This window comes from Tasmannia lanceolata, unplaced genomic scaffold, assembly GCF_043159265.1.
Source record: "Tasmannia lanceolata isolate RefF3 unplaced genomic scaffold, GAP_Taslan_0.1 ptg000031l, whole genome shotgun sequence".
NCBI classification, from domain to species: Eukaryota; Viridiplantae; Streptophyta; class Magnoliopsida; order Canellales; family Winteraceae; genus Tasmannia; species Tasmannia lanceolata.
The window spans coordinates 1013709-1085031 of record NW_027518708.1 but is presented as its reverse complement, the minus strand read 5'-3'; the positions used below and the strand labels follow the sequence as shown (position 1 = coordinate 1085031).

The following is a 71323-nucleotide window of genomic DNA, read 5'->3' as shown; positions in this document are numbered from 1 at the left end:
TCCGGTCAGTTGGCGATCCACATCGTCGAGTGACGACTAGAATAGGATATGTTAGTCCACCCTTTGTTTTCCTCAGGGAACACAGCCTAGTTACACATAGGTTGTAGGAATCACTTGCATTTAGTTAGGGCATATAGGGTGTCCTAAAATCTGCAATTCACTGGAATTTAAATAATCGCTCAAGAAGCTTTAATAACTAGTCTGGTCTTTTAGATCGAGTCTAGGATAGAGGTCTAGGTGTCTTAGACATCATAGCTTAGAATAGGCACGAAGAACTACGTTGCTCTGATTCTTAGGGAGGCGGGGATACGTAGGCTTCTTTGGATGAATATCAGACCATCTGAGGACTCGGGCTTAATCGTTAGAGTCTTAGGATTTGTTATGTCATGTGTTTTGCTATGTTTTCTTACTTTCATGCGCAGACCTTATACCTTTAGATGTAGCATGCATATGTTTGTGCACCAGAACTTAGACACCATTTAGGTATGTCACTTATAACCTAGCTGTGCTTAGGCGACACATCTTTCATTTTATTTTATGTATGTTTATGATTTCATCCCCGAGTCACGCATGATTAGGTAGACGTTCACTCGGGGATATTTGTTCCCATTTCACATGATTTTTACCCAAAATTCTTTGGAGTTAATGAAAATGGCATAAGAGACTAAGTGCTTGCACTCGGACGAATTGGGGGTGCTCTTCGGTCCTTCTCCATTCCTAATCAGACACAAGCCCATATATATTTCTGGTTATCCATTGCACAGAGGATTTGATTTTGGGGTTCCATGGCCTATCCATGGATGGCGACTCTGAGTTTATTTTAGGTACGTCTTGGTTTCGAGCCTTGGCTCCAGATCAAGATGTATCTCTTTCTTGTTATCTCGCCACTCGTGCTATGCTATGAGGGTGGCATCCGTTTCGAGAGTTCCTTGGCAGAGCTCTCCTTCACATCGTGGATGATCCTAGAGGATGTAGGGACTCATTTCCTCACCATCTCTCAGATCGGGGTCCACAAAATGTTGCTTTATTCTTAACGTTCTTACATTTGTAGGCTTTGTGTACTGAAATACTTATAGCTGCTCTCTTTTGAAATTTGATGGATACATTATGATCTCCACTTAAATGTCAAATCGTTAAACTATTATCAATTTACAGTAGTTGTATGCTTATTATTTAAGATATTAATCTCAACTGTTAATCATGTACAAGTGATCAGACATGAGGAAACGCAATCTCACTATGCCACCCTCACATTCTCAGGCCCAAGATTCACATGATGATTGCCAGGCACGAGAGCGGGATGACCAGGCCGAGGATCTGGATGATCAGGCCGAGCACTTGCATACGCAGCCCTCCTCTGTTCCTGAGACACATGATGTTGCTACCTCATCAAGGAGGACACACGGTCCCACTTTCTGCAAAGATACATGGGGACGCCCTAAGAGTCAAAGGAAGAGAGTAGAGTTTAATAAATTTGGACAACCTGTAAGAAAAATAGGGAAAAAATTTACAAATTTCTTGAGCACTGTAGCAAGACTTGGGAAGAAGTTACCAATTGACCAATTCGACTGGAGGCAAGTGCATAACGAACAGAAAGAAGATGCGTGGGAAGTGTTCAGGTACGATGAAAATGAATTGTATTCTTAACTTCTTACATGTTAGTTTAGGAAGCTAGTATTATTTTGATTTTAAATTTTGTTATAATTCCATAGTATGAAAGGCTTCTTACATGTCAATTTAGGATTATTATGATGTCGATGAGATGCATAAGAGTTGGACACTGAGTAATATCGGTACAAAATGGAAAGATTGAAAGTGTTATTTGAAACGTAATTACTTCGATCCTGGTCTCCTATGCACGGATGATAGAGTAATCAATTCGCAGTGGGAGGGTCTCTGCACCCATTGGCAATCATCGCTTGGTCAGGTAAAATGCAATCTTATTTTGGTTTTAACATTATTATAAAAAAAATTAACATTATTATATTTGGTTGCTAATTTCAGAAGAGCAGTAAAACGAACAAGCTTAATCGATCCAAACAAAGCATTATACACACTGCAGGGAGTCAGAGCTTCTCATGTAAACGCTGTGATGTGGTAATTTCATGAAATTTTAATTTAATTCATCATTTATATACCAGTTTTGACATGATAAAATTGTTTCCGTGTTGACAGGAGAAAGAAAATGGTGGCAAGGTTCTTACTCGCCCTGAAATGTTCAAGATTACCCATACAAAGAAAAATGGGAAGGCTGTTGATAAAGCATCAAAGGATCTGATGGTATGTTATTATATATAATGTTCAAATTCTATATGCTATTTTTTTGTTTATTTGTCCGGTTTTATGTTAAGCTTTATTTATTTTGTTTTTTTTTCCATTTTCAGAAAAAATTCGAATAATACGAGATTGAGTATCCTGAGTCTTCCACTAGCAACATTGCTACTTCCAGGGATGACGTCTTTGCCCATTTCATGGGATCAAAGAGATGTGGCAGGAGGTGGCAGGGTACGACTGATGGGGTTTGGTACGACCCCAACTGATTGTTTTGGGCTATTACCGAATCACATGGATTATCGGAGAATGATTGAAGAAGAGAGAAATGATAACGAACAAATTAGGGAGGATTTTTGCCAATTTAAGGAGGAGATGACCCAACAGATGCAGGATTTCATGTCAAATTTCAATCGTAGCCAGGTAATGTTTGAAATTATGTTGGATACAAGATACAAATCTGTAAAATGAGATTTTTGACATAACTTTTCTATTTTGTAATAATTTTAGAATACTGCTGAGGCAACTCCATCATGAGATGTGACTTCGCCCTGCAAGTCACCCATCTTGCTCCTCCACAGAGGTATAACTGATTTTAAGTTTTCATGTTCTTAATTCCAATACTTCACTGCTATCATTGACTGTGTAATTTGCAAGTTTTCATTTCCCTAATGTTGCCTAGGTTGTTTTGATGAGCTTGTCACGACCAGGGGTTGAATTGGCCAAAGGACTTCTTGTGAGCAAAGATCTGACGATGATAGTTGATGGCACACCGATTGGATACGGATTCTCTCTTGTTAGTATCTGGGTTATAATAGTGGGCGATGAACTTTTGGTAAGACCATCAGGACGGGCCAAAACGATTAGAGATGTGACAGGAGGACATGTCGTTTGGCCATCTTTCTGTGTATGTTTATGATACAATTTTGGTTTTTAATATATTTTTTTATCATACATTTACTAATCCGTTTCTTCTTCTTCTTTTTTGGTTTACTTTCTTTGCAGGTTAAACAAGCACCGAGCAATTAAGTTACTTTTATGTTTTTAGTACCTTTCTGTAGTTATGGACTTGGATCTTAACTATTTTTTGTAGTTACAGATGATGAGTGACATCATCATTGGGACATGCTAAACTATAGATAATCTTCATGTGAATAGTCGTTGGGACATGCTATTGGTTTGTATCCAATTCCAAATTTTTTTGTGGACGAGATAGCTAATGGATGATTTTGCTGATGGTCATATTATTTTTGCTTGATGATTTTTATATCTTAAGTGTGCATAAATATGGAGGTTGATATGAACTACTGATCAGGTAGCAAAGGGATAGGAATTGCATTCACCATTGCTTATTCTTTTGTTTCCTTGCTGATGTAATTTTTCTTTAGTTTCTTTGATGATGCACCTTTTATAGTAGAGTTTTTGGTTTTGATGCTTTGATTTTCGATGGCTACCTAATACGAGGCCCTCTGTACCGGTGCAAGGGAGAAGTTGTCAAGTTGTGGATGGGTCATGAGTCAAGAGTTGACAAGTGTTGCTCACTTTCCCTGGAGACACGAGATCTACGATGAGAAAGGTAGTTCCCATCTATCAGCATTTGATATAAAAATGCTGAGATAGATAGTTCCCATATATTAGCATTCTCTCACTTTCGTTCTTTTCTTCTTTGTTGTATGATCCCACTGAAACTTTCTTTTAATGCTTGCAGAAATTTGTGTCTGTAGAGAGCTTAGGATTTAGACCTAGTACTTTGAACTATTTCCTTCACAAAGGTATGTAACTTGAATAATAAAGCTTTTCATTTCCTTTTATTCTTTGAGGGTGTTGGGCTTTTATTTTGTAGTGGGTTTATGTCTACCATATGCTCTGTTTATCTCCCTTTGTTTGATTATGTTTACATGAATGCATCTATGTGTACATTTCAAAAAAAAATATGAATGCATCTATGTGTTTCTATGTATGTCAGTACATGCATATATTTTTCTGTGCATACATAAGTGTAGTGTCTGATTTTATCCAACGGTTGGAACCTGTTGGGGGTAAAATCGGTATACACGGTACCGACCCTCAAAACTATCCTCCGGCGCCCTTCTAGATCAATTCAAACCCCACAAGTAACACTCACTAGCAAACGTGACAAAATCCCCTCAACATTTCTCCTTAGCTCGTTGCCGAATTTCAAAGGGAGAAACACTATTGTGGGGATCTCGCTCCCAAACGATTAATCCGGACGGCCGTTATACGTAAGGCGCGACTTTTGAATTCAAAACATCCCGCCTAAGCCACTATCCAAGATCTCCGCCCAGAATCACAGGAAATCATATCTCCATGATCTCCTTCTCCATCCATCACGGTCCACGTAGGATAAATTAAAGGCCTAATTGATATCTCCAAGATCGTGGGTCTCCTCCCCTATAAAAAGGGGTCTACACACTCAAGCAAAGGCATTCCATTCTCCTTTTCCTCCTTTGGTCTTGTAACTTGATTTGACCCTCTCCCATTCCCCGTCCATTGTCTGTGATTGCCTATCTCTGACTTGAGTGTCCAAGTGGTCGTCTGGAGCCACAACTCCGGGCCCACTGACGCTTTCTCTCTGAGTGCAGGATTACAAGTTCTGTGAAGCTAGTTTGTGCAGTCAGATTTTGGGCGTCATCAGATTCGCGACATCCGCGGGAACGATGCCAAAGTCGAAAGCTACCTTCCAACCTAACGGTGGAATGGTTACGAGGAATCAAGCAAGTCAACGAGACAACGAGCCGCCGGCGGAGACGGGAGAAATAGTTGGTTCTGGCGACGCTCCTGTAACTATGACCGTATTCAACCAGCTCACACAACAACTTCGAAGTGTCGCGGCCGCCCTCCAACAAGTGCTCCAAAGGATCCCTCCCCAACCGACGGCGCCACCTCCGCCTATAAATCCACCGGGAGAAGGAATTCTTCCCGCCGAGATTTCAGAGGAGCAAGGATCCTCAGAAGGATGAAATCCTCGGAGTCAAAGACCCCGCCAGTATCAACATGGGTCTGCCTCAATCACCAGCCCGCCACCCGACCATCGCCGTGATAGTCCACATCGAAGAGGCAATGACCTAATGGTGGAGCCAACGAATCTAGTACATCGGGTCGATGATCAGGATACCTCTGCCAAGAGAAAGTCCTACAAGAAACAATCAAGCAGAAGAAAACCCCACCAGCATGGTCGATCTCCAGTGTCAGATAAGAGAACTCCAACATCAAATGAAGGCGCCCTGCGACCCGGACCTCCTAGCGAAGGGGGATAGCGAAATCACTTCTCCATTCGTTCCAAGAATCTCCAATGCGATCGTTGCTATGAATTCTGACATGCCTCGGTTAGATCTCTATGACAGATCATCTGACCCTCTTGAGTTTCTCCGAGCTTACCGCCGTGAGATGGTAATCAGAAATGCTTCAGACACCACGATGTGCAAGGCCTTTTCCGCCTACCTAAAGAAAGACGCTAGCAACCGGTAAAGTCAGTTAAGGCCCAACTCCATCGAGTCATTCCACGAACTGGGAAAGGAGTTTGTCGCTTATTTCGTTAACAGTCGGCCCCGAAAGAAGCCGGCCGATGCTCTTCTGACTTTACGGCAAGGAAAGGACGAAACACTACAGAAGTTCATCAGTCGGTTCCAAGTGGAACTCCACCAAATTAACAAATTGAACTTTGATATGGTCTGCGCCGCGCTTTGCCATGCCATCCGAGATAGAGATATGAAAGTAGCCTTGAATGTGAATCCTCCTTGTGACCTCCAAGAACTCATGGCCACTGCGGATAGATACATCAATAATGAGGAATCATTTGCCATGGAAAGGGAGTTAGAGAACACCCGAGGAAATGAAAAGCGGAAAGACGATTCTAGGGCGCTACCGAGTCATAAGCAGGTAAGACACAATGATTGATATAATCGTCGCGCTCCAAATCCCCAGTTTGAAAGTGTCAACTACACTCCATTGAACAACACCATCTCAAATATCCTGTACGAAATCCGCGATAAAGAGCCCATACACTGGCCCGAAAGAATGAGAAACTCGGGAAAAGGAAAAAACTCTAGTAAATATTGACATTTTCACCAAGATCATGGGCACACCACCGACAATTGTTATCATCTTAAGAATGAAATTGAAAAGCTCGTGGAACTTGGTTGGATTGATCATTACCTTCAAAACCCCCAAGGACCCAGCAACGTCCCAGATCCGAAATTCACCGGCTAGACGAACATTGTCGCTCACCCAGCCACCGGGCGGAAAGTAGTAGGCAAAGAGCTTTGGACCGAGAGGAAGCACATAAGATCACCAGAAATATCGACACCATCTACGATGGTCCGGCATCGGGAGGGCCGACCAAGGAAGGACGCGCCCTCTATGCGGGACAAATCAACTCCGTAGAAAATCCCTCCAAGAAGTCGAGGTCGGATCCGAGTCCCAGTGTACCCATCACCTTTACCGAAGCAGATTATGGAACGATAGATCGACAGCATGATGAAGCTATGGTAGTCTGACTCACCATCGCCAACTTTAACGTAGGTCGAATCTTGGTAGACACTGGAAGCTCGGTCAATGTCCTCCATCAAGACGCCTTCACCAAAATGGACATCAGTAGTGATAGGCTAGAGCTTGTTGACTGGTCCATCTTCAGATTCTCCGGAGGAAAAATCAAGGTACGCGGGAAAATCAAACTCCTTGTAACATTTGGAGCTCACCCAATCCAACGCACCATCATGCAAACCTTCGTGATAGTTTGCGTCCCTTCCACTTATAATGGAATCATTGGAAGGCTTGCGCTGAACGAACTGGGGGCAGTGGTTTCCACGGCCCATTTGAAAATAAACTTTCCCAAAAAACTCAGCTTCGGGGAAGTTATCGGCGACCAGGAAAAAGCTCGCGAATGCAACGTCGCCCTACTAAAAAAGAAAAAGGCTTCCAAAGAAACCTTCCCCATTGGTGGTCCCGACCCTCGAGTTGAGGTAAAGCAGAGAGAACCGGTCGAGGAGCTCACGAAAATTCCTCTGTTCCCCGGTTCCGACAAACAAACCGTCCAGATAGGTTCCCTCCTATCAGGTAAGCTTAAAACTGACCTTGTAGATTTCTTAAAGACTAACTCGGATATCTTAGACTGGTCCGCCTCTGACATGCAGGGAATTCCCTCAGATGTAGCAGTTCACAAGCTGAACGTAGACCCTAACTCCAAGCCAGTCAAGCAAAAGAAACGCAATTTCTCCACCGAAAGACAAAAGCACATCAAGGAAGAAGTAGACAAACTCCTCGATGCCAAATTCATCAGAGAAATTCGCTACCCAGAGTGGCTTGCCAATGTCGTGATGGTCAGGAAATCCAACAGCAAGTGGCGAATCTGCATAGATTTCACGGATCTCAACAAAGCATGCCCCAAGGATTGCTATCTGTTACCAAGGATCGATCACCTCATTGATCCCACCGCCGAACACGAGATGCTAAGCTTCATGGATGCATTCTCCGGCTATAACCAGATCCAGATGTATGGTCCCGACATTCCAAAAACCTCCTTCGTCACCGACCAAGGGTTGTCTTTTACGAGGTCATGCCTTTCGGCCTCAAAAATGCTGGCGCCACGTACCAACATCTCGTCAATAAATTTTTGCTGAACATATTGGGAGGAACATGGAAGTATATGTTGATGACATGCTCATCAAAAGTCTCAAAGCACAGAGCCACATCGCCGACCTCGAAGAGGCCTTCGCCGTACTCCGCCGAAACCGAATGAAGTTGAACCCCGCCAAGTGTGCCTTTGGGGTTACCTCCAAAAAATTCCTAGGTTTCATGGTCAGCCAGCGAGGAATTGAGGCCAATCCCGAAAAAATAAAAGCACTACTAGAAATGACAGCGCCGAAGGAAGTCAGAGATGTACAAAGACTCATAGGCAGAATCGCGGCCCTAGGCAGGTTCATGTCTAAATCTGCCGAAAGGTGCCTGCCCTTCTTCAAAACTCTCCGAAGCATGAAAGACATTCAATGGACAGAGGAATGTCAGACGGCCTTCGACCAACTAAAGGAATATCTCCAAGCATTTCCGTTACTCTCAAAGCCGGTACTGGGGAAAGATTTGTACCTATACCTAGCTGTTGGACCCGCCGCAGTAAGCTCTGTACTTGTTCGGCAGGAAGGAAAAACGGAGCAACCCATTTACTATGTCAGTAGAGTGCTCCATGACGCTGAAACGCAATACCAGGAGACTGAAAAATTCGCCTTTACTGTCGTCCTATCAGCGAGAAAGCTATGTCCGTATTTTCATGCTCATACCGTTACCGTCCTCACCTACCAACTTCTTCGAAAGATATTGCAGAAGCCCGACACTTCAGGACGCCTAATTAATTGGGCAGCTGAATTAGGCGAGTTCGACATCCAGATAAAACCCCGTCCAGTGATCAAGTCCTAGGTGCTTGCAGATTTTATTGTCGAGCGGACAGTACAGATGGAGGAACCCGAAGAGCTAGGTCTTCCAGCCAAAGAACCGACCTTGAACCAGCGGGACCAAGATCCACTATGGATGTTATACGTGGATGGATCCTCCAACGCTGGGGGCAGTGGTGCTGACCTGGTCATAACAGGACCAGACAATTTCCTCGTTGAGTACGCCCTACGACTAGATTTCATAGCATCCAATAACAAAGCAGAATACGAAGCTTTGATCGCTGGAATAGCTCTCGCCACCGAATGACGGGCCAGTCGGGTTAGGGTTCACAGTGATTCACAATTGGTGGTGAGCCAGGTTAATGGTTTCAGTGAAGCAAAAGAGGAGCGGATGATCAAATACCTGGAAAAGGTAAGGAACTCTCCGCCTTCGCAGAATTTCAGATAGTACATGCATCCCTGACATTGAATACCCGCGCCGATGCTCTCTCCAAGATGGCCTCGTCAGGATTGTTCGAACCAGGAAACATCTACACCGAGATCCTCCCCCAACCTAGCGTTGAGAAAGAGGAAATCCTACAACTCAACGAGGAACCTAGTTGAATGGATCCTATAGTACGATACTTGAAAGACGGTGTCTTACCTTCGGATAGAAAGGAAGCTCGACGCCTGGTTGCCAAGGCCGCCCATTACATCTTCGATGGACAGGAGTTGTACAAGCAGTCCTTTTCATGGCCATTACTGAAATGTCTCCGACCCTCCGCTGCGGAACTCGCCATGAGAGAAGTCCATGAAGGAATCTGTGGCGATCATTCAGGCGAAAAGGTGTTAGCTCACAAGATCCTCTGCCGAGGTTTCTTCTGGCCGACTCTCCAGCAAGACACCTCTGATTTTGTCAGAAAATACAAACAATGCCAGAAGTTCGCTACCGTACCTCGTCTCCCTGCAGTTCCCTACAAACCCATCTCCAATCCGGTCCCGTTCGCCATATGGGGATGGATATGTTAGGGCCTTTTCCAAACTCGACCAAAGAGCACCGAACGATGTATGTCGCCATTGACTACTTCACCAAATGGGTCGAGGCCAAAGCAGTGAAGAAGATTACTTCCAAAGAAACGAAAAACTTCTTCTATCATGATATTATTAGTAGGTTCAGTATTCCACAGGTCCTCGTGACCGACAACGGAACCCAATTTGCGAGCAGACGGTTCAAGGACTTTTGCGAAAAACTCAGTATCGAACAACGGTTCACCTCAGTCGGCCATCCACAAGCCAACGGACAGGTTGAAGTAACCAATCGAACTCTCTTATAGGGGTTGAAGAAACGCGCAGAAAACGTCTGGGGCTTATAGGCAGAGGTTATACCCAATCTCCTCTAGGCCTATCGAACCACCCCCACGACCGCAACGGGAGAGTCACCATTCAGCCTCGCCTCTGGGTTACACGCGATGATACCCATCGAGATTGGAGCCCACTCTCCGAGGCTTGAACCATACAACAAGAGGGTCAATCCCAGCCACCTAAGGAGCAGTCTTGACCTTGTAGAAGAAACTAGAGAAAAGGCCCGAGTCAGGATGGCCGCGTATCAACATAGAGTCTCCCGATACTACAACTCCAAGATGAAGGACAGAGCAATAAGAGCGGGCGACTTGGTGCTACGTCGATCGAAAGTCTCCGACCCTCGCAACTCGGGAAAATTGGCTCCCACTTGGGAGGGACCCTATCGCGTATCCCGCACTCTCCAGCCATGATCGTATCAATTGGAAGACTTGGAGGGTAGCCCCATCCCCGCACTTGGCATATTTCAAACCTAACGAAATTCTACCAGTAGGCAAGAATGTAGTTTGTTTTCATTTCCTTATTTCCAACAAATCTATGTCTTTGTTTCTTTTCTTTGTGATGTTGCAGACATGTAATCGTTCCCTTCAAATAATGAAATCTCCTTTTCGAACATCCGTCCACGAAAGAGATTACTCCTCAACATTAATAAATCTCCAAACCGAACAAGCTACGAACAATGGATAAAAGATATGACCCATAAACCGGTGCCCAAAGAGGCTCGGTAGAGAGTCTATCTACTTAAAAGATATGACCCATAAACCGGTGCCCAAAGAGGCTCGGTAGAGAGTCGATCTACTTAAAAGATATGACCCATAAACCGGTGCCCAAAGAGGCTCGGTAGAGTCTATCTACGTAAAAGATGTGACCCATAAACCGCTGCCCAAAGAGGCTCAGTAGAGAGTCTATCTACTTAAAAAGATATGACCCATAAACCGGTGCCCAAAGAGGCTCGGTAGAGAGTCTATCTACGTAAAAGATGTGACCCATAAACCGCTGCCCAAAGAGGCTCGGTAGAGAGTCTATCTACTTAAAAAGATATGAGCCAAAAACCAATATCAGAAAAAGCTCGGTAAAGAGTCTATCTGCTTCAAAAGATAAATCAATATCTTACAAGGATCACTAGAAAACCTACCATCACCAGTAAAAGATCAAAACATCTCAGATACATCACCCCAAATAAGGGTCGCCACAAAAGACAAACCCTTCTGCCCACACCAAAATAAAATTAAGTTTTTAAAGAACCAGTTCATGAGAAAAAAAACAAAAAGAAAATTACAAGGGCCCCGCCCTTAAACATCCTTCTCTGACCCTTCTACAGCAGAGGACACTACAACAGGCGGAATGGAGGATTCCACTCTAGGAGATGGAACCGCAAGGTTCGCCTCATTCGCTTCAGTCGCCTCAGAATCCTCCCCTCGAAAAGTTCGGTCCCCGGTGGTCCCTCCAGCCTTTCGATGGGAAATGCAGAGTCTATGGCCTTAACCTGGTTTCGACAGTCAATGAACCCCTTTGCCTCAAATTCCAGGACATGAAGTGCCATATCCGTCTGATACTCTTGAGACTAGCGAAACTCAGGAATTGCCCTGGACCGGGTCTCTCCTACTTGCTGCGCGGCCTCATCCCGCACCTTCTGGAGGTTAGCACGGATCTCCTTTTCTCGGTTAAGTTCGTCCTTGACCCTCTGAAGCTCAGCCTGGGCATCTGTATGAAGCTTTTTCGCATCCGCCAAGGACTCCTCAAACACTTTCCTACTCTTCTACTGAGAATCCGCATAATTCTTCACCTCCTTGGATGCGTGAGCATAGAGAGATTGGTACTTGTCCATGCACCGCGAGGCATGAGAACAAATATCTGACAACTGTTAGTAAAAAAAGAAAAGATAAATATTTGCAGAGCCTAAAGGACATTCGGGGAATTAAAAATAAAAGTGGACACCTTCTTCGCCAAGGCGACCATGTCCCAGCCCAAAGCGTAGTGCGAACACTTCTCCATCTCCGCCAAGTCTTTTGCCAAGACACTCGTCATCGCTATCTCTACAGCCACCCTTGGGTTACGAAGGGCAGAATCGTCGGTACCCACCTTCCAGTTAGGGTCAAAATAAGGCCCCTGTTGGGTCGCTTGGTCCTTTGAAAGGGTCACCAGCAGGAAAAGAGTTTGGCTCCCACCACAACCCTCGGCAGGGAAGGTCTCCGGAGTCACAACCGGGTCTTTGCCTTTAAGACCCTCCCCCTCTGCCGACTTACTCTTTTTACTAGGGCTCTTCTCCGGCAAATCCGCTTGCAGCTTGCCATATACGGATTTCTCCGGAGAAGCAACCTCCTTGGACCCTACGGTCGAAACCGACCCTTTTCCAGCCTTGGCCGCCTGGCACTTCAAGGCTCTCTCCTGTTTTTGCCGAGCTACTTCCTCAACCTTCAATCTCCTCGCCTCCTCCATTGCCGAGGTAGATATATTAGGGCCTGAACTTTGCGCTGCCATTTCTGCAAGAAAACTGGGAATGAGTCACAAATGCAACAAAAGGAAACAAATAGGAAAATGGGAAATGTGGGGAAAAGTAGAAGAAGGAAGTCACCGGACTGACTCTCGCCATTGCTTGTCTCATCGTCTTCATCATCCCGAACATCATCCTCCGAATCTACCGCCACATTACTTAAACCAAATCGGACCAATACTTGTTCGGATTTAAAATCCCGAACATCGAACCTTTCCTTTCCTATTTCTATCCCCCTACCCACGACATCGTTGAAAACTAACTGACTCAATGTTCCTAAAGAAAATTTCAACCCTATCTTTTCTCCATTGGGCTCCCTCCAATCAAAAGGAAACCTCCAACCAGCCGACTGAGGAGATTTCACAAAAAAAAACTCGTTCTTCCACCGTTTAATGGAAGATGGAGCTCCGCCCATGATCATCAGCGTCCGTCGTTGCGCCACATCCACCCAACAATCCTTTAACTTGATAAGCTTTCATTATCGTGCTTTTCACCATATATGCCATGAGGCCCCTCCACCCGTTCGGATAAATCTGAGACGGAGCCAAGCCGAAAAAGTTTAAAAACTCTATCATAATCAGATGCATGGGGAAACAGGACGCCCGCCTCAATAACCTCCTTGTAAAAAGCCATCTCTCCCTCCACGTTACTGCTACACGCCCGTTCATCAGAAGTGGGAAGCCGGACTTCATAGTCATCCGGAATGTGATACTTCTCCCGCAATCGATTAAGGTCCGAAAGTTGAAGAATACCTATCGAACCCATAGCTACTTCAGGGCGATATACGCCGCCATGAGGCACTTGAGGCCTGTGAAGTTCCACAGATTCCTGGGTCAAAACCTTAGCCTGAACAGCCATCGGTGCCGATCGTGAATTACTTCTATCCTCAAACATAGCAGCAATCACGGGGGCATCGCCGGGACAGACTCTGCCGCGTCCGAAGGCTCAATAGGGAGAATCGGATCCACCTCTTTCCTTGGACGTGGCGCTATCCTCTTCTGGGACCCTCCACTACTTTCAATCATCATGCCACCATTAACTTTCTTGGCCCTAATATTACGCCTCTTTGCCGACGATTGCTCTGGTACGCTCTCCGCCTCCATTTTCGATGGGATCTGGGGAGAGGAGGATGATTCCTCCATTCCCATGGGCTCAATCGACTGGTTCTGTGAATATGTATTCTCCGACATACCTATTTTAAAGAAATGAAATGCAAAGATCGGATTGAGAAACGCGCCGGTGAAATTGGAGAGAAAGATTGTGAAGCTCGCCGGAGAAGACAAACCAGTGCCGTTGGAAAAAGAAGAAATCGGGCCGGAAAACTTGAAATCTCCCAAAATCCCGACCAACGCAAGAGAACGAAGCAAAACGGAAAACTCCGACAGAGAAAGGGAAATGATTCACCGGAAAAGGGAACTTTACACCGAAAAATCCAACGGAATCTCACCGGAATAAAAGAAAGAGACGAAGAGAGAGAAAAAGAAATAAAAGTAAAAAATAAAATGGAAATGGGCAGGCTTTTACGAGACCCTCGGGCTGGAAACTCAAAAGTCACGTCCCTTTGACGTTAAACTACACGTGGCGTCCCGTGATCCACGCACGACTTTTGGGGGCGTTAAATACGTTGTTTCATCATCATTTTTTGAAGCGCCAAACTGAAAGGTCACGACCATTACACGTGTCTCCCCAAAACACCCCTCGAAATGCGACAATAGACACTCCCGGGACAAAGTTTCTCCCGGTGCCGAACATCGTTTGGAGAACTCAGTCCCACAATACACTCAAGCTATGAGATATCCACATGAGATATCCACGCCAAGGTCAGAATATGTACGGGACCGAATATGCGATGCGTAAGCCATGACATTCGATTCCGACTATTATCAAACGACGTATGTGTCATACATTTGCAAGCGTCGGCCGCACATTGCTGTCGGTATTAAATAATACTGGAAGTTACAAGAAAAACAATAGAAATGACAAAGATTCTTTTATTCATGAGAAGGAAAGCCTCTACAAAAGTAGGGCTTCTAGGCCATTTACAAGAAAGAAATAACATCTAAGATTCCACAAAAAAAAGGAGTTTGAACCTAACAGTGCTAAAGTCATAGCCAAGGGAGCAATCATTCTACCGATTCTTCCTCCGGTTCTTCTTCGGGGTCTTCCTCAGGATCTTCCTCTGGAAAATCCTCCTCCAAATGAAGTTCGAGACCGGATGACACAGCCTCCTTATCACCTTCAATAACTCCTTGTAACATCGCTCTCAGGGCCTCGTTCTCCATCTCCAGCTTCTCGACTCTGGCCCTCAATCGAAGGACCTCTGAGCTTTGTTGGAGAAAGTGATCCGCCACCCCACATCCTCTCTCCATAGTGTGCCTCAAGGACCGCTTATAGTTGGCAACAAAGTGGGGGACATCACCAAGAGCGAGACCATCCTTAGAAACGGGGGAGCTTGAATGTTCATTGGGTTCCGCCTTCCGCTTCTTCTTACTTTGGGAGCCGCGATCCACTCTCTCAACCCTAGCCAAGGGGGAAACCGCCGCCACCGGAGTTACCACTTCCGGTGATTCAACTTCCGCCACCGGTGGGTTTCTGGCCCTCTGCGACCTCCTGGTCCTCCAAGACACCAATTCTTCGACGACCACTTGAGGCTCCTCACCCCCGTTCGAGGGAGAACTCACCTCCACAACCGGAACTATTGCCCCTAGCCGATCATCACCAACAAGCTCCTCAGACATTCTTGACAAAGGAAAGAAAATAGGAAGAGGAGATGACGAAGAATCATTCCACTCATTCCTATTTTATAGGCTCTCCTAGGTGGGAAAATTGGGCGGGACTTGATATCCCGCCGATTTTTGAAATCCCATTTGAAGCGAGAAAAAAAAAACTCTCATTTTCAAAAAGGCATTAGGCGGGATTCAATGCCCCCACCGCCCGTAATAATGAAAATGCACAGTTACCAATGAAAATGTGTGTTCCTTTATTAGCCATTTCTTCTAAAAAATTCGCATCTATCAACCGACATGGCCCGCAGACTCTCGGTGGAAACTCTTCAACTCCGCCATCTTCAGAGGGTCAGGACCAGTCCACCGCTTAAAAAGAAATTATCTACTTCCTTGACCCTTACAAAGGGACAAGAAAGTAAGGGGCCAGTATGTTGGGGGTAAAATCGGTATACACGGTACCGACCCTCAAAACTATCCTCTGGCACCCTTCTAGATCAATTCAAACCCCACAGGTAACACTCACTAACGAACGTGACAAAATCCCCTCAACATTTCTCCTTTGCTCGGTGCCGAATTTCGAAGGGAGACAAACACTATCGCGGGGATCTCGCTCCCAAACGATTAATCCGGACGGCCGTTATACGTGAGGTGCGACTTTTGAATTCAAAACATCCCGCCTAAGCCACCATCCAAGATCTCCGCCCGGAATCACAGGAAATCATATCTCCACGATCTCCTTCTCCATCCATCACGCTCCACGTAGGCAAAATTAAAGGCTTAATTGATGTCTCCAAGATTGTGAGTCTCCTCCCCTATAAAAAGGGGTCTACACACTCAAGCAAAGGCATTCCATTCTCCTTCTCCTCCTTTGGTCTGGTAACTTGATTTGACCCTCTCCCATTCCCCGTCCATTGTCTATGATTGCCTATCTCTGACTTGAGTGTCGAAGTGGCCGTCCGGAGTCACAACTCCGGGCCCACTGACGCTTTCTTTGTGAGTACAGGATTACAGGTTCTGTGAAGCTTGTTCGTGCAGTCAGATTTTGGGCGTCATCAGAACCATACAATGTTGCATCTCCTATTTGTTGGACATGTGGAAGTCCGATCATCTAGACTATCCATCAAGTGGGATTCACTTTAGATTACTTGTAGACCCAAATTTTTTGTCTGTTTGGGCCATATGCCATCAAAGACAATTGGTCTGATCGAGATTTATGTTCTGTTTGGGCCATATACTATCAATTTCTTCATGCGCCTGTATAGATAAAACACCTAGGATTTATGGATCATTGAACGGTCCCTATTTTTTGGGTACGTCCTACCGACAGCAGCCCCCAAAAATAAACGGTTTGGATCATTCATATAGTTATGCCCTGCTTCCTTTTTGAGTTTTTAGGGCTGCCTCAAAAAATGAATGTTTGGATCATTCACAAAAGTAGGCCCGGCTTCTTTTTGGGATTCACGAGCTTAGGGAGAAAATGCCCCTTCGATGATCCAATCTCTTGATTTGTGGCACTCAATTAGGACAGCTCCTCAATGAAAACACTTCCAGTCGAAGGGTTGGGGACCATCCAACTGGCCCTATTTATTTGTTACGGCCTACCAACAGCGGCCCCAAAAAATGAACGATTTGGATCATCCAGGCAATTGGCCCGTCTTCCTTTTTGGGACTGCACGATATGCATAGGCAAAGGGCTACCATTTATGGCCCATGCATGCCAAGGCCCGGAATAAATTTTGTGCTTGCCCTATTAATGATTGTCACCCAGTGCTCCTATCATTCAATGTTTATTTACCAAATTCAGATTATGCAATATAGTGGGAAATGCATCAAGGATGACCAAGAAACTTGTCCTTGGATGTTTCCTTTTTCAATAAACTGGGGAAACACCAGATAAAGATAATAAAGAACTGTTTCACCAGAGAATGTCAGAGTTGGCATGTGTAACAAATTTTCACATTACGATGGAAAATGACAGTTAATTTCTCAATGTTTAGCCCAGAAACCTCTTTTTGGATAGCTTTCAATTTTGGGAAATTAATATATCCCCCAGCATATTGTTCATATTTGAAATCATCTAGCTTTCTTAATGCATTATTTAGTACGCTGCATTAGAATATTGACTTCTGAATGACAGATTGTTGAACTGCATACTCTTTATCAGTAAGGTTCTTCATCATTGACCAGTGCGATGAATGCAATTCATATTTCTCATCTGAACATATGCAGGTGAAATCATTTACATCACCTAATGAAGTAGATGCTTGGCTCGCAAGTGATACTATGCGCTGCCCTGGAACTCTGCATTTTGTAGAAAGAAATTCTACTGTCATAAGCTATGGGATTCAAACCAACTCTACACCTGTAGCCAGACGAGGGAAGTACGAGGATCCCACTTTTAAGTTTCAGATTCCTCTTCAGGTTGCTGCAGAGCGTGAAATTGTCAGGTCTCTTATTGGAGGTACCATATCCATGCCAGTTTTCATTTGCGGTTGGAATTGTTTTTATAGAAAGGTGTCTGGTAAAGCTATCTGTACTCTTGTTTTGATGTAACCAGTTTTGTGCATACCAAAAAAGAACAATATGACCAGTTATATAAGAATGCAGAAGTAGAGGGGATTTCTATGAACTATCTGGTTTGGTTAATGAATATATCAGGCTATGAAAAATTAACTTTAAATGGGAATTTCCATTTTTGATTTCTAATTCTAAAGGAACAAGTTCAGTTCACAAAAAAAAATCTAAGGAACAAGTAATTTTTATTTTTATTTCGGGCTTCTTAATAATTTATATATTTAAAAATTATAAATTACCTTGGAGGCTTCGACTTCATTTGTATTTTTCTGTTACAGTTCCATGGATTTATGCATCTATTTGGTTATGTTTCCTTCTTTTGCAAATTTTATTTTCTCCGTTTTCACATTTATCTTACATTCTCCTTTACTTATTTTGATGTTTTATTTTGATTTTTAACTTCCATTGAGCTAGATATACATATCTTTGGGCTTGATCCGCATATGTACAGGTCTATTTGGCCATTTTCCCCTATTTGCATATGCATATCAATAGGTCTTGCATTAGATGCGAGAAGGTTGAAAAGACGAATATGGAATACTTAGCTCCGTATTAAGATTATGCATAATCTAATTCTTCTTTCCATATTTGCATATGCATAATCTAGTTCTTCTTTACATATATGATGTGACTTGTTAATCCTAAGATAAGTTCAAGCTTTAATTTTGGGTCAATGAATAAATTTAATGTATATGTGCTTTCTTTCAAGTTATCATGGAGTGGGGAAGCTTTCATTCTTCTCGTCTTCCAATCACAGAATTCAAGCTCTAAGGCATCCCCATGGATTTGTTTTGCTTATCTGTGACACTTGTAGCCTTTAAGGCATCCCCATGGATTTGTTCCATCATTTGTAAATTTTCTATTGTTTAAATAAATTAAAAGTTCTTTTGTCAAAGTGTACAGGTTCTACTTTTGTAAAGCTTGGTTTTGCATGTATCACAGGTTCTAATATGTGAAGCAGGTTCTCTGTGTCATGAGTTTTAAATTGTAAAGCAGGTTCTATATGTGTGTATTGTACCCATGTTTTGGGATATTTCAGCATTTTAGTATTTTAAAAAAAATCTGCGCTTTAAGCAGCGGCCCAAACCGTTGGTATTTTTGCACCGCTACATAAATAGTGGCAGTCATGACCGCTGGTATAGAGGTATGCAACATCACAGCGTTCCTGCACTGTAGAGTAGAATTACTTTTACCAGCAATCATGACCGCTGATATATAGCTCTAGGTCAACTAAAGACACAGGTATTTACCAGCGGTCATGACCGCTGCTAATTATAAGAGATACACTAACGGTCGTAATAGCCGCTGTTATAACCGTTGGTAAAACATACACCGACGAGATAAATACCCGTGGACGGAGGACTGCGGGTAAAAATAATACCAGCGGTTTTTGGAACTTTTACCAGCGGTCATGACCGCTGGTAAACCTAGGTTTTGTTGTAGTTTGCCCTATCAACAAATTTGCTTAATCTACCAAAATTCAACGGTGAGATCAACATATCCTAACATGCCCCCTCAAACGTATATGGATTGGAAATCAATATACGTTTGATTAAAATATATAACACCAAAAGAAATAAAAAGCCAATTTTGATTCACACTTCTACGATTGATGTCCGCCTGATGTTTGTTGTTGATATTGCTGAATATGATTGCCGCTTGTTGTTGAAGAATGTGTCGCATAAAAGGATGAGCCGCGAAGAGCCTCAATGAACTGGATTGGACTCAACCGGAATGGGCGAGTCTTTAGGTCGGTTTTAAATACCAAACCTTCTAAAAATGGGTCACTATGGACCAACGCCGGAATGGGCAAGAAGTGGGTCACAATGGACCAATGCCGGAATGGGCAAGAAATGGGTCATCATGGACCAATGCTGAAATGGGCAACAATGCCTGGATGGGAAGAAGGGGCCTCAATAGGCCAGAATGGGCCTCAATTGGGGAAGACATCATGGGTCGACTATCGATCCTCATGAAATTTGTAACACTCTTTGAAGCACACACTTCAAAAGTAATGAAGGCATGCACCTAAGTAAGGTACCTCAATTGAGATTTAATAAAAGAAATAATTTGGAGAATAAGAGGAAATTCTAGAGAAGGGAAGGAAAGAAATAGAGGCGAACCACAATTTGCGACTGAGGACAATGACGGCAAATATCAACAACCTTAAGATAATTAAGTGCACCAGTAAGATCACAATGTGCATGTTTTTTTTTGTTTTGGAGAGTCCAGATATAAAATTTGGGCAAAAGCAAAATGGAGTGTGAATATTAATTTTGGTACGAGGTGCCTAGAGGAAAATGATGAATACTAGAAGCAACTAGACATTTGGGAAAGAAAAAAAATGACTGTAAAAGGGGGTTCACTTATCCAATCCTTTGGTCTGGCTATATTGCAAAGGTCAAAAGAAAGAGTAGTGTAGATATGAAGATGAAGGATGCTCATATCTAGCCCTCTCTCTCTCTCTAATCATCATTGCTTGCACCACCAATTTTAACACACGGTGAGGAAATCAGCATCACAAGCAAAAACAGAAATGCAGGGCTTGGATTCAAAAATTGGGATTTTTTTAAAAATAATAAATCCGGTTGGCAGCTAGAAATGGGTAGAGAAGGGCCAGGACTTCAAAACGTTTTGAAGCACGACAAGAGCCCAATAGGGATTAGGGCTTTCAATGAAGAGTAAAAAAAACAAGAAGATGGGAGACTCGGGAATGAAGAAAGTGTAAAGGGGTTTTGAGGCAGTAAATTGATGCTGGCCCGCGGACGGCTAGATCGGCCGTCCGCAGAACGGCATTACACAAGTTTTGGGCAGCCCTAGGTTGATCGGATCGACTGCTTTGATACCATGATAAGTTTTGGAATTCTTGGATTATTGCCATTGATCATAGCAATTGCTTATATAGAGTACACAAAGATAAATATAGAATGGAATCTAGATAACAATGGAAAGAGATAACTCTAATCTAATATATTCACTTGCCTAATCTAACCCAACTACTCTATCTAACCCATTCAAATCAAATCTTCTGATCTAATTTTATTCTCTAATATATCTACTTGCCCTATCAACAAACTTGCTTAATCTACCAAAATCCAACGGTGAGATCAACATATTCTAACACCACAAATTTTTAATTTTAATTACAAATTTTTAATCTCATGTTGCCAATAAAATTTATTTTGTATTAATTACCAATATATTACCCATAAATCACCAATATATTGTTAAATCTGTGGAGAGAAAAAGAGAGTAGAATGCTTGAAGCATTTCGTACAAGGCATCGAAGTGGAATGCCAAGATCGCTGCTCCCAGCCCCTATTTACGTTTGTAAATATTGAAGGGTTTGAGTCGGTGATTTAGTCGGTTAAGTTAATGGGCTTAAGCCCATAAGGCCCACTACACTTAGGTCCATTATCTATGGGCTTATATGAGAACATATATCCAACACTCTCCTCCTTATGTTCTACGTATAGCATGATCTATAGATAGATAGTGTGATGTTCAAACAAAATATTGAACTATCCACATCACATTGTCATAAAAAATCGGTAATCCAACTGAAAAAACACGAATACTTTTATGAACAACCAAGAGTTTCATATACAATAAACTCAACCCAAAAAGTAGTTTCATATATATATGAACCCCACTGCTCTAAGAAGAATTCATTCATGGGGTATGATTCTCATCAAGATCCAAAATAAAGTTTCACATATAAGTGAACTCTATACTCATACTGAAAGAAGGCACTCAGTCTTTACAACTTTAGAAGATTTACTCATCAAGTAAGTCATCTTCATCAAAGTCAAAATCAAGATGCGCTCCTCCTTTTTTGCCAATTCCTGTGAATTACCAAAATGGATTTCATGAAAATGAATCCAAACAACAGTGTAAAGATGAAAGTATCTAGTTCTTCTTGAAAAAGAACTCAGTACAAATCCATAATTCATGAAAGTATCTAGTTCTACCTGAAGAAGAACTTAGTACATTCCAAAAATGGTTGAAAAAGGTATTAGTCTCACTCTCACCATAAGCATCATTATCAAGTTTCAATAAAGAACAATACCAAAATAGCTTGTTTTGCAAAGAACCATTACACCATAATTGTCAAGTTTCAATAAAGAACAAGATCAAAAAACTGGTTTCTTTTGCAAACAACCATTTCATGTTTTCATAAAATGTTAAGTCATCTTATCCATATTTGAGTCAAGTTGAATCATCAAGTGTGGAATGTTCAACCCTTCCCAAACAGGCTAACCAAGTTTGAGTTAAATTGTATCATCAAATGTGGAATGTACAACCTATCTCAAAAGAGGGTATATCATCAAGTGTGGAATAATATACAACAACTTTAAACATAAAGAAAACATATCAAATGCTTATTTAGGGCCATATAAGGAATATCCCAAAATTCAAATTAACATGGAGAATGTAGATTAAGTCCATAACCTGGATAATATAAGTTAAGTCTTTTCTATAAAGGCTTTAACTTAATTTTCCTCTATCTTTACAGATTTTAATCCCATTTCCTTTACAATTTTGAATGTTCGAGCTTTATTCAATCATTTTGTGAGAGCATCGGCCATATTATCCTTCGATCTCATATCAATCAAAGTGATAATCCCGTGTTCAATGAGATAATTCAGCATGGCATGTTTCAGCCTAAGATGTCTCCTCTTACCATTAAAGACTGAGTTCTTCACAATCGTAATTGTAGCTTGATTATCACAGAAAATACTTAAGGAATGAATCCTTAATCTAGTAAGTGGAATGTCCATAATCAGATTCTTTATCCACTCTGCTTCATCTGCAGCTGAAGCTAGAGCATATAGTTCTGATTCCATAGATGACAAGGCAATGCAAGTCTGTCTCTTTGACTTCCACGCAACAGCAGCTCCACCCAGGGTAAATACATAACCACTGGTAGAATTACTGTCTCTTAATTCTGAGCCCCATGATGCATCAGAATATCCTTCCAAAATAGGAGGATGGCCACCATAACAAAGAGCATAATTTTGAGTACCCTTAAGGTATCTCATCAGCCTCATAAGGAGATCCCAATGCTCATGGGCAGGATTACTAGTAAAATGACTCAGCATGCCAACTGTAAAGGCTATGTCTGGCTTAGTGCAACTCATAGCATACATGAGACTACCAATCAATCTAGAATAATCTAACTGATTCACACTGTCTCCTTCATTAGAGATCAGCTTCTTGGTATAATCAAATGGTGTCTCAATCGGTTTGCACTCACTGCATCCCCATATAGAAAGTAGTTTTTCAATATAATGGGCTTGGCTAAGGGAAATTCCTTGCCTCTCAAAACTTACTTTCATACCAAGAATGGTGTCAACAACACCCAGGTCTTTCATGTCGGATTCTTTACCCAAGGTTACTTTCACGTCACTCACTACAGAGAGATCGGAACCAAGAATCAACATGTCATCTAAATACAAGCAAATAATTGCGACCTTATTCGACACAGAACGATAATATAGGCATTTATCTGAGTAACTTGACAGAAACCCAAGGCTCTTTACTACTTTGTCAAATTTCTGATGCCACAATTTAGGTGCTTGTTTAAGACCATATAAAGATTTGTTTAATTTACAAACTTTATTCTCAAAACCTTTCATGACAAACCCCTTCAGGTTGATTCATGTAGATTTTCTCTGACAGTTCTCCATTGAGAAAAGCTGTCTTTACATCCATTTGATACACAACAAAATGCTCAATAGATGCCAAAGCAAGAAGAATTCTTATCGTAGCCAAATGACAGACCGGTGAGTAGACATCAAAGTAGTCTATCCCACTCACTTGAGTATAGCCCTTAGCTACTAAACGTGCTTTATATCGAGCTATAGATCCGTCAGGATTAAGTTTCTTCTTCAATATCCATCTACAGCCCACAGTCTTGGCCCCTTTTGGCAAATCGACTAGCTGCCAAGTTAGATTTTGTAACAGAGAGCTCATTTCATCATCAATGGCTTCTGCCCACAACAAAGAGTCCCTAGATCTCATCGCCTCCTTATAGGATGATGGATCATTCTCTAAATGGTAGGTCACAAAGTCCTCACCAAAATTTTTGGGTACTCTATCTCTTGTAGAAACTCTTACAGGAACTGACTCAAATATCAATTTGGGACTAGTGTCAGAAGTAACTGGTTCAGACTCAACCGGCAATTCTGTAACCACCTCTATATCGCCTGGTATGGTCAAACCCTGATCTCTGAGAAATTTATTCTCAAAGAAAACTGCATCTCGAGATTCTATAACCATACTGGTTGATAGATCCAAAAACTGATCAGTAGCACTATCTTCTGCATCTCCTAGATAAACACAAGTGTTTGTTTTAGGTCCCACTTTAGGTCTCCTAGGATCTGGTATCCTTACATAAGCAATACAGCCCCAAGTCTTAAGAGTATCATATCTACAAGGATGACCATGCCATAACTCATAAGGAGTGGAGGAACATTTTGAGTGTGGCAATCTATTCAGGATGTGATTTGTAGTCAAAGCTGCTTCTCCCCAATAGCAATTAGGCATGCCGGCTGTCAATAACATGGAGTTTAACATTTCTGTTAACGTCTTGTTCTTACGCTCAGCTACACCATTAGATTGAGGCGAGTAAGGAGCAGTAGTTTCAAGTATTATACCCTGAGAGGCACAGAATTCCTTGAACTCTGTCGAAGTGTATTCTCCTCCTCTATCACTCCTAACTCTCTTAATTTTCAGGTTCAGTTGCAATTCAACTCGATTCTTGAAAACTTTAAACTTAACAAAAGCTTCATTCTTTGATTTTAACAAATAAATATGACAATATCTTGACATATCGTCTATAAATGTGATCAAATACTTCCGACCACTTCTAGTAGTAAAACTTTTAAAGTCACAAAGGTCAGAATGTATCAACTCAAGAAGTTGTGTGCTCCTAGAAACTTGACGAAAAGGTTTTCTAGTGATCTTAGTTTGAGCACAAACCTCACACTTGTCAAAATCATTTGACATATCTAGAGGTATACCATAAGTTTTAGCAAGTTTGACCATTTTCTTATAGTTTACATGTCCCAGTCTGTTATGTAACAACTTAGGATCAACTAAAGGTGAACGAACCTGACTAAGAGTCTCATTTGCTAAACTCAATCTATACATACCATCTATCAAGAAAGCACATCCAAAATAATAAGAGTTAACTGTTAAAGTTACTCTACCACCCAAGAAGGATGTACACATGCCAGCATTGTCAAGCAAACCAATGGAAATCAAATTCTTTTGAATAGTAGGAACTACTTTAACAACTTTTAAAGTTAATATTTTACTTGAAGAAAGGGCCAGGTTCGCAGTACTAGTGTGAGTGACCTCTACATCTGCTCCACTAGCCACTGTAACAGTCTCCTTTACTTGGGTAATATCAGTGAGAAGTTTCTTTGAGTTGCAAACATGACAAGTGGCACCTGTATCTAACCACCACTCAGCAGAGGTACTGGCCTTCCCTTTGTCCAACATGGCAACAAAACTTTTAGGCTCAGCCTTATCTACCATCATAGTAGCTTGCTTCTGTGGTGTGTCAGATTTAACCTTTTTAGGTTGCCTACAATCTGCAACAAAGTGACCCCACTTCCCACAGTTGTGGTACTTGCCCTTCTTCTTCTTAAAGATAGGCATTTTGGCCTCCAACTTAGGGGTATCACTTTTGGTTGACTTGGATGACTTAGGAAATTTCCTGGGATATATCACAGTGTTAGCAGCTGACTGCTGCTGTCTAAGCATCTCCAAGTTATTCCTAGCTTTGTTCTCATCTTCAATTCGAATGAATCGTTTGAGATCATCTATTTCCACTTGCACTTTCTTTCTGTACATTTCTGTTTTGAAAGAATGCCATGTAGTTGGTAACTTGTATATAATTGCACCCACCAGAAAAGCATCAGGTAAAGGAATGTTCTCATTGGCCAATTTAGATCTCAAATTTTCTAAATCAGATACTTGAGGAGTGATTTCCGGGTTCTCTTGGAACTTGAAATCCATGAATTTGTCTACAAGGTGAGTCTTGGACAATTCCTCCTCTTTCTTGAATTGAGCATCTAAATGATCCCAGATTTCTTTAGCAGTGCCAAATTTGCTGTAGGTTTCTGCAAGACGATCTGATAAACAATTCAATAAGAAGTCTTTGCAGAAATCCTCATCCCTTTTCCATTGAGATTCATCAACATCTTCTTCCGTATCAGCAAAGGTTCTCAGAACCGTATAGAAGACATTCACATATTTCAAACCGAACTGAGTCTTTCGCTTTCATGAACTGAACTCAGATCCTCCAAAGGATTCAAGTTTGACCATCTCAAAGGGAATAACAGTCTTTTCCATTTTATAATCACAAAATAAAAAATAAATTGGAAAGAGTGCACCTGATTGGTGAATCACGAGAACCCAATCCAAGCGTGGAATCTACGCAAGAAACAGATTCTAGGCCGAGTTGCAAGAAACAACTTTCTTTTTCAAAAGGGTTTCAACAAGAAGTTCAACCCAAAGCCACGAATGAAATTTTGACAAAACCCCCAACGTTCCGCCCAGCTTCACCTAATTTGGGTAGAATATAACACGCCAAAACGAGTTTGAAGTGAAACAAACCCACGGCCAAAAAACAAATTCTAGTGGAGTAAAACCACAAGAATCAGCCACAAGGATTTCTACCCAATACAAGTTCCAATCAAGGCTTTGAAAAAACAAAACCCACTTCAACAGATAAAAGAAACAGGATCTCCCAAATTAAGAGGCAGACGTTCCTCTTCTCTTGTATTTCAACGAGGGTTCCCAACAAGGGTTTCAACGAGAGTTCCTAACGGTCCTCTCAACAGAGAAGAGGCACACCAAAAATTCAGAACTAACTCTGTGGGAGAGGAAACCCACTTCCAACTACGAATTTTGATTCTTTTCAAAGTCAAGAGATTTCAGAAATTATATGTTTGAAATTGCAGAGAAGAAAGTCTGTAGTGGGAAGAAAACTCAACGCTCTTTTTCAATCAAACAAAACTCAGGCTTACCTGCTTCAAGACTGTTAAATCTGTGGAGAGAAAAAGAGAGTAGAATGCTTGAAGCATTTCGTACAAGGCATCGAAGTGGAATGCCAAGATCGCTACTCCCAGCCCCTATTTACGTTTGTAAATATTGAAGGGTTTGAGTCGGTGATTTAGTCGGCTAAGTTAATGGGTTTAAGCCCATAAGGCCCACTACACTTAGGTCCATTATCTATGGGCTTATATGAGAACATATATCCAACATATATAGTAGTTACAATCGTTACTACATGAGATAGCAAGCCGGGGGTTCATTGTTCATTTCATCCTCGGATAAGCTTGCTATCCTCTGTCCCCATTGACAACAGACTCAATGGGTAGGACATAATATACAAGTAGGGTAGCACCATAACCATTCAAAAAAAAAAGAGGTAGGGTAGCCACTCCCAGGGATTTAATCAAGACAAAATTATTCAATCACGGTAGTCAATCCCAAGAACAGCTTATCCAAGGATTTCTATAAATGGGGTCATGGAATAGCAAGCCAGAATTTATTTTATCCTTGGGTAGGCTTGATATCTTTTGTCCATCCAGTGAGTAGGGTATACCTTACAAACAGGTGATCAATCCCAAGGTTTTATTCAAGATAAATTATCAAAGCAATATACCAATCCCTAGAACAGCTTATCCAAGGATTTCTATCCCCATGAAGAACAGCCCCAATATGTTGCCTAAAAGGCTATGGTTAACAATACGTATATAATTTTGCTACTACACACTAAACATGTATGATCAAAATGGTGAACTGCATTTCTGTAACAGATGCAATCATGCAAGTGTCAAGACATAAAATTGATGCATACAGCCAAAATTTTCCACATCTATACCTATTTCCAAAAAACACGCATATCTTCAATGACGACTCGTTACACCTATTTACAAAATTAAGCCGCAAGATAGCAACACAGAAGTAGCAAAAAAAGTAGGCATTGCTTACTCAATTTACTTGACATCAACCAACTCAACATCATATACAAGTGTTGAGTTCCCTGGTATCTTCCCTACTTCTTTGGACCCATAACTGTATCATGAAAACATTGAATTACATTGAAGGATCAGAAGAAAATAGCATAAGTAGACAAGTAAAATGAAAAAAGAAAGATTAAAGAGAAAATGCAAAAGACAAGATCAAGATCTGGCGTTCGAGATTACATACCCCATCGATGGTTGGATAATGAACCTTCTTTTGTCACCAACATGCATACCTGGGAATATGCATGCATACATGAAATTTAAAAGTACACCCCAAAAACTTTTGGAAAAAATGAAATTGGCCTTGGAATCAAATGAAGATTTTATGCTAAAAGATGACTACCTTCGATGCCAACATCCCAACCCTTTATAACTCTTCCTTTACCTGTGTTAAAAAATTATTCGTTATTGCTATGACAGTTTAAAACATGAACAAATCAACTTGTGGCATATACAAATTATGTTAACCGTGACAACATACCTAGGCGAAACTTCAATGGTCTTTGGTCAATATTTGAATCCAATATAACTCCACTCTCTAACATTTCAATGTAGTGGATTGATACCTGAATCCAAGTGGTGGTTTAATCAATTGGTTTTCATCAAAAATGTATTCTATGTGGTATGAGAGGGCGCAACATAGAAAATAACTACTAAATATTGTAGTGTTTATTATAAAGACAGCATATATAACAATGTTTTCAGATCCATCGAGCATAAACCCATTAACAATTGGCACCAAAAAAAATCAAAGCACAGAAACTTTAGGAATCAGTACCGAATAAACGTCATTTTATGTATAAGTATGGCTGATAAAACTAACTACAATACACCATTCCAATCATTAGAAGCTAATGAACATCAATAGGATTTACCTTTTTTCCAGCAGAAGCCTTTTTGCCATCTGGTTTGCCTGTTGAGAGTTCCTCGACTACAAGCCCATTGGGGTAAGTCATTAATTCTGATGGCTGCACTTCAGATTTCTGGTCCTTAACAGGCTCCTTTTTTGCTTCTTCCATTTGCCAAGGTTCCTCCCTGGTATCAATCTCATGGTCTCCTTAACAGGCTCCTTTTTCGCTTCTTCCATTTGCCCAGGTTCCTGCCTGACCGGTATTAATCTCATTGGTCTTACTCTTCTTACTTTTCTTTTTCTTTGTCTTCTCATCTAGAATGACAGTAGCAACAACATCGACACTGCTGCACAGAAAACAATAGAAAATGTTTACACAATTGCCAGCGTATAAACATTTCCAAAAACAACTTGCAATTGCTAGCGTATAAACATTTCCTAAAACATCTGATACTTTGAAATAGAAATAAAAGATCAAATAATCAGATTTCTTTGATACTCCTGCATAGAACAACAACAGCAAATGCTTCACACATTTTGAGAATACTCCCCAAAAAGAAAAGAAAAGGCATTCCTTTCTTCATCCAATAACTTATTTGGTAGGGAGGATTTGAAATACAGTAAAGCAGCATTCAGGTAATACTTCCGAAGGGACAAAACAATATCCAAATGAAATGAATACCAACTCCTAGAATAATTCCTGTGGAAAATGAAATTCTGTAATTACCAATTAAGGCTAGGGCTCATATTGGTCATAGGTAAATATTCTTCACTAGGCAATCAAATAACCAAACAATCATTTTTTTTTTTTTTTTTGTAACGGACGAATAATAAGGCGGCCCAGTGCATGAGGCTCCCGCCATTGCGGGTCTGGGGAGGGCTAGGTGGACAGACGAATAGCATTATAAAATTATGCAAAGAGTTAAGCAAACTTCACAATGTTACAAAGAACATCACAACATTAAAGCTTCCCTAGTGTCACAGGCCTTTTGTTTTAGCAGCGGAATAACCCGTACGGCACCTCAACATACGCATATGCTAAGGCCAGCCTTTAATCGTGCAAGGCTCTGAAGGCCCTACAACTCTTGATGCTTCATATGTGCACACAATCTTTGGGCTGTTCAACAAGCTACCAGGCTAAGATCTTGACATGCACCTCTAGATGCTTTGCTCACGGCCACCAAACCTTTCAACGAGCTACTGAGCTTAGATTTGCCGAGACCAACTCTGAACCCACTCTCGTGATCAGCCTGCCTCACAATTACATTGAACATCAGGCCTTGAAGCCCACCAAGGAATGAAGCATTGTACCACATCCCAATCCACCAAGCACAGAGGCTTGGTCATCCAAGAAGCAAGTATGCCCCACAGACTAATCCGCAAGGTATGCACCTTGCGAGGGTGACCAAAGCCACCCAGGCATGAACTCATGGGAAAGCCTAGAGATTGGCCTAACCACAAGACGTACCGCGGTGCGGAAGGCAAAGTAATATAGCGAGCCCCCTACACCAGTCCGTACGCACAATGCATGTGGGAACCCAACCCAACATGCATTGTCTTTGGCCCCCGTCCTCGACCAAAGAAACTGGAGCATCGCTTTGCAAAACTCACAGTCCGCACCCAAAGCTCCCTTAGGACATGCATATGAGCTGCAGTATGATTTCCTGATGTGTGCCTCACACGCACAAGCAAGTCCTTGTACAACCCACAAGCAAACCACCAAGGTCCCGGCCCACACCTGTTGAGCCTATCAAGGGAGGAGTCATCATGTTACGGAGCAAACTCCCCCTAAAGAGTTTGGCCAACCAACCCGCTCAACTAGGAGTGTCCACCAAAGGTTCTCTTAGCGACTACCCTTGAAGAATTATCGAGACATTGATTGCCCGAAATACCAATTGCTCCCCGTGATGCTGAGCGCTCTTTGTAGATTGGGTGGCCCTCAACTGTTTCCCCATGACACTAGGGTCATATGAATTATCAGAAGAAGATCAGTTAACCATAGCATGAGCATTAAAAAATGAGTGTAACAGGAAAAACCAATTCGGTGGTGATCTAGAGCGGTGGAACAATGGAAGGAAAATGTAAAGGAGACTGGTTAACATACACATTCAAGTCTCAATTATGACTACTTTACCGTCAAGAACTAGCTAACTTCGTGGAAGACCTATAGAAATAGATCCTATTATCAAGAAAGACCATGAAGACCAATGAGAATTTGAGAGAATTCAATCAGATCTAGCAGATCTATTTCCAACCAAGAGCTTAAACTTTCAGTAGGTGTTTTGTATGAAGAACCTGAGATCTCGCAAACTCTATGCTGATATTCTTCACTCAATTACGAGAGGAAATGAAAGCAAATCTTAAGAAAAGATCTAAGATTCATTCAGGAATTAGGAGAGAACAGATGGAGTGAAGAAGCTAGTCAAATTTGCATACTCTAGCTCTAACCGAGAGCAAAGAGAGAAAAATCTGCAGGTTTTAGTGAAATGAACCTGAGATTTTGAGGTCTTGGATCTGTGAATTATGAACATAACTCCACAAGTTTTCTGTAGATCTAGTATATCTATGAAGATAGAAATAAGAGGTGTGAATTTGGCTGAAATTTGGATGAGATTGGCAAAAGATTAAAGTCATATGATCTACTTTCTTGCTTATGACAATAAGTGCAGATTTCAGAGAAATAATGACTAGTTACTAAATTTGCAGCTAGAACTCATAAAAATTCGGTTGAGGCACTCAAGAACTAGCCGAATAGAATTGTAAGGAGATATTTTTCAATAGATTTGAGTAAAAATGGCTAAAGAATTGTGCAGAAATAGTGAACCAAACTTCTAGTTCTTGATTTACAATCTTAAATCCTAGGTAGAACAGGTGTGTTCTAGCTAGGAAATCAAATGGAAATCTTTAATAGAGTATAGATCTAAAAATGAGGTGGTAATGAGCATAGATCTAAGGCTATATTTAGATCTAAACAAGAGTTAATTGTGGATTGTGCAGGGACTATGCGAGTGATGTTAGAGTTAGTGCCCTAAAAACCAGTGTAAATTGATTGAATATCAATAAAGTTATTATTTCATGACAATATTGGGTATTATTATTTGAATATGTGAGATGTGCTTATGATATTGACACATATTTGTCCTTAGGTAGCAAAGTAGGAATGCTATGCTTAGAGATTCACAGATCTCAACAAGCAAGGAGATATGGAATTCCGGTTCTTTGCATACCTTAAAGGTTCATAGTTGGGGACAAGACTGGACATCTTCTCCTGTATACAACTAACACCAATCTAGCGTAGATGCATGTGTCATGGAGTGGCTTATCTCAGTCACTCGGGTAGTTGACCCTAAGCTGGAAGAGTGGGTGCGATGATGGAATCGTGCACTGAACAGGATCACATTAGATTAGCCTGTGGACATGAGATGGTAAGGCTATTCTACCGGACAGGACCCTTTACATGTTCTTTGACTTGAGGGATCATATTAGTCTGTGGGCACGTTTTTCTTTCTTGGTCTATCTAACAGTGGTTCCACCACGGATTACTTAAGGGTAGTACTGGAATGTTTGACAAACCTTCGAGATTAATAAGGATACCCGACACAGGATTCTCCGCCCAAATTATTGGAAAACATCTACAGTTTTGGTCAGAGCAGTAGACCTATGATATTACCTGGCCAGGTGGATTTGATAAAAGGTTTATCAAATGTTTTGCAAATGCATTTACGGGTCAAAACTGCATGACTAAAAGGTATACCAAGAGTGGGCCCAGGGGGTAAACACAGTCCACCCTCCGTAGGACCCAACTCAGTAGATGAGGATTGGAGAAGGGACTTGCACATAATTGATGTTTTTTGGGGTAAGATGGTTTAACGGTTAATCTTCAGAGTTACGTCTCGATGGAGGCCACTGACTCAATGCAATCATAGTGTTGACTACGGAGCAAGATCGCAGTGGGGCCCGCTTATTCGGTTCTGCAGGATCTATCGTTGAACCCCTGCAACGATCCCACTTACAACTCGAATGACCCATTTCTATCTATTGGATACGGGTCCCGCATTTATTGGATTGCACGCACGAGCTAATTTCGCGGCATTTGATGCTAATGAAAGATGTATATAGTCCGAATGGTGTATACGCACTAAAGGACGAAAGTGGAATGCAAAGTTGGTTAAATGTTGACCAAGGGCATTTTGGGGATTAAAGAATAATTTGGTTGGAGCTTTGTTACTATTGGGTAGGAAATTTTTGTCCTATTTTAATTAAATGGATTGAATATTTTTTCAATAGAATTATAATATAATCCATATAGGACGAATTTGGGGTGGGACCCATTCTCGTAAAAACGCCCATGTATTTTCGTAATGTAAACTTCCTATTGTTTTCTAAAATAATACAAGGCTGTGCATAATTGGAAAGAGAGAGATAATTGGAAAGAGAGAGATGAGACATATATATATAGAGAGAGAGAGAGAGAAATAATATGAGAGAACATTTCTTACACACTTGTGTAGGTAAGTTACCTACACACTAGCTTAAAATACAGTGGGGGGCCACATTGTTTGGGTGATCCAAACAATTCATTTGAATGATCCTCACATAGATAGGGTGTCCACAAAAAATCAGATCCATAGGATCATCCTAACCATTCAAACTATGGAGGCGAAAAATGGACTAATTTGTGAAGGTTTATACACGTCCATTTTACCTCCACAAATCGTAGGGTTGGGATGATCTTATGGATCTGATTTTTTGTGGACACCCTATCTATGTGAGGACCATTCAAATGAATTGTTTGGATCACCCAAACAATGTGGGCCCCCACTGTATTTTAAGCTAGTGTGTAGGTAACTTACCTACACAAGTGTGTAGGAAATGTTCTCTTATATATATATATATATATATATATATATATATATATATATATATATAGTTAGAAAGAGAGAGAGAGAGAGACAACACATTATTACCTTTTTGAAACAAAAGCAACAGCACTTGCCAAATTGAAAAAATCAATTGCTATTCGTTTGTTTTTTTCTTGCATGCATTGAGAAGAGCAAACAAGCAAAGTAGCTTTATTATGTTGACTTGAAAAGGCATGTGCATATCCTTATTGCTAACTTTAGATGGCATGTTATGGTAACATGCCACATACATCAAGATTGAAAAACGTTCCAGTTTTTACGTATAAAACATATGCATGCTACTGTTCAGAAAAAGAATAAATACATATAGAACACACAGTGACACGAAAAAGTGGGTGTGGCCTTTTCTTTCTCTCTCTCTCTCACTACTCTTAACAGAAATTGTGAGGAGCTAAAAGAAAGATCCAACGAAATTTAATTCTCCCCATTAGTGTTGTTCTAAACAGCCCACATAGAGGAGCAAAAGTTGTTCTTCTACCCCTTGTACAAGACAAGGAATTCATCGGTTCGACTGGCGGTGCTACAACGATCGGATCGTTTGTGGCCATTCGAGGAGTAGATCACGCAGAGTGTTTTCTTCGATTCAACATCTGAGGTACTTGTTCTATATTTGATTTAAATCACTATCTTATCAACTAGACCCTAGGTATCCTGGTTTAAAGGGCAAAATCTTCAGAAAAATTTTGTATTTTTGTTCTACGCGGTTTCATGTTCCGCTGCGCATAGGGATTTTGCCCGAGGGTTACGACCCTTTCTAACAAGTGATGCATAGTCATGGATAGAAAGATGAAGAACAAGGAAGGGATTGAGATCTTACTTAAAGATCTTCAGAATATCCTCTCTCAAGCTGCCATCCATGGAGGAAATACCATAGAAACTCTTCCCTTTCTCCTCAAAGAACTCTCTTTCGCTTAGAGAAGAACAAACTTCATTAAATTTCAAAATTGGTAACAAGTGAACCCCTCATGTCTATTTATAGACACATGAGAAGGGTCTAGAACATTATGCTAGCTGTCATGCAGCTGTATCTGAGAGCGATGTGGCAAAAAAGTGGCATGTTGCAGCTGCCCTAGGCTTATGTGATTATGTGGCATGCCACTTGTCACATGCTCATGCACTAGTTAGTTACAAGGGGTCCTCAACCACTCAAGCACTCCACTATACATCATGTACAATTGCACAAGTGAAGAAACTGACTGAAACATGAAATCAATACAATACATATGAGAGTGTCACAAACCCACTGAGATTGAAAACAACAAAATGGCCTTAAAAATTTTGGTTTGGAATATGATATTAAGTAAGAAAATTACACAAATATATAAGGCTATATATAAAAATATGGGGTGGCCAAATCTCCATATTGGTTATATATAAAAGTAATTGCTCTTTCTATTGCTTGGGCGAAAAGTCTTTCATTGTTTAAATTTGTCTCGGCCTTTGATTTATGGGAGGGGTGGCAAATAGTGTACAATGAAAGCAAAGTTCGACCTCGAACCATTAAACATTGGGCCGTAGACCTACTCAAGATCAATTTTGATGGGTCTAGTTTAGGCGATCCGGGGCCGGCTGGTATTAGAGGTCTATGCAGGACTCTTTTGGGTCGGTCTTATGGTCCTTTTCTAACCCCATTGGAGTTGGTGATTCAACTGGGGCGGAGATTAAAACGGTGTACCAAGTAATTAAAAATTTGATAAGACTCTTTATAGCAAGACAATAGTGGAGGGAGATTCTAAAAATGTGGTGAGGTGTCTTTCGGGTTCAGCGCTCCTCCCCCCCAAAGGAGGTTTTTATCTTTTTTTGAGGAGATTGCAGACTTCACTCTCGGATCTTCTATTGTCTTTAACCATGTAAGGAGATCTGCTGATTCTGAACCAGACTCTCTAGCTAGGGCTGGTGTGGTTAGGGTGGGTTTGGAATAGTTTGATTTCCTTCCACCTTGAGTCCTTGGTCTTCTTTGTATTTATGCTTTTGTGTATGTTGCTTTGAGGACCTTCTCGGTTTTCTTTATTAATTCATTATTTTACCATTTCAAAAAAAAATTACACAAATAAACTCAAAGTTTGTATCGAAATCAAATCAGATATGAAACCCGTCACAATAAGAGCATGAACTGATCGGCTCCTCCCAAGACCTAGGTGAAACCGATGTGGAGCGGATCCCGGCCAAGGTACCTTTGGCATAGAATAGTATAGTTAGATTTCCATCATTACTAAAGGAAGGGAAAAGTGGCTCTAAAAGGCTCAGAAGAAGACTTGAAGCTTCTTCTTAGCTGGAGTGAGTAATAGCACGAGCATTTTATCTTCTCATCACTAGGCACGACAGTTATATGGATGTGTAGTGTGTACATTGTATATAATAATTGTAAGCATGTAGGTGTGTGTGCGTGAATGTGTGGCTGCAAGCATGCACAAAATTGTATTAGTGCAAGTTTCGGAGTGTTGTGACTAGAATAGTGGCTGCCACACCATATGATACTCATGTACCACATAGACTGTCACCTCATCAAGATGTCCCATCAAAGATGAGTGGGAAACAGATGGCATACAGCTGTCCAGTTCTAGTCTAGATCCTTGGTTGGTTGTATATAAATAGGTAAAAAAGGGGCTGGGATTTCCAGTTTTTAGATGAATTGAAGGTTGAGACACTTTTCTTCGACAGAGCCTTTGAGCTCTAGGAGAGGAGATTTCTCACTCCATTAACGGTGGTTGGATCTTCTCCTGTGTAAGAGAATTACTTTCTCCATTCTCATCTTTCAAGTAGAATGTAATCATTTTCTATGCTTGAATACGATCAATATTCTTTGACGTATTTCTTAATTTGATCTGAAACAAACACATTCAGCCTACTTCTTTCCTAAGTATTCATTGCGTTACCATCTGTCAAGCAAATTTCTGTTTTGCCTTGAAGCTAAAACCGAGATCCTATATTAAGATCATATTTGAGAATTTAGATCCGGAACTTTTTTCGTCAACACTCGTTCCATTCAGATCTGTTTCCTAGATCATCTTAGACCAATCCTTCCTGGTTCAGTTGAATGTAAATAAAATAATGTGTAGAGCTTGAATTGAATCATTAAATCTGAGATTCACGCTTGTTAGGCCCGAAATCGGTTAACAGATATGACAATGACGTAAGAGCCGAGCTGGAGGGCCCGAGGAGCTGAAATGAAGGAAATAGAGTCCGGATGAACTGTGTGCTGCTAGAGCTGTGCATTATTCGGTATTAACCGAAAAACCGAACCGAACCGAAATAAATTTCGGTTATCGGTTCGGTTTTTTTCTCTATCGGTTCGGTTTAGGTTTTAATACAAATGAAATTTCGGTTTTCGGTTTCGGTTTCGGTTTTGGTTTTAATAGTATTATATTCGGTTTTAACCGAAAAACAGAATCACACGTATACGCGTGAGCTATGGCCAATCCCCTCTCCACCTTCTTTTCAAAATAAAGAAATAAAAAACAAAATGTTGATAAAGCAGAAAAAGAAGTCTAAAGAAGAAGACAAAAAGACATTCATAAGGTCCTTTTAATAATGAACAGCATTAAAACCAAACTTTTATACTTTTTAAAGGGAAATGATATATTCATTCACTTCCCTTTCTTTACCTAGCACAGCCCCAACTAGAGTAAAAGAGTAGAAAGGGGCTGTCCCGAGTTAAAAAAAGGGTGAATCATGACCTAGCTAGGGACTAGGGTTGTACTTTAAGCTTTTTGTTTTTTTAGTAGGTGAATCATGACCTAGGGACTAGGGTTCTACTTTAAGCTTTTTTTTGGGTAGGTGAATCATGACCTAGGGTTCTACTTTAAGCTTAAGTCTTGAAAGCTTTACGAGTTAGGTTTTCCTAAGAATGTGAACTGAAGAGTAGAAGACGAAGAAGAGGAAGAAGCCTCCACGTCCATGGGACCACTCCAACTCCGGCGATTGCCGTCAGCCACCATGATTGCCGTTGGCCACCATTCCAACTCCGACGACATTCGATCCCAACGACCGATGACTTGCAGGTATAGAATGGGGTTTCTCACTCTCTGTCTCCCTCTCTCCATCTTTGGTTTTCTTCCTCTCTCATCTTCATTTTGGTTATTTTTTTTTAATAAAATGGGACCAAGAGGGGGTTGTCCATTTTTCTACCGTTTTCAATTTGAAAAAATGGCTTAATTCGGTTTTAACCGAACAAACCGATCAACCAAAATTATTATTCAGTTTCGGTTCGGTTCGGTTAGCACACATTTCGGTTGCGGTTTCGGTTATAACATTTTGGTTACCGAAAAAATTCGGTTCGGTTAATTTCGGTGAAAACGGTTCGGTTAAAACCGAATGCACAGCCCTATGTGCTGCACAGAAGCAAACGAGGTCAGAATGACCGACCCGGAGTGTATTCCGGACAGGCCCTTCGACACTCAAGTCAGTATGAGCCGGAGTGAAGAGGGAGTTTTTAAGAGTGGTGGATGAGAATTCAATACCCGATTTATGAGCTTTGGAAGCCTTTTTATAAGGAAAGTTTGGGGTAGGTGGGGAGTTAATGCCTCCAACGCAGGTGTCGACCGGCTATATGGGTTCAGGTTCACCCACCCCGAGGGAATTACCAAACTACCCCTGCCGACAAGGGTTCTGCGGTAGGCCCTCCTCTAGCCACGTGTTGGAAGCTAACAGGCTGCTGCGTTATCGTACCCCATCAGTTGCCCCCCAGTTCTCCAAGTTATTATGGTGACTTGGGGAAATGTGGTAGAGCACGCTTCCGATTGGAAGTGGTCGAGGCTTGGCCTGTGGCAGTCCTGAATATGAAGCAGTCCGGAAATTGAGGTAGTCCGGATTCTGGGGGCAGTCCGGATTTTGGAGCAGTCCGGAATCTGGGGCAGTCCGGAAATTGGAGGCAGTCCGGAATCTGTGGCAGTCCGGATTTTGGAGCAGTCCGGAATCTGGGGCAGTCCGGAAGTTGGAGGCAGTCCGGATTTTGGAGTAGTCCGGAAATGGAGGCAGTCCGGATTCTGGAGGCAGTCCAGATCTTGGAGCAGTCCGGAATCTGGGGCAGTCCGGAAATTGGAGGCAGTCCGGAATCTGTGGCAGTCCGGATTTTGGAGCAGTCCGGAATCTGGGGCAGTCCGGAAATTGGAGGCAGTCCGGAATTTGCGGCAGTCTGGATTTTGGAGCAGTTCGGACTCGGGAGCAGTCCGGAAATGGAGGCAGTCCGGATCTTTGTCAGTCCGGCTTGGGCCGGACTGCTTTTTGTCGTTTAGCGACCCAGTCCGGCTTGGGCCGGACTACTTTTTGTCGTTTTGCAAAACGCGCCATATCTAGTCCGGCTTGGGCCGGACTGCTTTTTGTCGTTTAGCGACCCAGTCCGGCTTGGGCCGAACTGCTTTTTGTCGTTTTGCGAAACGCGCCATATCCAGTCCGGCTTGGGCCGGACTGCTTTTTGTCGTTTAGCGACCCAGTCCGGCTTGGAACTCATCTCGAAGTTTGTGCCCGCCATTAATAAAAGACACGTGGCACCACTCGGGTGTCCTCGAGACGTGTGCCCTTCATTTAATGCACACCGCCTCAGAGAAATCTATATAAGAGTGGGTTTTATCTTCTCATTTTCACTTTTTACTTCTCCTCCTTCTACCCCTCTTTTTTCTCTGTCGGTTCGGCGAAGCCCAGTTCGGCGAAGGTCAGTTCGGGCCGTGTAGTTTTTGTGAACGACGGTGGATTCAGGGGCATTCAGGGTGATCCGGTAATTTTTCTTGAGCGCGTCTCATTCATTTCTTTTCCTGCTTTCATGTCTAGTAGCTCTAGTTCTGAGTCCGGTTCGGGGGAGTCGTCTTCTAATAGTTCAGGGTCTAGATCGTTGATTAGGACCGAGGATAGGCCTACCTGGTCACCGGCCCCGAAAATGGCGAGTGTGACTGTTATAGGTAGTGAGGAGGGGGAGGACGAGGCGATATTGGACCTGAACATCGCTCCGCTTCTGACGGATAGCTACGTCCCACAAGGGGGGAGTGTTGGTAGTGATGCCGGCGAGGCGTCCACAACGTTTCACCCGGGCCGGGCCGTTGAGGTCGTGGCACGGGCCCGTATGGATGCCAATCCTACATACAACATACAGGCTCTCAAAGAGGAGAACTACCTGGACGAGTCCGCCATGGCAGTGATTAGGGATAAGTACTGCATCCCACCCAGGTTTGGACTGAGGGAGGCGACGGAGGGAGATAGAGCCTGTAACGAAAGCTCCGATATTTGCATATATGACGAGTCACTGAGGGCCGGACTCCGATTTCCTCTACACCCCTTCTTCGCTTCGGTGCTTCAGCATTACGGGCTGGCCCCGGCCCAGGTGGCGCCGAACTCATGGAGGCTGCTCACGGGGTTTGTATACCTCATTCGGGGCCGGCTTCAGAGGGACTTGTCAGTACCGTTGTTCCGCGCGTGTGCGCAATTGAAGAAGCACAAGGGTGGGGGTTGGATTTACATTAGCCAGCGTCCGGAGATAAAAATGATCACTGGCATTCCCTCCTCCATACACCTGTGGAGGAACAGGTTCTTTTATGTCGAGGACGCGGAGTCCAGCGAGCCTTGGCCGGTCCCTTTGAAATGGGGAACCCCGGATACAGTCGCGATGAGTCGCAAGCCGTTCCTTGAGGGTGAAGATGCGAGAACCCTCGCTCTACTTCGGGAGGTGCTGGACTGGGAGGGGCCTGCTGATTGTTCAGACTTCCAGGGGGAAGAGGTTTTGGTTGGGTTGGGCCTTAGTACTGCGACCCGGGCACGTACGTAGATAGCCTCCTTTAAAATTCGTCTCTCCTCCTTTTTTTTTGTCTCTGACTGGTTTTGTTTTCGTCTATTTTTCAGAGATCTAGCAGCAGTCGTTAGTCGATAAGATGAGGAAGGGGGCCTTCGGGACGGTCCGTCAAGGCTAGAAAAGGAAGGCCCCAGAGACGGCGAGTCCGGCTCCAACCCAGGACGCGCCGCCCCTGCCCAAGGCCAAGAGTTCAGTGAAACTGGTGAGTTCATCCGGCCGGGGCGCAGGGTCCTCGAGGACCGTGGCGACATCTGCTGGCACCCTCCCACCCCCGGCGAGGTCCGGTGATAACCTTTTTTGGCCGAACTGGGCCGTCCAAAAGACTGATAGCGGCCTTGGAGAGAGCCGGGTGGCTGTAGAGATTCAAACTAAATGTATTCTTGACAAAGACAAGCAACAAGTTCTCCACGAGCCGCCGGCTACGGCCGAAGAGGCCGTATTTTCTTCTCTTTATCAGGTAAGATGGCTGACGAGTACGCTCACTCTTTGTTCGCCTTCTACTTCGTTTGCTTGTGTTAACACTTGTTCATCTGTATTTTATAGATCGGAGTGTACTTCAATGATCTTCGGGGGAAGAGTAAGAAATTCTCCGATGCTATAACCAAGTCTGAGGGGGAAAATGGGAAGCTGAAAAGGGAGGCGAAGGAGCTGAAGAAGTCCGTCGAAAAATCTGCCGACGAGATCAAGCGATTGAGAGAGGATTTTGTCGCTCAGCTGGCCGCGCAGAAGGAGGAAGCGACGGAAGCCCTCAACGCTCAGAGGGAGAGAGCCCTATCAAGGCAGGCGACTGCCGTTCAGGAGAAGGAGGACGAACTCCTTCTTCTATCCAGTGAGGCCTACAAGATAGGGTTTTTTGACTGCCTTGGGCAGGTCAAGGATTCCAATCCGGGCGTTGACCTGTCGAGGATGGTTATACCTGATCCACCGACGCTCACTGGCGAGGAGCCGGCCGCAGCTGACGCACTCTTGCCCCCGGGGGCAGATTCAGCGCGGGATGGGGGCAATGAGGCGCCTTGAGTTCTTTTTCTCCCCTTTTTTGGCGATTTCTTGATTCCTTTTTGTAACGGCCCCTTGGAGGCCCAACTCCCTTTTTGTAACAGCCCGTTGAGGCGTCTTTTTTTGTAATGGTCCTCTGAGGCCCCAACATATGAATGGAAAGAACTTTTGTTTGTCTACCTCTTCTATGCTTGTCCGTCTCTAGTTTACACTGCTTTTTCGTACGATGCGCAGCTATCTGTGGTACCCTGATCCCGCGAGAGGGGTGTGGGGCGCGAGCCGCCGCTCTCTCTCTCTTGGTCTCTCGTATCCACGCGATTGGCGTGTGCATTTTATTATTGATTTGAATTAATCTTTCCTGTGAACTTGGGATCACTAAGGCAATCCGAATTCCACACGAAAGAGACTGACAGAGTCGCCACCTAGATGTGGGATCTAGGACCCGTAATTAACCAGAAATCTAGACTCGCTACCTGGTTACGAGAATGGAAGGTATGGGGAGTTATCCACCACATGCACCATTCTTGCCCGATAATCGGTCTTTGATTCCAAAAGCTAACTCTTTTAAATTTATTTTAAATGGCTCATTCAACTCTATGTTAATGTGCGAACTAAGTGACATGCATCCTATGATCTAATTCCAATGTGAATCCTAAATGTGTATCTTGATTTATTAATTTGTCTGGATTCAATCTAAGTGAAAGTTCTCCTAGAATTCTAATTTCATGGAAAGTCCTAAGTGATTTGATTAAGCATTTACAAGAAAATTAATATACAAAACACCACAATTTGTTTGTGGTGCCGACTCGCGGGTGGTATGCCATCAGACATCCAAGCTGCCTACGTACCCAAGCCTCACTGGGATCAGAGTCGACGTAGTTCGGTGCACCTAAGCTAAGCTACTTATGCCTAACTCAACTAGGACACCGACCTAGACGGGATTGACTGTTTCAACAGTTTTAGGAGAAGTTATTTAATTCAAGTTGAGGATTTTATTATCTTAGGATTTCATCTAAGATGCTATATGATTCTCATCTAAATGCAAATGGTCCCTTAGACTAATGCAGGTTTGCCTACATCCTAGTTTACTAGGCTTGTCCTAGGGAAAGATTGGGTGACTAGTGTAACTAGACCTATGGCACGGTTGCTATACATAGCAAACGTCCGTGATGAGGCTGGACTCCTAACTCTAGGACTCCCTAAAACCTAAGACTCCCTAAAACTTAGGACACGACACGACACCGGTGTTCCTAAATTGGGCTCTAAGGGTCCTTACGACGGAAACCATAATCCAATGGTTCCGAGAGACACGAGATGAATCGAGATGATGAATAGTGTGAGGGAATGGGAAAGATAGAGAAAGGTGCGACTGAACTTGGGAGTGCCAAATTGCCTACGTACCCCGTGATGGGGATCAAGCCACACGTAGTTCCACTGGCGAGGTTGCTTGGATTTTGGAAAACAGGTTTGGTATTTGGATCAGGAATCGGGTTTGTATTTGAGCATTGGACTTGAGATTAAAAAACATTGATATAGCAATGGGATTTTGGAATTGGGAATTTGCATCAAAGAATTGAGCATATTGGAATCATCAAGGGTTTGAATTTTCGGAATTCAAAGTGGGCGGGCTTATGAGATTCGGCCAAATGGATTCAGACATGCGACTCGGATTGTGTTGGGATATGACTTGGTTGGATTGGGTTAATGGTTAGGGTCAAGTGAGTCGGGTCTAAGTTAGGAGCAAACCCGAGACTAGCCATGGTCTAACTAGGAGGAAGCAGGGTACAAACCAGGGTGCGGACCAGGGTGCACCAGGGTGCGAACCAGCAGGGAACCAGGGTGCGAACCAGCAGGGGAACCAGGGTGCAACCAGCAGGGAACCTGGGTGCAACCAGCAGCGAACCTGGGTGCAACCAGGGTCTAACCAGAGTGCGAACCAGCAGGGAACCAGGGTGCGAACCAATATCGAACCAGGGTGCGAACCAGTAGGGAACCAGGGTGCAACCAGCAGGGAAGCAGGGTGCGAACCAGTAGGGAACCAGGGTGCGAACCAGTAGGGAACCAGGGTGCAACCAGCAGGGAACCAGGGTGCGAATCAGTAGGGAACCAGGGTGCAACCAGCATCGAACCTGGGTGCAACCAGCAGCGAACCTGGGTGCAACCAGGGTCTAACCAGAGGCTAACCAGGGGGAAAACAGACCCTACATGCTTCCTAACATGGTTTTTCTTTTAAAGTAAAAGATATGCATGAAAACAGACCCTACATAGAATTGAAATAAATGCCTACCTCTTTGGAAACCCACTTTGTGTTTGATTTTTCTTTGATGGTAATTCCTTGAAGATGATTCCTTGCTTGATAATGACTGCTTTTGATATATATCACCCAACGTATAAAATCACCCGATCCGGCAAGGATGGCCGAACCCTTGAAGAGATGAGGGAGAGGGATGAATTTTCTAAGAGAGGGGTTCTTTTTCTTCTTTTTTTTGGTGAGATGAGAGGGTATTTATAGGAGAATGGGATAGGAGGTTAGGTGAGGTTAGGTGAGGTTAGGTAAGGTTAGGTGAGGTTAGGTGATGTTAGGTGAGGTTAGGTGAGGTTAGGTGAGGTTTGGATGGTTATGATGGGAGGAGAGGTTAGGTGAGGTTAGGTGAGGTTTGAATGGTTAGGATGAGAGGAGAGGTTAGGTGGTTTTGGATGGTTAGACCAGGTCATGATCTGCCATTGATCTAACGATTTACGGAAATCGGGTCTCGGAATGGAATCAGGGTCCGGGCTATGAAGTGACCCTAGCTTATTTTGTCCCGATTGATGATCCGTAAAGTCAGATCAAGATATTAATGACCTAAAACATATAAATCAATGATAGAGGGGGTTCTCACATGGATTTAACACACTAATTTATTTATTGATTAAAACAAAACAAAATGGGGTGTCTACAGATGCCCCTCTTTGGTAGAGATGACGTAGTCATTGAATACCAAAGTTAAAAATGACAGAACCATTTTGCGTAGTTTTAATCGACAAAGGACTCTCTAGACACAACGCACCTTAACATAATGCAAAACCTTAGATGAAACCCTAGAACTTGAATAATAATAAAAACTCGATGCGGCGCCGTTCACAAACGGGCAATTAGAGAATGAGATATCATTTTCGAATGGATTCTGAAGGGAAAGGACAAAGATCGCTCTCAAACAGTTTTTAGAAGGAGATGAGACGCCGCTCACAAGCGGGTTCAACGAGGATAAGAAGCATTCCCAAATGGACTTGGATAATGAGGCACCGTTCACAAACGGCCTCAAGGAGGATAGAAAACCATTCACAAATGGACTCGAGAAAAGAGGCACCGTTCACAAACGGGCTCAAGGAGAAGACAAGACCATTCACAAATGGACTCGAGAAATGAGGCACCGTTCACAAACGGGCTCAAGGAGGACGATACCATTCACAAATGGATTCGAGAAAAGAGGCACCGTTCACAAACGGGCTCAAGGAGAAGACAAGACCATTCACAAATGGACTCGAGAAATGAGGCACCGTTCACAAACGGGCTCAAGGAGGACGATACCATTCACAAATGGATTCGAGAAAAGAGGCACCATTCACAAACGGGCTCAAGGATAAGACAAGACCATTCACAAATGGACTCGAGAAATGAGGCACCATTCACAAACAGGCTCAAGGAGAAGACGAGACCATTCACAAATGGACTCGAGAAATGAGGCACCGTTCACAAACGGGCTCAAGGAGAAGACGAGACCATTCACAAATGGATTCGAGAAATGAGGCACCGTTCACAAACGGGCTCAAGGAGAAGACAAGACCATTCACAAATGGATTCGAGAAATGAGGCACCGTTCACAAACGGGCTCAAGGAGAAGACAAGGCCATTCACAAATGGACTCGAGAAATGAGGCACCGTTCACAAACGGGCTCAAAGAGGACACGAGACCATTCACAAATGGACTCAGAAAATGAGGCACCGTTCACAAACGGGCTCAAGGAGAAGATGAGACCATTCACAAATGGACTCAGAGAATGAGACACCTGTTCACAAACGGGTTCGAAGAGAAGACGAGACCATTCACAAATGGACTCGAGAAATGAGGCACCGTTCACAAACGGGCTCGAAGAATTTAGGGATTTTTTTATGAACTTGAATTTGACGTAGGAATGGATTTTTATTTTTATTTTTTAATTAAGGATTTGGATTTGATAAATTTTTTTATTTTTGGAAAATGAGGTACCGTCCGCAAACGGGCTCAAGGAGAAGATGAGACCATTCACAAATGGCCTCGAGAAAAGAGGCACCGTTCACAAACGGGCTCAAAGAGGACATGAGACCATTCACAAATGGACTCAGAGAATGAGAAACATGTTCACAAACGGGTTCAAGGAGAAGACGAGACCATTCACAAATGGACTTGAGAAATGAGGCCCCGTTCACAAACGGGCTCGAAGAATTTAGAGATTTTTTATGAACTTGAATTTGACGTAAGATTGGATTTTTTTTATTTTTTTATTTTTAATTAAGGATTTGGATTTGATAAATTTTTTTATTTTTGGAAAATGAGGTACCGTCCGCAAACGGGCTCAAGGAGAAGATGAGACCATTCACAAATGGCCTCGAGAACAGAGGCACCGTTCACAAACGGGCTCAAAGAGGACATTAGAGCATTCACAAATGGACTCAGAGAATGAGAAACCTGTTCACAAACGGGTTCAAGGAGAAGACGAGACCATTCACAAATGGACTCGAGAAATGAGGCACCTTTCACAAAAGGGCTCAAAGAGGACATGAGATTTTTCATGAACTTGAATTTGACGTAAGATTGGATTTGTTTGAATCGGGGATTGGATTTGATGAATTTTGGATTTTTTTTTTTTTTTTTTTTTTTGAACTCAATGAAATCGGGGACATTATAGATCGTGCCCAGTAAAGATATTGAAAACCAAGACTTTGACGAATGATGAGACGACCAACCTTATGAACGAAGAACCATTAGTAACAAGAATGGATTAGGAACACTTTTATGAAACTTCAACAAGATTTTTCTCAATGAGACTGTTGGTCTTGTCTTCTGGGGATTTTGATAACTGAAACCTTGAACAAGATACTTGAAATTGGTAATTTAGAACAACGGCTCTCTAACATGGAAAAGCGGGATCTGTTTTTTGACAGGTGCTTAGATGAACATTTCTTGACCAGGATAGTATTTAACTAACCGGAAGGAAATTCTGAATTTTAATGGTTCATCTTTCTGAGAAATTGGCTCAACCACCATTGCATCTGGGGCTCTTCCAAGCTTAAGGTGCCTTCCTGGGGTATGATCTTTTTACGGAAGCTGGGCTTTCTGATGTTTCTACTTCTGAACTCTTCTGAGTTGATCTTCTTTGAAATGTAGCTGTTTGACTAGATTCTCGAACCCTTTCAGGTATAATTGCAGGGAGCTGCCTAGGCCGGGCCTCCTTCACCAAGACAGTTACATCATTTGGACATAGGAACGACGATTGACTCTTTCTAAAGAGAAAACTTAGATGAAAGGCACTACTCAAAGGATTGAGCAGCCCTGAAGGAGTGAACTTAGAATAACAAAGATTGACTGACTATACTGACAAACACAGTGATGCTTCTGACTTAGTTAATATTTTGTTTGGTAAGTCTATCCTTTCGAGGAATAGTTTTTCAATTGGTAAACACTGGACTTTTTCCTTAAAACAGTAATGCCTCAAGGATTTAATTACGCCCCCTAAGATTGCTTAGCTTCAATGCCCCCAGTTTTGAGGATATCACTTGAATTTGCTTGAACTTCAGTTGATCTTCAGTCTTGATACCAGCTGTAGCCTTCTTATAATGATTCTCTTACCGTGACCAAGTCACCTCTTCGGGGTTTTTAACTTGGCGGACCGCGCTAGCCTTAACTTTTGCCTGAACCACCATTCTAGGTTTTCGATCCAGCAGACTATCCCCTTAGCTTTTGCCTAAGCCGCCCTTTCGGGTTTTCAACTTAGCAGGGGAATGATCTTAAATTTTGCCTAGACCGCCCTTTCAGGTTTTCAGTCTAGCAGATCTTCAAACTCCGTTCGTTTTCTTATTCATCATTTTTTTTTATTGTGTCTCGGGACCTAGCTCATTAGTTCTGAACACCAGAAGGACTTTATAGGTAGGATAGGGCTTTTCAAAGAATGGCTTAAGGTTCAACAAAGATTTCGACCGAACCTGTGAACAGGTTGCCTACATATCCCAAGGTAGGAATCAGGTCGTGTGTAGGTCAAGGCGAATGCCCCTAGTTTGAAGATCAATTGTTTGAAGGTTAATTGATTTTTTTCCTTTTTTCTTTTCTTTCTGGAACAATTAACTTCTCTTCTTTTGGAACTTGTCCATCTTTTTTTTCTGGAACGATTGATTTTTCTTTTTCTTTTTTTTTTGAATCGACCGAACTCGGTTTAACCGAGCTGCCTACGTACCCCAGTGTAGGGATCAGGTCTCGCGTAGTTCGGGGCGGATGCCCCTAGTTTGATGGGTTTTCAAGAAAATTTGATTCAGGCTCGAAGGGTTTGCAAACCGGTATTCTTTTGACGTTGGGTTCTGATTTTGGGATTTATTCGGCCAAAGGAGGCCTTCCGATGTTCAAATTGGGAATCGATCTAGGTTACTAGGGTCCCTCTGGTACTGATTATTTATTTATTTTTTCTTTTCTTTTTTTTCACAGAATTTGACGGCATTTCCAGGTAAGAGATAATGGATCTTCTTCTTCCAAGATTCTAATACGTGCTTTTGATTTTCATAGAGTGAAACTTGTTCTTTGACATCCTCCATCTATGGATTCGTACTCTCGATATCTGATGATCACTTTTCATTGTTTGCTCTTGAACTTTTCATCTTGAATTTGTTGGCTTTATGTTATGAATTTGAGAACCAAGGTCATTGATTGGAAATATGAAAGTTGTTTCCATTCTATGCCCCTTGTATAGCATATATCTTCTCACTTTCTTCATTTTCTTTGAGCTTTCCATCTATGTCTTGCCCCTGGTATCGGTTGTAGCTTTTCTAGACAATCTTCTTATTCTTGAAATAATTTTATCAATTCTTCACACTCTTTAGAGGGTAATGTATTTTCAATCGGCATTCACTGAATCAAAGTTTCAGTGCCAGTGTTTATCATTTCAATTTCATCTTTGAAAGGTTGGGATTGGCGCTCCTCCTCTCGTTCAAGTAATTGCTGTGACTCAAGTGGAGTTTCGTCAATTTTGTCCTCATTTGAAGAGGGAGTCTTATTTTAAGATCAGAAGCACACTTAAGAACAGACACAAGTGAACTTTTTGGAACTGACTGAAATTTTATTTAAAGAAAAGCTATTACATCAGACGACCTATCCTGAACATGCTCACGATTCACAACTCTAAATAAGAAAGAGAAACAGAAGATAACTTGCCTGGACTAGGCATTGACCTTTAACTGTAAGACCGGACTCAACAATTATACTGACCATGATGACTGACTCAACATAAAATAGTAAGTGACTAAAACTTTAACTGCTGCAACTGTTTGGCGTTGAAGGCTCGGCGAAGGCTGGTTCGTTCTGAACATCATCATGGCTGATACTTTCAATTTTGGACAATGATGACTGATTCGCATAGGGAAATGCCCCTAGCTCAATGATTCTGAGAGTGAACTCTGAAGGACTTAGCAAAATAATCTTGAAAAAGGTAGCCCCTAGAGGAGGAAGAGACCAGGGGTACAAGCAAGATTGGATTATCTGGACCAGGCATGATCAGATCATGAGAATGCATAATAGAAAGATTGTGAGATTCTGCATCTGCCAGTTAGGGGATGGCATGAAGATACGATCGAATCGTATGACAGAAGAACGAAAGACGCACGATCAAAAGATTAGATGAGATAGCATAAGATTGCTTTCAACGGATAGATCATGAATGACTAATCCTATGAGATTTTTGGAAATGATGGGATTTATATCCTAACCCAAAGGGAATTTTTTTTTTTTTCACATTTTATCAGTGTTACCTGAAGGCATCAACCTTAATCCTAATCTATCGGAGTGGAGAGAGAATCTCGACTCATGACTTTGTTCGTGTATATAAGGACCGATCGTGACCATTGGAAGATGGACCACGGCCTAATCTAGACACCAATGGGTAGGATATCCTAAACTAGGCTCACACACGTGATGCACATGTGTTCGTATACTACATGCATGTGTAGGTTAATCTAGGGGTAAGGCCAAGAGTTCCCTTAGCGCGAATCCCTGCTCGATATACTGTACCAGTGTCCGGCGTATCAGTACGTGAACAAGAGATCCGTTTACGTACCATAAAGGTACTAGGCTAAGGGTGGAATGCTTCTCTAGCACAGAGGCACCAGGTGATGAAATCCCAGTCAACCATGCTAGATAACACTCCGGGTTCCTAAAATAGGACGTGTGTGAATGTGAGATGCAAGGGTTTAGATGCAAGTGATGTAAGTGTGTGCAATAAGTTTGCGCAATCTATGATGCCTTCAGGTTTTGTTAAATTAAGTTCGAGTAAAATGTGATGAGAGAAAATAAAACAAGACAAACTAATCTAACAAGTATAGAGTTTTTATGAGCCAGTTAAATTAAATTCAAATGAATTATCTTTTGAAATTTTAATGAAGTTAGGTGGTCCCCAGCAGAGTCGCCAGACTGTGGTACCCGATTCCCGCGAGAGGGGTGTGGGGCGCGAGCCGCCGCTCTCTCTCTCTTGGTCTCTCGTATCCACGCGATTGGCGTGTGCATTTTATTATTGATTTGAATTAATCTTTCCTGTGAACTTGGGATCACTAAGGCAATCCGAATTCCACACGAAAGAGACTGACAGAGTCGCCACCTAGATGTGGGATCTAGGACCCGTAATTAACCAGAAATCTAGACTCGCTACCTGGTTACGAGAATGGAAGGTATGGGGAGTTATCCACCACATGCACCATTCTTGCCCGATAATCGGTCTTTGATTCCAAAAGCTAACTCTTTTAAATTTATTTTAAATGGCTCATTCAACTCTATGTTAATGTGCGAACTAAGTGACATGCATCCTATGATCTAATTCCAATGTGAATCCTAAATGTGTATCTTGATTTATTAATTTGTCTGGATTCAATCTAAGTGAAAGTTCTCCTAGAATTCTAATTTCATGGAAAGTCCTAAGTGATTTGATTAAGCATTTACAAGAAAATTAATATACAAAACACCACAATTTGTTTGTGGTGCCGACTCGCGGGTGGTATGCCATCAGACATCCAAGCTGCCTACGTACCCAAGCCTCACTGGGATCAGAGTCGACGTAGTTCGGTGCACCTAAGCTAAGCTACTTATGCCTAACTCAACTAGGACACCGACCTAGACGGGATTGACTGTTTCAACAGTTTTAGGAGAAGTTATTTAATTCAAGTTGAGGATTTTATTATCTTAGGATTTCATCTAAGATGCTATATGATTCTCATCTAAATGCAAATGGTCCCTTAGACTAATGCAGGTTTGCCTACATCCTAGTTTACTAGGCTTGTCCTAGGGAAAGATTGGGTGACTAGTGTAACTAGACCTATGGCACGGTTGCTATACATAGCAAACGTCCGTGATGAGGCTGGACTCCTAACTCTAGGACTCCCTAAAACCTAAGACTCCCTAAAACTTAGGACACGACACGACACCGGTGTTCCTAAATTGGGCTCTAAGGGTCCTTACGACGGAAACCATAATCCAATGGTTCCGAGAGACACGAGATGAATCGAGATGATGAATAGTGTGAGGGAATGGGAAAGATAGAGAAAGGTGCGACTGAACTTGGGAGTGCCAAATTGCCTACGTACCCCGTGATGGGGATCAAGCCACACGTAGTTCCACTGGCGAGGTTGCTTGGATTTTGGAAAACAGGTTTGGTATTTGGATCAGGAATCGGGTTTGTATTTGAGCATTGGACTTGAGATTAAAAAACATTGATATAGCAATGGGATTTTGGAATTGGGAATTTGCATCAAAGAATTGAGCATATTGGAATCATCAAGGGTTTGAATTTTCGGAATTCAAAGTGGGCGGGCTTATGAGATTCGGCCAAATGGATTCAGACATGCGACTCGGATTGTGTTGGGATATGACTTGGTTGGATTGGGTTAATGGTTAGGGTCAAGTGAGTCGGGTCTAAGTTAGGAGCAAACCCGAGACTAGCCATGGTCTAACTAGGAGGAAGCAGGGTACAAACCAGGGTGCGGACCAGGGTGCACCAGGGTGCGAACCAGCAGGGAACCAGGGTGCGAACCAGCAGGGGAACCAGGGTGCAACCAGCAGGGAACCTGGGTGCAACCAGCAGCGAACCTGGGTGCAACCAGGGTCTAACCAGAGTGCGAACCAGCAGGGAACCAGGGTGCGAACCAATATCGAACCAGGGTGCGAACCAGTAGGGAACCAGGGTGCAACCAGCAGGGAAGCAGGGTGCGAACCAGTAGGGAACCAGGGTGCGAACCAGTAGGGAACCAGGGTGCAACCAGCAGGGAACCAGGGTGCGAATCAGTAGGGAACCAGGGTGCAACCAGCATCGAACCTGGGTGCAACCAGCAGCGAACCTGGGTGCAACCAGGGTCTAACCAGAGGCTAACCAGGGGGAAAACAGACCCTACATGCTTCCTAACATGGTTTTTCTTTTAAAGTAAAAGATATGCATGAAAACAGACCCTACATAGAATTGAAATAAATGCCTACCTCTTTGGAAACCCACTTTGTGTTTGATTTTTCTTTGATGGTAATTCCTTGAAGATGATTCCTTGCTTGATAATGACTGCTTTTGATATATATCACCCAACGTATAAAATCACCCGATCCGGCAAGGATGGCCGAACCCTTGAAGAGATGAGGGAGAGGGATGAATTTTCTAAGAGAGGGGTTCTTTTTCTTCTTTTTTTTGGTGAGATGAGAGGGTATTTATAGGAGAATGGGATAGGAGGTTAGGTGAGGTTAGGTGAGGTTAGGTAAGGTTAGGTGAGGTTAGGTGATGTTAGGTGAGGTTAGGTGAGGTTAGGTGAGGTTTGGATGGTTATGATGGGAGGAGAGGTTAGGTGAGGTTAGGTGAGGTTTGAATGGTTAGGATGAGAGGAGAGGTTAGGTGGTTTTGGATGGTTAGACCAGGTCATGATCTGCCATTGATCTAACGATTTACGGAAATCGGGTCTCGGAATGGAATCAGGGTCCGGGCTATGAAGTGACCCTAGCTTATTTTGTCCCGATTGATGATCCGTAAAGTCAGATCAAGATATTAATGACCTAAAACATATAAATCAATGATAGAGGGGGTTCTCACATGGATTTAACACACTAATTTATTTATTGATTAAAACAAAACAAAATGGGGTGTCTACACTATCGCTCTAGGTAGGAGTCATGGACTTAGGAGTGGACTCCCGATCTTTGCGGAGACGAGCCGTGGCGAACCAAACGTCGAGTACCCTAGTCTTAGTGAACTGGGTTTCGAAGGAGCTTTGGTTTTTGCGTCCGGGCTGGTTCCGGACCAGGAGTGGGCTCCCGGTCTTTGCGGAGACGAGCCGTGGCGAACCAAACGTCGAGTACCCTAGTTTTAGTGAACTGGGTTTCGAGGGAGCTTTGGTTTTTGCAGTCGGGCTGGTTCCGGACCAGGAGTGGGCAACCGGTCTTTGCGGAGACGAGCCGTGGCGAACCAAACGTCGAGTACCCTAGTTTTAGTGAACTGGGTTTCAAGGGAGCTTTGGTTTTTGCAGCCGGGCTGGTTCTGGACCAGGAGTGGGCTCCCGGTCTTTGCGGAGACGAGCCGTGGCGAACCAAACGTCGAGTACCCTAGTTTTAGTGAACTGAGTTTCGAAGGAGCTTTGGTTTTTGCAGCCGGGCTGGTTCCGGACCAGGAGTGGGCTCCCGGTCTTTGCGGAGACGAGCCGTGGCGAACCAAACGTCGAGTACCCTAGTTTTAGTGAACTGAGTTTCGAAGGAGCTTTGGTTTTTGCAGCCGGGCTGGTTCCGGACCAGGAGTGGGCTCCCGGTCTTTGCGGAGACGAGCCGTGGCGAACCAAACGTCGAGTACCCTAGTTTTAGTGAACTAGGTTTCGAAATCTGACGGACACGAAGGCATTTGTAAAAAAGAAAAGGTTCTTTCATTCACATTCAGGAGACATTTACAAAGTTTTTTGTGTGCCGGCTACTTCGCTACTGATGATATTTGCGAAGGTTCTTGGTGTTCCAGGCATGAGGTAGTAGTTGTTCCTCTAGTGTTTCCAGTCTATAACTTCCCGGGCGAATCACCTCTTTTACTCGGTAAGGCCCCTCCCAGGTTGGGGAAAGCTTTCCGGCCTTCTTGGGTTGGGAGATGGCAGCTTTCCTTAAGACCAGATCTCTAACTCGAAACTCTCTAGGGCGTACCTTCGAGTCATGATAGCGAGATACTTTCTGCTTGTAGGCGGCGACTCTTATTCGGGATTCTTCTCTGGCCTCCTCTAATAAGTCAAGATTCGCGCGGAGCCCGTCACCGTTGAGCTGTTCGTTGAAGTTGGAAATTCTGGCGGACGGGGTGCCTACATCGACAGGTATTACCGCCTCTGTTCCGAGGACAGGTTGAATGGAGACTCACCCGTTGGTGTGCGCGGGGTGGTGCGATAAGCCCATAGGACGTGATAGAGCTCATCTGCCCATCGACCAACTTTTTCGTCCAGTCTTTTCTTGATCCCTTGCAGTAGGATTCGGTTTGTGACTTATGTCTGCCCGTTGGTCTGTGGGTGTGCTACGGAGGTGAACCTCTGCTCAATTTTCAGGTCGGAGCAAAACTTCCGAAAGTTTCGGCAGTCGAACTGTTTGCCGTTGTCTGTTATCAAGGCGCGAGGAATCCCGAATCTGCAGACTACTGATTTCCAGAAGAAGTTCTGCACATTCTGTTCGGTGATCTGGGCTAGAGGTTCAGCCTCCACCCATTTGGTAAAATAATCAATGGCCACCACTACGAAGGTGCGCCTTCCGGAGGCCGGTGGGAAGGGGCCCAAGATATCCATCCCCCAAATCGCGAAGGGTAGCGGGCTGATGATTGGGGCCATAGATACAGCGGGCTGATGAATGGTGGGGGAGAACTTTTGGCATTTCTCGCATCTCTTTACCAGGGTCAGCGCGTCTTGTCTCAATGTCGGCCAGTACAGACCTCTCAGCAGGACTTTGATCGCCAGGGCTTTGCCCCCCAGGTGCTCCCCGCAAATACCTTCGTGTGTCTCCTGCAGGGCGTACGTGGCATCGCTGGGCCGGAGACACTTTAAGTATGGGAGAGTATAGGATCTTTTGAACAAGTTCTCGCCATCGAGTGAAAAACGGGCTGCTCTTTGGATCACCTTGCGCGCTTCTCTCTTGGCCTCAGGCACTTTCCCACTACGCAGGTAGTCGACAATCTCGTCCATCCAGCAGGGCTCGTGTTCCACCTGCATTATCTCAGCAGCCTTTCTTTCGATACTAGAGTCGTGTATCCGGATGCGGCCAGCTTGGACAGTACATCTGCCTTTGTGTTGTCCGCTCTGGGGATTCCGACGACCTCAAAACTTCTGAACTTGGAGGATAGTTGCCGGACCTGGGAGAGGTATTTAATCATTCGCTCGTCGCGGCCTTCGTATATACCTTGGATCTGGTTGGCGACCAACTGGGAGTCACAGTAAGCTTTCAATCTCTGGGCTCCAGTCTGGACTACAAGATTCATCCCGGCGAGGAGTGCTTCATACTCAGCCTCATTGTTGGAAGCACGAAATCCGAACCTCAAGGCGTAGTCTACTGCGAAACCGTCCGGCCCGGTTAAAACCAGACCGGCTCCGCAACCAGCCTTGTTTGAGGATCCGTCCACGTGCACTTCCCAAAGTGATTCGGCGATTGAAGGATCATGCTCAACTGGTGGCAGGGGGATGGTTCCTGCTCTGGCTCCATCTTCTGCTGGTTCTCCGGCTGTAATAGCACCTTTCGCTGCTGGGGCTTGGGCGATTTCAGGTTCGGTGATCTACTGGGGGATGGAGCATTCAGCTACGAAATCTGCCAATACTTGAGCCTTGATCGCGGGCCTGGGCATGTACCGGATGTCAAATTCACTCAGTTCCACGGCCCATTTAACCAGTCGTCCCGAAGTATCTGGCTTGTGGAGGACTTGTCTAAGCGGCTGGTCAGTTAAGACCTTTATCGTGTGAGCTTGGAAATACGGTCTCAACTTTCTGGCCGCCATTACCAGCGCGTAAGCCAATTTCTCGACCCGCTGGTACCTTATTTCAGCGTCGTGCAAGGCTTTGCTAACGTAGTAGACCGGTTTTGTTGGCTGCGCTCTTCACGAACTAGGACCGCAGCCAGAGCCAGGGGGCTTATAGATAGATACAAGATTAGCTCCTCACCGGGCTCCGGTTTTGTCAATAGCGGTGGAGAGGACAAATATTGCTTCAGCTCCTCGAAGGAGGTTTGGCACTCCTCTGTCCAGGGCGAGGTTTTGAGGCCTTTGACTGCGTTGAAGAAAGGGAGACACCTCTCTGCAGATTTTGAGACGAAGCGCCCCAGCGCGGCTATCATCCCCGTCAGTCGCTGCACTTATCTGATGGTTTTCGGCAGAGCGAGCTCCACCACGGCCTTGATTTTTTCTGGATTGGCCTCTATCCCTCTCTGGCTGACCATAAACCCCAGGAACTTTCCCGAGCTGACCCCAAAAGTGCACTTGGTGGGATTGAGCTTCATCTTATTGTCTCTCAGGACTTGAAACGTTTCTTCTAGATCGGAGACATGATCTTGCGAGCTTAGGCTTTTGACCAGCATGTCGTCGACATATACTTCCATGTTGCGGCCAATCTGATTCCGGAAGAGTTTGTTTACAAGCCTCTGATACGTGGCCCCAACATTTTTCAGGCCAAAGGGCATGACACGGTAGCAGTAGGTCCCTTGGTCCGTTACGAAGGAGGTCTTCGGGATATCTGACTCATACATTCTGATCTGGTTATATCCAGAGAAGGCGTCCATGAAGCTGAGTAATTCGTGACCTGCGGTGGCGTCGATGAGCTGATCAATTTTTGGGAGCGGGTAGCTGTCCTTGGGACAGGCTTTATTCAAATCCGTGAAGTTGACGCAGGTTCTCCATTTCCCATTGGCCTTTTTCACCAGGACTACGTTTGCCAGCCAGTCCGGGTATTGGATTTCTCGGATGAAGTCAGCTCTTAGGAGTCTCTCCACCTCTTCTCTGATCGCCATCTGCCTTTCGAGGGCGAAGTGTCTCTTCTTCTGCTTCACCGGCCTGCAGGTCGGGTCGACACCTAGTCTGTGCGAACTGACCTCCGGTTTGATGCCGGGCATGTCCGTGGGGGCCCTTGCAAAGACATCCGCATTGTCCTGGAGGAACTGGGTGACGCTGCACCGGGCGCCGTCGTCAAGAGAGGAGCCGATCTGGACTACCTTTTCATCATCGTTCTCGCACAGGGGGACGGAGACAAGGTCTTCGGCGGGCTGAGTTCCCTGAGCTTCGTCCCTCAGGTCCAGTAGCTCGATTGGCAACATTCTGCCCTTAAGCGCCATTTGGTAACATTCCCTAGATTGCGGCTGGTCTCCTCGAACTTCTCCCACGCCATTAGGCGTTATGAACTTCATCTTCTGGTGATAAGCAGACGCGACGGCGCGGATCAGGTTCTGACCAGGCCGTCCTAAAATAGCGTTATAGATCGAGGTGGCCCTCACTACTAGGAAGTTGACCATGGCGAAGGCTTGGCAGGGCGGCTCTCCGACGAGGACAGGAAGCTCGATTTGTCCCTCAACCTTGACTACTTCTCCTGAAAAACCGAAGAGATCTGAGTTCGCCGGCTTTAAGCGGTCGTCACCTATCATCATTCTTTCGAAGGGGTGATAGTACAAAATGTCGGCTGAGCTCCCGTTGTCTACCAGGATTTTCTTCAACTCCCAGTTTGCGACGAGCATAGTCAGGACTAGGGCGTCGTCATGTGGTAATATCAGGCCATCAAGGTCCGCGTCCGAGAAGGAGATCTCATTCTCCGTCTTTGCTTTCTTACTTCATGCATGGACGGCATTGACTCGGCGTGCATATGCTTTCCGAGCAGCGGAGGAGGTGCTTCCAGCCGCCGGACCGCCCATGATTGTGCCAATGACTCCTCTTGGTTGAGAGCAGTGTGCTTCTGGCGGTGGACTGGGCGGCGATGGAGATTGTCTTCGGACTGGGGGCGGTTGAGACCGCCGAGGGCTTCGGCCCTGGGGACCCTTCTCCTTGGGGTCACTCCCGCGGGTGTCACTTCGGACGTATTTTTTCAAGTAGCCCCTGCTGATTAACTGCTCGATCTCCTCCTTCAGCGGTCGGCAATCGTTTGTATCGTGTCCGTGGTCCCTGTGGAACCGGCAGTACTTTGACTTGTCTCTCCTGTTTCCCTTGGAGATCATTGGAGTTGGCCATTTTATGAACTCTTCTTCGCTGATGGCCGCCAGGATATGCCTTCGGGAGGTGTTGAGAGGGGTGAAGTTTTCCTCCCTCCTGTGTGGGGATTTGTCCCTTCTGACAACCTTATCGTCCCTGCGCTGCTTAGCATGGTGCCTGTCTTGGTTCCTTTCATCAGAGGTTCTCCTCCGACTCGAATCCAGAGCTGCCAGTGTCTCTTCTACAGATATGTACTCCTCTGCCCCGGACATTAGGTCTGCTAGGGAGTGAGGATTCCGGCGGGCCACTACTCGGCAGAAATCATTTGATCTAGCACCCGCGAGAAGCGCGTTCGTAACGGCCGAGGGGTCCAAATCTGGCACTTGGAGTGCCTCCCTGTTGAAGCGGCTGACGAAGGCTTTGAGAGGTTCATTATCCTCCTGCCGCAAGGTCATCAGGGATGCTGCTGTTTTCCTTGGCATGTGGCTGCTCATGAAGTGGCGGACCAGGTCTTCCCCGAAGTCATCGAAGTTGTTGATGGAGTTCGGTCGGATCCTTGAGTACCAATCCCTAGCTGCACCTGTGAGGGTCGTCGGGAATGCTCTACAGAGGAAACCGTCTGACGCACCGTGGAGGAGCATCAATGTCCGGAACGTCTCCAAGTGGTCGACGGGGTCAGTGGTCCCATCATACTGCGGGATAGCTGGCATTTTAAACCCCCTGGGTGCTGGGGCGCCCATCACATCGTCGGTGAACGGCGTTCTGCTCGAGAACGCCCTAGACACAGGCCGGCTTTGATCCTTAGCCAGCTCTTCGATTCAGTGGCCCATCTCTTCTATCCTTCGCATCATCGGGTCATCTTTATGTTCTGGTGACCTGTTTCTCCCCACGGATTGGCCTGCTGCGGAGCCGGAGTGGCTCTCCGGACTCCGACGACGGGACCCTGATTTTGTCTGTGGCGCGCGCTCTTCATGAGCTCGGCGCCTTTGCGCAGAGCGAGACCTAGACCTCCGACGGCGGTGCGGCTCTGTCTGCGCATGCTTGGCTATGGGGTGATGGACTTGTCCGGGGGAATGGTGAGTCCGGTCTTCACTACGGCGCGACGACTCTCCCCTGTGGATTTCTGGCCTTTCTAGGACAGGTTGTGGAGCTTCCGGAGGAGGTTGGGGGGGCGTCGGGAGCAGCTGCTGGTACTGACCAACGAGAGCGGTCATCTGTTGAAAGAGAACTTGGATTTGCTCTGGAGTCGGCATGGAGTTAAGGTTTACGGAGCGAGGCTGGTTCTGTTCAGCCGTGGCGGAAGCTGCCACTGCCAGTGAAGCGAGTCGCTCACTTCGAGTCCTGCCGGGTAGCACGGCTCGGGTGGTCCGTGCGGTTGGCACCCGCGCACTCTTGCGTCCTGCCATTTTTGTGAAGTGGTTGGAACAGCCTTTAGTTCAGGGGTCCCACGGATGGCGCCAATCTGTTAGGCCCGAAATCGGTTAACAGATATGACAGTGACGTAAGAGCCGAGCTGGAGGGCCCGAGGAGCTGAAATGAAGGAAATAGAGTCCGGATGAACTGTGTGCTGCACAGAAGCAAACGAGGTCAGAATGACCGACCCGGAGTGTACTCCGGACAGGCCCTTCGACACTCAAGTCAGTATGAGCCGGAGTGAAGAGGGAGTTTTTAAGAGTGGTGGATGAGAATTCAATACCCGATTTATGAGCTTTGGAAGCCTTTTTATAAGGAAAGTTTGGGGTAGGTGGGGAGTTAATGCCTCCAACGCAGGTGTCGACCGGCTATAGGTTCAGGTTCACCCACCCCGAGGGAATTACCAAACTACCCCTGCCGACAAGGGTCCTGCGGTGGGCCCTCCTCTAGCCACGTGTTGGAAGCTAACAGGCTGCTGCGTTATCGCACCCCATCAACGCTTACTATTTGGCAGACAATTCTCATATTAAGATTCAACTAGCATTAGTTGCTACGTTTGAGCATTGTTTCTTCTCCGAATCTATCCTTGAATTAGTACTTCCATAGCTTTAATCAGTCACTACAGTTTGTGGTTGTAATCTCTAAAGGTTCTACTCTGCATCCTATCGAAATAATGTCAGTGGATCTACAATGGTAGATATGTTCGTTGTAATTCCATGTTAACGACCGAAATACATTTACATTTATACTCTCTTCTATCATCATCTGGTTCTGAACACAATATGAACTGTTGAAAAAATATTTAGCTCAGTTTCTATCTCTCAACACGACTTGATTTCCACCATAACAACAAGTCAACAAGCTCTCTATTTCCTTTGAGTCTTTGTTGATTTAGTTCAATTAGAACTATATGTGGATTTCAGCTTAATTCAGCGCAGAATTGTAAGTTTTAATGTAACTTTTAATCCAACCGATGATTACTTCCAAACATAGATCTGTTTGAACACCTCAAACGTTCAAGATCTATTCTTTTATACCTGACATTGTGAATGTCACCAAAATTCCAGCCATATTTCTTTCAGCTTCCAAACTTCTGGGTCTGTACACCAAACTTCAGGGTTCAATCTTTAAATTTCTGACAATTTCTCGTGCTACTTCTCGTCATCTTGATCTACGCCATGAACCAAGGGAGAATCCCATGCCCAAGTTTTGAGGAAAATTCGGGCATAGGGTGAAGGGGTGTGACACGCCATACTAGTGTGTGTTTATCACCAATGTCCATATGCTTCAAGCAAGTTCCATGTGCTCGGCCTAGTCAAGACCCTTGACTTCAACCCCTTGTTAGTTCTTGAGAGTAGTGTTCCTCCATTTTATTCTATGAAAAAAACAGTCTACCCTCTATTACCTTAAGCCCCAAGGTCCTTGGCCAAGACCCGCTCAACATCAGTTGGGCTTGATGGGTTCTGATCATTTATAAATGAGATTATAATATTATGACAATCCAATTAGATGCAAAATCTAAAGTTTCCCTCACATTGGCCAAAATGACCCGAGGCACATCAGCCAACTGGACATCTACAAGTAAAGAATTGTTTAGGTTTGGGCAGTGAGCAGCCAGAATGCTTGTGTTGATAAAGTAGTGATGAATCCCACCAGCAAAATGTTTCTTATGGAAAGTCCATTTATGCAGCCCACACCTCTGTTCTAACTTCCTCAATTGATCAAAAATTTTGATTTTCAGTAACTCTTCTTCAAACAACTAACTAAATAGGTATTTATTCAGAGTCCCAATACTAAAACAAATGAATCATTAACCAAATAACTATTCCAACTACCCAAAAAAGTCATTCTTCGCCATTGGGCTAATGTATATTCCATCGTTGGGTAATCAATCACTTTCCTGCACAATGAATCATACAAAATGTAGTAAAATAAAAAAGAATAAAACCAAGATTATCGAACCAATACCCTGCAACAAACATAACTTCAAAAGCTACAAAATTAAAGTGAGACAGGATTTATAACTCTTACTTGTTGCTAGGTTGCTTCTCCTTCGGTTCATCTCTGAGAGGCAAATCATGGTCCATGTCGTCGATCTTTGTCCCCTCCAAGTGAGCATTATTATCAGTAGATGCATCACTCTTCCTACCATTTATAGCTTGTTCTTTATCCCCACTAGACTTTTTCTTAGTTTCGTTTGTAGATAAGTTAACCCCCTCTTCAAGGGTAAATTTCCCTTGCATAGCCTCTTCTTCCGTTCTTTTCTTAGGCCTCCCCCCACTTTCAGCACCGACCTCACTACATGGTACTGAGGATTCACACTGCTGGTCAAATCCCCTGATTATAGGATTTAAACAATACATATTTAACAAAAAGTAATAAAATTGTCTTTAAACAATTCATGATCCAACTTAACATCTCAGCAAGAGAAACTAGTTCATAAGGAAACTGTCACCTGGCAGAGTCACAATCTTGATCAAGAGCAACAACCTTCCTTTTTAACCGCGTGACACGGTGGCTCTCACCTTTTATCTTCTTCTCCCTCATGTATTCATCATTTGCCTTCTTATCCAGCTTTTCCTCTGCTTTGGAATTTTTAACATCATGTTTTCTTAAGATTACCGAAATAGGAAAGTCATCTTCATCTTCGCTTTCCAAAAGTAGAGTGTTGGAACTCTTAATGATGACTTGCTTCTGTGAACCATCATCATTATCAGAGTCACTGATGTGATATGAACCATCATCATTATCGGAGTCACTAATGTGATACTTCTTCTTAAGACGTCTGCGAGTGCCATTACCATTTGCAGACTTTTCACCATCAACTATCTCCTCAATTTCAACTGGAATCAGAACCAATAACATTACAAATGGGAAGAATGTTCAACATTTGGCATAGTATTAAATCTCAAAAACGACATGTATGAATTTTCATTGTCTATCGATGATTCATCAAACAAAGAAACATTAATTATGGCATAAGTACTAAAAATTTCACATACATAAAGTTTTTTACTAATCCATCTATATATCACAGACATGCACACATTCATGCACTATTGAACATACATAAAAGCATACTCGCACCCAACTTACATATCAAAAATAAATAAATAAAATAGAAGCATACTCGAATAACTTAATTAAAAACATAAACCAATTGAAAACAGGCATACCTCCGCTATTGGGTTTAGGAGAGGCATGAAATATTTTGAGATCACCATCATCAATGAAATCATCCTCATAATCATCTTCAGTGTCATCATAATCACTGGATTTATCAGTATCGGTCTCGCCAATATCTTCCCCATAAGAATCACTTGAATATAACAGTAAAGGAAAACAAAAAAAAGTAACACAAACAAGATTTGGTAAACAAACAAAAAATGGTTGTTGGCTGCTTCTTTGAATCGATTAATCATGTCCAAATTACGTAAAAATTCTTCTTTTACGAAAGAAAAAATAGGAAAGAACAATAAATAAAAGGGGAAATCCGTGAAAGTATTAACTATTTTCTGGAAAGGATACGTTTCTTCAGCATCATGATTGATTAGAGGTCTCAAATAGTAACCAGTAAGATACACACTCTTTGGACCAAGAACGGAGAAAACGACATCCTCCTCCTCCTCAAATTCAAGATTCAATGAGCACCACTCAGATATCTCAGGCAAAAGAGCGCATAGTAGAACCGGACTCTTATTGCCAATGTTACATTGAACAACAACCCTTTGCTTTGTTTTTGGACCAGAACCAAGTGTTGCCTGCAATAACACTACTTTTCTCAAGCAAAACAAATGAAAACCAACATCGAAACGGTAGATGCTACAATACTCAATAAAGAAAATTGTCGAAACCCACAAAATTTCGTGAATTTTACAAACCAACCTGACCAATGTGAAGCCTTACTCGTGTCTCGTTGTTTTTATGAGTATATGGTATTCCTGACTTTATTTCAACCCCTGATAAAGAAATGAAAAGGAAGCAGCCATAAACTCCATTTCATCAGTAAAAGAAGATAAAAACATAAAGAGAACACATTGTGTTATGTTCTGTTCATCACAAACCGATGGATTATGGAAATTTCTACATAAGATCACAAGGAGATGAACATCGTGAATAAAAATGGAAAAAAAATCAGGAAATTGTAGGAGAGATTAAGAAAATACCCACCCCAAAATGTCATTTTCAGATAAGGATCGTTCGAAAGTTGGGCCTATTTGAGTGAAGTGATTTTTAACTGTGGCACCCTAGAACCCTGTAGACAGCTCAGTTCTGCAATTGCAATACTCTTTTCTAGATCTAGTGCAATTATGTCTGAATCTGCCCTAGATGTATTATATGAAAGACAATATTATACCAGTAAATATCTGCTCGAGTAAATGATCTCTGTATATGAAATGCTTGTGATCTGAAACAGAAGATATCAAATAAATTTCATTATTCATTTCAAGGGAACAAGAAGGGTATTAGAGTAATATTTAAAGTGGGAAAAAGAAGCACGTGAGATGAAATTCGCAATGCCAAAACTAATTTCAAGGAATGTTTTTTCCATGATACTGTTTTCTCAAGTTTGGTTTGAATTCTATAATTTCTTGAATTTTAATTCCTACTGTTTGTAATAGGTTTGGCCGTGCTGGAATTTTTTTTCATCAAATCTTAGTTTCCTCCTTTAACCAAACATTATATAAAAGAGAGGACAATCAGAATAATAAAACCTTTGCAGTCTTGTTACTCTATTTGAACCATTAATTTTGTTGAGGATAGACCATCAGTGGAAACATGTCACTCTGCACAATAATTTTATTTAAGATAAAATTACTATGGAAACATGTCACTCTAAATAGTAATTTTATAGAAGATAAAATTGTATTGCCTTCCCCTTGGTTTGGTCATGTTCACTGATCTCTCATGTATGTATAGTTTTTAGAAACATTAATAGAATTCTAAACAAAACCAGAGCGAGTGCTAATATCAGTCTACTGTGAAACATTGTCACAATGTTTCTAATAAGGAAATGATATCTATCCAGGCTTCCTTATTTTGAAAAGGACACCCTTCCCTTTACACTTTGATAAAGATATACATACCAGATGCAAAACTTCAAGGTCGAGCAGAAAATTATAAACAAAACCAAAGCAGGTCATAATACCAGCCAACATTGAAGCATTGTCACAATGTTTTTAATAAGGAAGTGATATCTATCTGTGTTTCCTTATTTTATAAGGATAGTCCTCACTTTACTCTTACAATAGAGATGTACAAATCAGGTGCAAAACTTGAAACTCTACCAGAGCTCTATAACAATGTAACACAAAAAACCCTTAAATGTCTCCAGCAAAGTAGATGCTATTCTCCTTTTGAAAGATGAAAGTATTGAAATTCTAACTAAAAAACCCAATTGAAACAAACCAATATATACAAATTCTCATGGCAAGGTTTCAACGCCCAATAACACAGGAAAATACAGTATGCTCTCAATCAAAGAAAACACAGGGCGTTTTCTATGTTCATGGCGGTTAAAGTAACTGATACTGATACCGAATAAATGCATTTCGATGCAAAAAAAAAAAAAATTAACACCCAAAGAGATTTACATTAGATTGTTACGTGCCTAATCGGCCGTAACGAAAATAAACAAAATAAAAGAGAAATAGAGGGGGGTAATGGTTGATTCGAGCCAACCGGACCTCCTAGCGGCTCGATTCGAGAGGAGCCATGACTCTCCAAAACAAAGTCTCCTTTGCTGTAAATTAACTTCTCTTCTGTTTCCTTTCATTAGATTACTACTACATAAATACAAGCAAGAGAGAGTGCCACATCACAAGCACACTTACCCACTAACAAGACACATCACAAATAACTAACACCCACTACTTAACACATACACCATAACTAACACCCATAACTTTAAAAACACATTCCCACAACTAACACCCACACCATAATTATTATGCACATAACATTCCTTCCCCCTTAGAATCGACCTTGTCCTCAAGGTCGAATTACTGTAGAAAATATTGTATTTCACCAGGGTCCCAAATCTTGTTGGGCACACTTCGACTGAGAAACACAATCAACTTTAGACCTCCATATTCTTCAAAAGTAATGAGTGTGATCTTTCAAACCCCGCTGTTAAAATTTATTACTCTCAAAGTTGGAAAGGAATAAAAAATTTCATCCTCATCACCATTGATTTTCACGATTTTCTCTACGTGAGCATCTACTTTCTCAAGATATAACTTTGCTCCTTCTTTACGCATTTCTTTGATCTCTTCGCTGATTTTTTCCAAGCCTTCCGTGATTCGCCAGTACTCCTCCATCATTTAAAAAAAACTTCACTTTGATTTGCCGGAAATCATCGCGTAGGGATTCCAAAAGCTTTAACGGCACAGCCATGGCGTAGGATCTACCCCTTTGATACCAATTGTTACGTGCCTAATCGGTCGTTATGGAAATAAACAAAATAAAAGAGAAATAGAGGGGGGGGAATGGTTGATTCGAGGCAATCGGACCTCCTAGCGGCTCGATTCGAGCACACTTACCCACTAACAAGACACATCACAAATAACTAACACCCACTACTTAACACATACACCATAACTAACACCTATAACTCTAAAAACACATTCCCACAACTAACACCCACACCATAATTATTATGCACATAACATAGATCCTATATGGTCTGAAAAATCAAATCCAAAGCATACATAAACAATCGATGCCAAAATACTACAACCAATAAAAATGGTTTAAAACATATGAACAAGTGGCCCCTACTAGTCCTCAAATAGATTGTAGAAAGAGAAGTTAATAGGTACACTGCAACACCCAATTCTCAATAAAGTGTAAAACGAAAGAGATTTCCTTTGGTGGCAAAGCAAGCAAAATATCTCGATGCAAGTTTCATACTAAAAAGAAAACCGAAAATAGAAACTAAATATCTAAACGAAAGTCTTATATGAAAATCAAATGGAAAATCTCTCTCGACCCCAGAAGCAAGCAAGCTCCCGCAATACCTATCAAAAGAAATCCCTCATCAGCAACCAATTTTATCAAAGCAGAAAAGAAAAACCTTGTTAAAACGAGGGAAGAAGAGGAGTTATATGGTACTCTTCTTCACCACTAACCCCAAAAAACCTTCTCCAAATTACTCTTGTACTGCCCTCGGGAAGGCGGAAAGTCACAAAGGCGGGAAAGATATACATACATTTTTTATTCTAAAGAGATCATGCCGTCCAGTTGGTCCATCTGATCTACACCGTATACTGGTGGGCCATACATTCTCATCTAGTAAGTGAACAAGAAATATTTCTTTTTAATGACCTTTCACCGGAGGAATGTTAAACTGAGGGGCGCTCTTGCAGAAAAATATTCTGGCACATTATGATGCGTAGCAATATAGCATAGGGTGATTAGTTAATGGTAATTACAAGCATGGTTTCAAATTTCGGTTTCGGAATGCATTCCGGTCCTCACCAAAATTTCGGCCGAAATCCAACGAAATCAATTAAAATAATATTTTATCTATGGATTTTCGGTAGGTAGTTTCAGCTGAAATTTCGGGAAAATATTAAATAATGAACAGAATAGGGATTTTTGGGTGATATTCCTTAAATTTCAGACGAAGTTTTGTTAGAAATTAATTAACGTTTCGAGTATGCCCGGTTTCAATTTCGGTCTCCACCGAAACCCAAAATTTTGAATTTCAAATTGAAATTTAAAACTGTGCTCTCGCAGTCAACCACCCGGTTGACATTTTTGTTGTATTTATTTTCCCTTGTTTTTTTTTATCATTCGTTGTATCTAATAGATTTTATAGTCCCTAATTTACTATATGTTTTTCGCTACTAATCATTTATTAGAGGGACTATGCATGCAATGCGGGGGAAGAATGTTATTTTGGATTGAAACGTAAGTACGATTAATTGGAAGTGTTACACGTAAAAAAAGAAAAGACAAAATCGCCCAATTAGAAGTGGACACGTGGCACGTTTGGACCCAAACTTGCCCGGGACAAAGATGTAATTTTTCATCTCTTGTGGAAGCCCTAGAAACATTAAAGCCGCAGCTTCAAACCATGACCGGCACAGGATAATCTTGGAAACCAAAATTCCAGGAAAACCAGCCAATAATGAGAGAGTTTTGGAACTTTCATAATTGGCTGAAGACTGTCGGTCTATGTAAAAGTGACCAAGTCCTAAAGGTACAGCTTCAAAAACCATTATCTTATTTTTATCGAGCCTCGCTCAACCTTCATCTCTTACGCTTGCTAACTTAGGCATGGGGGAGCCTCCCCTGAGTCCAAAAATGTCTTTTACTTGCCTGGAGGTTGCAGATCTTCATCCCAGGAGCCATCTCAGCATTGTTCGAATTTCAGTAGAAACAAATTGATTATGTCCACGGGAATTAATACAAAAAAAAACTTCAAAATCTTAACATGGCACCAAGAAGAAGTGTCTGCGCAAAGCGCAAACTCTGACCGGAAGGTACTATTGCCCCTCAAGAACGGTACTCTCAGCAATATGGCTAGCTCCCATGATGATCCTAACACTCCAATCCCTAGAGATTTCTATAGTTTATCTACATATTAGAGGGTTAGGATCACCCAATGGAGATGATTTTTGGGTCACGGTCTAGAAACATTGGGGCCCAATAATTGAATGCTTTGGATCTTCGAACAAGATGGCCTTCATTGTTTTAAAAATAAAAATAAAGTGTCACCTACGGACGTAATACACACTAGGACCCACCTATTACATGGTACTACATGCATCATATAACCCATATCCTTTAGAAAAAATCATTGAGGCCCATTGTTGGAAGATCCAGGCCGTTCATTTAACGAGCCTCGACTTACATATGTTGTGCCCCAAAAATCATTTGCATCAGATTATCCTAAACCACCAATTTAATACAACAACACCTCATAAAAATCTCTATCGTTGAAGAGTCGGGATCATCTTAGGAGATGATTTTTGATGCAAGGCCTATGTACGTTGGGTCACAACAAATGTGACTTTGGATTTTGAAGGTGTCCACATTCCTTAAAGATCTAAACCATTCCTTGTTGGGCTCCACGAAGGATATTTGTTCAAAGAGAGAGGAGAGAGATGTTACAGTTGGTGCCCTAAAACCTAGTATATTTTGCATGTTGATCAATAAAAGTTTCTTTCATGACAATTAATGGGTAACTAAAAGTTAAATATGTGTAACATGATACTTATGATTGACACGTATTTGTCCTTAGGTAGCAAAGTAGGAAACCCATGTTCATGGATTCACAGATCCTAGGGAGCAAGGAGATATGGGATTCCGGTTATTTGCAGACCTTAATAGTTCCTAGTTGGGGTTGAGGTTGGACACCTCCTCCTGTATAGAACTAGCCTCTATCTTGCTAACATACACATGATGTGGAGTGACTTATCTCAATCACTCGGGTAGTGGACCCAAAGCAAGATAGAATGGGTACGACAATTAGATTGTGTACTGAACAGGATCACATTAGAATAGCTTGTTGATAGGAGACAGTAGAGCTATTCTACCTGACAGGACCCTTGACATGTCCTTTAACCTGAGGGGTCATATTGGTCTGTTGGCGAGTCTCTCATTCTTGGTCTATCTAGCCGTGATTCTCTTGGAGTCACTAGAGGATAGTACCGGAGTGTTGGACAAACCATCGAGGTCAATAGTGATACCCGACATGGAATTCTCCACCTGTTATATAGGTTAACGTCTACGGTTTGGGTCAGAGCAGTAGGCCTAGAAAAATACATGGCCAGGTGGATTTGATAAAGTGTATATCAAAAGAATTTTACAAAATAAGTTTTGAAATGATTTTTAGCAAATGTGTTGGCCAACACTGCTTGACTGAAAGGTATACTGTGAGTTAGTCCAGGAGGTAGTTGATGTCCACCCCCCGTAGGACTCAACTTAGTATATGTGGACTTGGAAAAAGGACTTGCACATTTGATGTGATTAGGGGTATGATGATTTGACGGTTATCTTCAGGGTTACGTCTCGATGGAGGCCACTGACTTAATGCCATTGTAGCATTGGATACTGAGCAATAATCGTAGTGGGGCCCACTAGTGGGTTCTACAGGATCTACCGTTGAATCCCTGCTACGATCCCACTCACTACTCGATTGACCTATTATTATCTATTAGATAGAGTCCCGCATTTATTTAGTTGCATACACGAACTAGTTTCGTGGCATTCGATGCATTGAAAGGATATACAATGTATATAGTGTAAATGCACTATGGGATACATTGGGAATACCAAAATGGTTAAGTATAAACCATAAGGGTATTTTTAAAATTATAGAAAAATATAGATGGAGTTTTTATCCCATTGGATGGGAGGAAATATGTTTATTCAATTAAAAAATTAAATAAATAATTGTAAGTTTAGCTTATAAACTTGTTCAACTAAAACAGCTATAACTTACTCATCTCTAGTAAAATATTAATTTGTAAGTACTCATTTCGAAGGATTTTGAAAGATCTACAACTTTGTAGTTTTTTTATTTTTTCTAATTCAGCCATTTACTTGTCCAAAAATGAGGTTAAAATTTGACCTACAGGCTTATAGCGGGAATGTAGAAAAAGGAAAGAGTGTAGGAGATATTTTAGGGATTGTTTTTATCCAATAAAGCAACCACAATTTTCACTTGAAAAAACCACAATTTAGGGATTTCTAAAAGTCCAAGAGTTTCTAAAAAAATTCCCCACATTGTTTGGTTTCTATTTTGAAAAAGCAAACTAGCTTGTTTCCAAATTGGAGCTGCTAATTATGGCTAGTTTCCATGTTTTGTGAGATCTCTCTAAAAAGTTTGGATTGTGCATATGGAAATTGAAAACTCTATAAATATAAGACATATGGCTGAAGCTTTTAAGAACTCTTCCATAATTCCATATGTTGGAAATTGGTAGACACCCCAAAGTCTTGCTCCTCATCTTCTTCTTCAATTCCATCAACTAGTTTTATCATTTATAAAAAGAAGACAAACATCCAACCAAGTTCCATTGATCTAAATACATATTCTCATATTATAATTTGATTTAGATCAGATTATAAAGTAAACAAAGAGTTATTTAAAAGATCATTTGTGCAACAAAAGGAATTCATCGGTTCAACTTGCGGTTTCGCATTGATTAGATCGTGGGCGGATTTTTGAGGAGTAGATCACGCAGACGTTTTTCTTCTCATCAGAAAAATAAGGTATTTATATTTATATTTTTTAAATTACATTAAAATCAATTAGTCCTTAGAAATCTTGGGTTAGAGCAAAAATTTTATTCTACACGGTTTATTCGTCCGCAACGTGTAGCGATTTTGCTTGGGGTTTTACAATAAATCTAACAAGTGGTATCAAAGCTAACTTGGGAATAAATTAAGAGGCTAACGAACCAATGATATATCATGCTGTGATCCACTGTGTGGTCGAACGTTTATCCCGGCTATCCGACGTTCCTAGTTTTTTTGTATTTTTTAATAAACAAATGATTGTTTGTCGGAAAATAGTAAAACTGAACAGTATGGTGGATTTCTGGACCGATCGCCTTACATGGTTGGAAAGTAGACTCGAATGCGAATCCAACGCATCAAGAATCATCAAAATACGACGAGTGGTTTAGGAGATATGATTTTTCAAACTTTGAAAAAAGTTGTTGGAATTCAAGAAATTAATTCCAAAAATTAATTTGGGTTTTTCTTTCTCTACCCAAAACAATCTGTAAAGCCTATAACCCAGGCCTGGACTTTTCAAATAATATCTTGGGGTGTATGTAGCATGATAATTGAGAAAGCATTCGAGTAACTATATCTCACTAAAAGTTACTCGAAAGGTCATGCTATCCGGATTGTGTTCCCTGTATGGAACAATTTTATTTTTCACAAATCAAATGATCTTGTTTTCATGCAAAATTTTGTACGCTGATTTATTAGACCATATAAAAAGATTTTATGATGTTTCTAATTAAAATCAGGATGGTTGTGTGTTAATCAAAATTGAATTAACCCAGTTGTGTGCGAATTAATCGCTATTGGTGAAAGATGGGCAAAAAGGAAATTGGACCTCAATTCATGCAGGAGATGCA

The 71323-nt window shown here is 42.7% G+C and overlaps 4 protein-coding genes and 2 long non-coding RNA genes across 9 annotated transcripts; 3 read left to right on the top strand and 3 right to left on the bottom strand.

Annotated features, from left to right (window-relative positions):
- Positions 1-1804: 1804 nt before the first annotated feature.
- Positions 1805-2483, top strand: LOC143859533 (uncharacterized). The gene is made up of 4 exons (XR_013239277.1): positions 1805-1927; positions 2005-2097; positions 2176-2280; positions 2385-2483. It is a non-coding gene; the product is annotated as an uncharacterized LOC143859533 (long non-coding RNA).
- A 4392-nt stretch (positions 2484-6875) lies between these two features.
- LOC143859516 (uncharacterized) lies at positions 6876-7910 on the top strand. Its single transcript, XM_077370196.1, has one exon. It carries the CDS (start codon positions 6876-6878, stop codon positions 7908-7910), a length of 1035 nt encoding a protein of 344 aa, XP_077226311.1.
- A 9553-nt stretch (positions 7911-17463) lies between these two features.
- LOC143859539 (peptidyl-prolyl cis-trans isomerase FKBP53-like) lies at positions 17464-34562 on the bottom strand. Of its 4 annotated transcripts, none has more exons than XM_077370219.1 (7): positions 34443-34562; positions 28729-29050; positions 28335-28419; positions 28197-28238; positions 28038-28086; positions 27819-27902; positions 17464-17658 (listed from the first exon to the last, which is right to left on the bottom strand). In XM_077370219.1, exons 2-6 carry the CDS (start codon positions 28870-28872, stop codon positions 27824-27826), a joined length of 399 nt encoding a protein of 132 aa, XP_077226334.1. In that variant the 5' UTR covers positions 28873-29050; positions 34443-34562; the 3' UTR covers positions 17464-17658; positions 27819-27823. The 4 variants fall into 4 exon arrangements, with proteins under 4 accessions (XP_077226334.1, XP_077226333.1, XP_077226331.1 ...); XM_077370218.1 differs by lacking the exon at positions 17464-17658 and adding an exon at positions 21366-21652; XM_077370216.1 differs by lacking the exon at positions 17464-17658 and having other exon boundaries at positions 27609-27902.
- Positions 34563-39680: 5118 nt separating this feature from the next.
- LOC143859515 (uncharacterized) lies at positions 39681-41539 on the top strand. The gene is made up of 4 exons (XM_077370195.1): positions 39681-39784; positions 40142-40331; positions 40522-40860; positions 40947-41539. Exons 1-4 carry the CDS (start codon positions 39681-39683, stop codon positions 41418-41420), a joined length of 1107 nt encoding a protein of 368 aa, XP_077226310.1. The 3' UTR covers positions 41421-41539.
- A 4666-nt stretch (positions 41540-46205) lies between these two features.
- LOC143859540 (uncharacterized) lies at positions 46206-52786 on the bottom strand. The gene is made up of 2 exons (XR_013239280.1): positions 52139-52786; positions 46206-49162 (listed from the first exon to the last, which is right to left on the bottom strand). It is a non-coding gene; the product is annotated as an uncharacterized LOC143859540 (long non-coding RNA).
- Positions 52787-54860: 2074 nt separating this feature from the next.
- On the bottom strand, positions 54861-56962 carry LOC143859514 (uncharacterized). The gene is made up of 3 exons (XM_077370194.1): positions 56552-56962; positions 56102-56386; positions 54861-55418 (listed from the first exon to the last, which is right to left on the bottom strand). Exons 1-3 carry the CDS (start codon positions 56960-56962, stop codon positions 54861-54863), a joined length of 1254 nt encoding a protein of 417 aa, XP_077226309.1.
- Between the last annotated feature and the right edge of the window lie 14361 nt (positions 56963-71323).

Bases quoted from the DNA above. Each gene is read 5' to 3' on its own strand.
- LOC143859516 (XM_077370196.1), top strand. From the start codon at position 6,876: ATGGACATCAGTAGTGATAGGCTAGAGCTTGTTGACTGGTCCATCTTC.
- LOC143859514 (XM_077370194.1), bottom strand. From the start codon at position 56,962: ATGGCGCTTAAGGGCAGAATGTTGCCAATCGAGCTACTGGACCTGAGG. The intron at 56,387-56,551 runs GTGAAAAAGGCC...GGATATAACCAG, and splicing joins GGCTGGCAAACGTAGTCCTG to ATCAGAATGTATGAGTCAGA. The intron at 55,419-56,101 runs GTCAGCTCGGGA...ATCCCCCAGTAG, and splicing joins CCACCAAGTGCACTTTTGGG to ATCACCGAACCTGAAATCGC.
- LOC143859539 (XM_077370219.1), bottom strand. From the start codon at position 28,872: ATGGAAGAAGCAAAAAAGGAGCCTGTTAAGGACCAGAAATCTGAAGTG. The intron at 28,087-28,196 runs GTAGTCATCTTT...GCATATTCCCAG, and splicing joins TTGGGATGTTGGCATCGAAG to GTATGCATGTTGGTGACAAA. The intron at 27,903-28,037 runs GTATGTAATCTC...TTCATGATACAG, and splicing joins ATTATCCAACCATCGATGGG to TTATGGGTCCAAAGAAGTAG.
- LOC143859515 (XM_077370195.1), top strand. From the start codon at position 39,681: ATGGATGCCAATCCTACATACAACATACAGGCTCTCAAAGAGGAGAAC. The intron at 39,785-40,141 runs GTTTGGACTGAG...GTGGAGGAACAG, and splicing joins AAGTACTGCATCCCACCCAG to GTTCTTTTATGTCGAGGACG. The intron at 40,861-40,946 runs GTAAGATGGCTG...TGTATTTTATAG, and splicing joins TATTTTCTTCTCTTTATCAG to ATCGGAGTGTACTTCAATGA.